The sequence below is a fragment of the Schistocerca gregaria genome, chromosome 4, assembly GCF_023897955.1.
Source record: "Schistocerca gregaria isolate iqSchGreg1 chromosome 4, iqSchGreg1.2, whole genome shotgun sequence".
Lineage (NCBI taxonomy): Eukaryota > Metazoa > Arthropoda > Insecta > Orthoptera > Acrididae > Schistocerca > Schistocerca gregaria.
This window is the reverse complement of record NC_064923.1, coordinates 478,241,462-478,313,550: the sequence shown is the minus strand read 5'-3', so window position 1 is coordinate 478,313,550 and position 72,089 is coordinate 478,241,462.

Here is a 72,089-nt window from a genome sequence, read left to right as displayed (position 1 = left end):
CTGTTCTGTAACTATTGTATAACATTACATAATACAGGAAACACTTGTTAAGATTTGATCCCAACGTTTTCACAAAAAACCTATGGCACTGACCCGAACTGCACACACAGAAATTTTTTCCCTTTGATGATGAATGGCTGCAATAGGGTAAGAGTTGTATTACGCACCTCAGTGTTTTGGACATAGACAATTTTTTTGACAAGTTTATTATTACATGTTAAACGTCGTTATACTTAATCTTTGTTGACGTATTCTACATTTATCATTTGAGGTGTGACAGGAAGATTAAAATATTCTTTTATTGTAAATATACATATTATGTAACCTTGTTTTTGTAACATGTTCTTCATCGTTGAGGATCTCATTACAGAGGATGTATGGAACAAAAGTACGCCTAATCTACAAGAATCTCCATCAAACTCACACATGAATATAGACAAGGCAGACCAAAAAACGAGATTATTATTTCATATACGATGCAAAGTGACTTCACGACTGATCAGTTTGCGTCTTGGAACTGGAAAAAGCGTTAGTCATGTTTATCATGTGGTTGAAATGAATACTGGACGTCTTTTGTGGCTGAATTTTTACGAGTGATGTTTCACATATTCGTATTAAACATCTTCAGTCCCCTATAAAAAAATAAAATAGATCATTTTTAAAAATAAATGCTTTATTGTGAGACGTATGGTGTTTTCTGGTAGCAAATTTAAGTTATCGTTGTATTAATGGTATTTACAAATACAGGAGTACCCACATTTAGATTTCCTAAGCTTTTTGAAGTCCATTAGCTCTCGTGTAAGCACTAGGTGAACACAGTGGAAGTTTAGATAAACTACATGTCAGAATTTTGCGTTTCATTTTACGTAAACTTTGTTTAAAGTTCATATTTATCCTTATTTATATCATAAACGTAACTCAAGTAGCACCTGACGAAGAACAGCAGCTGAACCATGAATAGCCTCACGTAATACCATGCACTGCCTCACATCATGCGAAACGTCTAAGTTATTTGCATTCTCCACAAAGCACTAAAAATCTCTCTGTCGGAGGAACACAGAACTCAGCAACTATAGTTTATGAGCAGATGGCCCACATGAACTGCGTATAAACTGCCTCTTCGAACCCATATCAGAAGACTGGAATGGCAGACTTAATTATGAATATAATGTTGTTCCTCCGATAGTGCCTATAACCCTGTTTGTCAGTTGTTAATTATGGAGAATAAAGTCTATTCTGATACTTTTCTGACTCGACTCATGGTACTTGATTTCGATTTATATCCTATCGATTTTTAAGTAAACTCTATTTCATCTACAGCCACTATAGCGATATACCACCCCAAGTATATCTGGACACAGGAAAGAAGCTGGATTATATTGTCTGGGTATATTTGTTGCAGTATATCACATCGATCACAGAGCTATAATGGCTGAATGTGAAGCCGTAGCTGCTTCGACATCGATGGCAAGTAACCAGAAATCAAATGGGATATTTGAACGGAGTCAAAATACAGTGCCTGACAAAAAAAAGTGAAGCGCCCAGAAATAAACGAAATGAACCTTCACGGGTCAACGAGTAATGTGTTTTTATTTCAGTGAGAACAAAGTCGAGTAAAATATGCGAAGAACTTGCAACGCTGTTGTCGCTATGGTCTTAAATCCGGAGACTGGTTTGATGCAGCTCTCCGCACTACTCTGTCCTGTTGTAGCTTCTTCATATGTGAATAACTACTGCAACCTACATCTTCCTGAATCTGCTTACTGTTTTCGTCTCTTGGTTTCTCTAAGATCTTACTCCACGCCCCCTTCCCCCTCCCGCCGCCCACCACCCGCCACTCACACACACTTTCATCTAATAATGGATTGGTGAACTTTCGATGTCTCAGAATGTTTGGAATAAACCGATGCCTTCTTTTGGTCAAGTTGTGCCACAAATTTCTTGTCTCTCCAATTCTAGCCAGCAGCTCCTCGTGGTTATTAGGTTGATGCAGCCAACCTTCAGCATTCTTCTGTAGTACCACATTTTGAAACCTTCTGTCTCATTTTATTTAAACTTTTTTTCGTTCCCGTTTAACTTCCATTGATGGCTTCACTCCAGACAAATTCCTTCAGAACAGACTTCCGAACACCTAAATATATATGCAGTGTTAACAAATTTCTCTTCTTCAGGAATGCTTTTCTTGGCATTACCAGTCTACATTTTATATCCTCTCTACTTCGTCCTTTATCAGTTATTTTGCTGCCTAACTAGCAAAACTTCTGTACTACTTTAAGTGTCTCGCTTCCTAATCCGAATCTCTTAGCATCACTTGATTTAAATCGACTACAATCTATTATCCTTCTTTTGCTTTTGTTAATGTTTATCTTTGTTCCGGAGTATTGAAAAGCTCCGGCACGAAGGTGAAGAACACAAATGCAGACAACGCTGTGAGACAGCGTCAGCCAATAGCCCGCTGACTAGGACTGTACAATGACAGGAGCGGCCTCTGCACGAAGAGAATACAATCGCCGCTCCTGCCAGCCTTAGCGGACAGTAGTGGACAGTAGTGGACAGTAGAAGACGGACACTAGCAGAGAGGCCTATAGATGAGCAGCGATACTAACGACAGCAGTGACGTATCAGCGAGTGTGAATGCGTACATGGTCATTGTACATAGTGAAGGGCACTGTGTTTGCATGTCGCCCATCGCTTGCGACAACTCATTATAAATCCAAAGTTAAGTATTGTCAATCTTCTTTACTGTAATAAAAATTATCAATGTGATTTGCTTGAATTGTTGTGTAGCCATCTGAGAAAGCAGCATCCTTTAGGCACCCTATACGGGACGAGAGGGCAGGACCCCGCTCTCTTATATCTTCCTTTCAAAACATTGTCCATTCTGTTCAGCTTTTCCTCTACGTCTTTTGCTGTCTCTGAAGGAATTACAATGTCATCGGCAAACCTCAAAGTTTTAATTTCTCCTCCTACTCCAAAGTTTTCTTTAGCTCTCTTTACTGCTTCTTCAGCATACAGATTGAATAACATCGGGTATAGGCTACAAGCCTGTCTCACTCATTTCTCAACCACAGCTTCCGTTCCGTTCCCCTCGACTCTTGTAACTGCTCTTTGGTTTTTGTACAAGTTGTAAATACATTTCGCTCCGTGTTTTTACCCATGCTACCTTCAGAATTTGAAAGAAAGTAATCCCGTCGACATTGTCAAAAGCTTTCTCTAAGTCTACAAAGGCTATAAATGTTGGTTTGTCTTACCTTAACCTATCTTCTAAGACAACTCCGCCGGCCATTGTGGCCGAGCGGTTCTAGGCGCTTCAGGCCGGAACCACGCGGTTGCTGCGGTCGCAGGTTCGAATCCTGCCTCCGGCATGGATGTGTGTGATGTTCGTAGGTTGGTTAGGTTTAAGTAGCTCTAAGTCTAGGGGAATCATGACCTCAGATGTTAAATCCCATAGTGCTCAGAGCCATTTGAACCATTTCAAGATACGTCGTAGGGTCAGTAGGACCTCACGTGTTGGCAATTAGAATCAAGTACACTTTCTTTGGTCTGGACGCATGGACGCGTTCGGATGGGAAGGGTGTCATGAAGGCTTTATACCCTTTCCTGAGGCAGACTGACCCACGACTGATGCGACTGGTCCTTAATATCCTGGATACTCACACTAGGACGGTGTTGACATCGCAGGTCGTCCCACACGTGTTCTGTGGGGAACACATCTGGCGACTGAAGTAGCTCAGTGTCATGCTGACTGGTCCTTAATATCCTGGATACTCACACTAGGACCATGTTGACATCGAAGGTCGTCCCACACGTGTTCTGTGGGGAACAGATCTGGCGACTGAAGTAGCTCAGTGTCATGCTGACTGTTTATGGAGACACACGTAACACGCGGACCAGCTTTGTCCTGTTGAAAATTGACACCGCAATATTGTGTCATGGGAGGTAAACCATGACGCCACAGAACGTCTGTTACTTACGGTTATGCCATTAGAGCTCTTTCCATGACTACCAGGCGTTACCTGAGATCAAGCTGGACGACTCTCAGGTGTAACACCACTCTCCCTCTCCAAAACAACAGACAAATGGGATCTTTCCCCGGGTCGCCTCATATTCGCTGGCGACAGTCATTCGGAGTAGTTTAGTAGCTGAACACAGTGCGATATCATTCATCAGCAGTCCGTGTCCCCCAGTGAGGGCACCAACCACATCAAACGCAACCGTTTGTGTTAGGATGTTAACGGCGGCCTAAGCATGGGACGGTAATTCCCCAGTACAGCTGCTGCTGGTCTCCATCTAATGGCAAGCGGAGACACAGAATGTCGGATGACCGTCGCACATGTGCAAGGTGTACACAGTACAGTAGTAATCCCTCGAGGTAGTCACACGTGATCGACCGGATCCTTGACGGCATGTTTGTCTGGCCTCATGTTCCCAAGTAGTTCAACACTGGGACATTCTCACATTCCAATGACCCACAAATGTGGATACTTTGCGACTCGACGAACTAGCCAAACAGAGACCCACAATGAAATCAATTTCAAGATTTGTGACGTGCTGATAACGCTGTCTGATGCGAGTACACAACATCTCCGTGTCATTCACAATGAACACTCAAGATATGGCGCTGTTCAGGTCCCTTGAATACTACACTAGGCTTGATAGCAACATCCAAAATGAAATAGCACTATATAGAAGCCGTTTTATCTGTCACAAAGACATCTCTAATCATTTCCATTCCCATAGATAGTGTATAGTACGCCAAGTTAAACTCGCGTTCGACCATGACATCTGATTAGGAAGTGTAGCGTGGAAAGAACCTTTGTTCTCCATATCAGAAAATAACATGAAACTACACTAAGGTGACAAAAGTCATGGGATACCGACATGCACATTTAGAGATGGCGGTAGCATGGCATACGCAAGGTATAAAAGGGCATTGTATTGGTGGAGCTACCATTTGGAGTCAGATGATTCATGTGAATAGGTTTCCGGTGTGCTTATGCCCACACGATGGGAATTGACAGACTTTGAACGCGGAGTGGTACTTGGGCCTAGATGCATGTGACATTCCATGTTGGGAATCGTTAGGGAATTCAATAGTCCGAGATCCACAGTGTCAAGTATGTGCCGACAATGTCCTGATTTGAGTTGGTACGAGTTGAAGGTAGGTCCCTGTGTGTCCCAGACCTCACGAGCCATCGACCCAAGCTGACAACAAGACACTGTGAAAGTTCCATAATGGTATGGCCTGTGTTTACTTGGAATGGACAACGCCTTCAGGATATTCCGCTACCTGGAGACCATTTGTACTCACTCGTGGATATAATGTTCCCAAGCAACGATGGAACTTTTACGGATGCCAGTGACCTATGTCAATGGGTCAAAATCGTTTCTTATTAGTTTGAAAAACAATTCGAGCGACTTATTTGGCCACTCATATCGGCCGACATTAATAAATAGTTCAAATGGCTCTGAGCACTATGGGACTTAACTGCTGAGGTCATCAGTTCCCTAGAACTTAGAACTACTTAAACCTAACTAACCTAAGGATACCACACACATCCATGCCCGAGGCAGGATCGAACCTGCGACCGTAGCAGTCCTGTGGTTCCAGACTCTAGCGCCTAGAACCGCACGGCCATCCCGGCCGGCCGACATTAATACCATCGAACATTTATGGTACGCAATGGTTGAGTTCGTGCACGAAATCTTGCAGTGGCAATAATCCCACGATTATAGAGTATTGCAGAGGCAGCAGGGCACAATATTTCTGCATGTGATTTTTAACGACTTGTTGAGTCCATGCCACGTTGAGATGCTGCACTACGGCGGGAAAATGGAGTCCGATGCGAATTAGGAGGTATTCCATGACTTTCGTGGCCTCAAGTGCATGATGATGATGGATGGAACAGGCAGCTATGTAGAGGGCAGTTAATTGGCGAAAGAAGCTGTTTGCTGAATTTCAGGAGACGTAATGGAACAGTTAGATGACGTGCAGGATCAACAAGTAGGTGTATAGCTGAACACCCCAGTGCATGGCGAAGTCACGACGGGGCTTTATCCCAAAGTTGCTACCAGAGACTGACGAAGATGATAATAATACGCTCTTTCACAAAAGCCTTAACCACTTGTTGCCGGTACATTATTATATATTCTCGTCGATACAGTCACTCAGATATTCCTTTCTGTGCGTCTCAATTCATCTAAACGTTCTCCCATTTTATTTGTTCCGTCTGTAATGAGCGGGTCTGTATACAGAGCAGATTAGTATAACTTAGGCAGTACAGCTGTTCTACCACCTGCAACCTAGTTTCAGCCGAGCCCCGCTGCGCGGAGCCGCTAATTCGCCGTTTCGCGGCTGAATGAGGAAGGCGGCGACCGCCCGCTCGCTGCCCTGTGCCCGGGTGCCGCCTGTTTTCCGCCTCCTGCCAGCAGCTCGCACATCTGAGGTGGCGCGTCGCCGCGTGGGAGGCTGCTGACAGCCGGTCTATGCGGGGGCGGCGGCGTCTGACAGGCGAGGCGTGCCCTGACAGGCGCCAGCCGCCGCCGCCGGGACACTGTGCCCTGCCCTGACAGCCGCAGCGCCGCCTTCTTAAAGGGGAGCACTCCAGCACCCGCCGCTAATCACCGCGGAGGAAACCGAGCCACCAGCTGTAGGCCTCCATAATGAATCCATGACCAGTCATTAGATGCCGCATGCGTATGATGTAAACGTTTTTCACTACAGTTGGTGTTGCAAATCTAAGTGTATAATTGGTCTGAAATACACATACGTCTCCACTCTAGAAGCTATCGTACAGGGTGCCAACGTGGAGAACACAGCAACTTCAATAACTCAGTTCCCCAGAAAGTTCGCTCAGTGGAAGAGAGGTCAAAATAAGTGAGCACATGTGTCGTCTTATCTTTAGATACTCGACCGTTTCCGAAAAACACGTCGCTCAAAGTTTTCGACGTATTTACCGGGTACTTTACGTGCCATTCGACGTGCGATATTCTCAGATGAAATGGGAGAACGGTTGGTAACGTCGCGCCTTATGAATTTTGCTCAGTGGTTCGAAACCCCATCATTAATTTTATTTTTGTTTTTCATTCTTATACCAGCATATGTAGGAGATTACCACAGGAATATTTTCCAGTGTACATTGACATGACATTATCTTATTCTAGTTGTATGTCAGATGAATGAATAAAAAAAATTAAAACAGTTTGGCTAAAGCTCCTACAGGTCATGATCAATCGCAAGCGCCAGTTTTGGTAAAAGTGATCAGCTGTGCTTGTTTTGTCGCGAAGTTATCACCAGTGTTAACGGCATTTGTTTCCCGAGTGAGATTCACACGAAGCAATATCGCTGTGGCAAACATGCGCTCGCGCGATGCTCGTGGTGTTCGGAATATCTATGTTTCGAATGTTTTTACCACAGGTATCATCCAAGCGAATGCACCAAATCTTCATGAAGGTTAAACATATGAATAAAATATAAGAACTGTTATAAGAATTTAATGAGAAAGAGTAATTGTAAGATGAGCATTTAAAAAGATTGTAATGCATCGACATGCCGTACATACATATATTATACACTGAAGATCCAAAGAAACAGGTACACATGTCTAATATCGTGTAGGGCCCCTGCTAGCCCGCAGAAGTGTCGAAAAACGACGTGGCATGGACTCCACTAATGTCTGAAGTAGTGCTGGAGGGAAATGACACAATTAATCCTGCAGGGTTGTTCATAAATTCGTAAGACTACGAGGGGGGGGGGGGGAGGGGGGGGGGAGGTCTCTTCTGAACAGCACGTTGCAAGGCATCCCAGGTACGCTCAATAATGTTCGTGTCTGGGGATTTTGGCGGCCAGCGGAAATGTTTAAACTCATAAGAATGTTCCTGGAGCCACTCTGTAGCAATTCTGGACGTGTGGGGTGTCACATTGTTCTGCTGGAATTTCCCGAGTCCGTCGCAATGTACAATGGACATGACTGCTACGGTCGCAGGTTCTAATCCTGCCTCGGGCATGGATGTGTGTGATGTCTTTAGGTTAGTTAGGTTTAAGTAGTTCTAGTTCTAGGGGACTGATGACCACAGCAGTTGAGTCCCATAGTGCTCAGAGCCATTTCAACCATTTGAACCAAGAGTCGTATCTAGACGTATCAGGGGTCCCATATCACTCCAGCTGCACACGCCCCATACTAGTGCAGAACCTCCACCAACCTGTGGTTTCATGAGGTTGTCTCCATACCCGTACACGTCCATCCACTCTAAACCATGTGAAACGAGACTCGTCCGACCAGGCAACATGTTTCCAGTTTTCAACAGTCCATTGTCGGTGTTGACGGACCCAGGCGAGGCGTAAAGCTTTATGTAGTGGAGTCATCAAGGGTATACGAGCGCCTATTCTGCTCTGAAAGCCCATATCGATCATGTTTCGTTGAAACCACTGGTATAGTACCTTCTACGGACATGGACTGATAAATGAAAACAATAAAAGAAAATCGAATAAAATACTCGTAAATACAAACAATAAACGGATTTCGAACACGATTCGCAAAATTAAAAATAAAAAAAAATGCCGCAACGCTTAGCATTAAGCCAGCACTTCGTCTGAGGCTATCGCGCGGTTAAAGGCACATAAAATGCCTCGAAAATAACTCGAGAATAGACCATTATTCATTCAGAAGCTGTCAATTATCTGCGGATAAACCGAGACAAGTTTCACTTATTTTGACTCCTCTTCCACTGAGCAAAGTACCTGAGAAACTGGGTTATGGTACTTTTGCCGTGTTCTCCTCGTAAGTGTAGCAGCACAGTCATAACACATGAAGTCGCGGTATCCCTCTAATTTTTACCACGTTTTCATTGGGCCATCTTTTTGTCTGTCTGTCTGGTAACAATTTTGCAACTGGTTTTAAACTAACTTTCCGATGAGCTAGACACTTGAGATTTCGAATATAGCTTAGAGCTCGATGGCACTACAATATCAACTCGCTTTCTTGTTTGGTGTATGACAGAGAGAGTACTTTTCTTACCACTGTTGTTTCCTGATGAGATACAGACTTGAAATTTTAAACATGGCTGGTAAGTGGATGACACTGCAATATTAACTCGCATTCTTGTCTTGTGCTTTTGTGTACCACTTCCATTTTCCTCTTTTCCAGTTCCAGTCGCAAATGGTTCGTGTGAGGAACAATTGCTGTTAGGCCTTAGTTTTAGTTCATGCCTCTCTAACTTCTGCCTTCACCGTCTCTTTACGAGATATACGTTGGAAGGAAACTATATGTGGCCTAACTCAGGTGAAGAGAAACTGAAATAAACCTGAATTTTACCACGTGTCTCTGTTGTAATCTCATCGAAATGTTTCAGAAAGATTGAAGAATTTCACACATACCAGACTGAAAACATAAAATAATTATTTCAATAAAAATGAATGACTGTAAATCGGACTAAATAGTGTGAAATGATTTCTTCCTGCCCCATACAGATATCTAGAGCCCTACAGATGATCCTGAAAATTTGTGATTGTGAATGTTAAATAGCTATGAAAACACCGTATCAGTAAGATTTAAAACGCGAAAGGTGGGGCGTCTGCAATACATAGGTGAACTATTCATGAATATATTGGTGAGTAGTGTAATAGTAAGAAAATGAACTCCTCACACATCAACTGTGTACTGCATGTGCCTCAAATTTCTCGTTTTAAATTTTGCAAGTATTTTAACAGCTATTACAAATTCAAAATCACAAAGTTTCAGGGCGGGAGGGGGGGATTAGATCTATAATCTATATGCGGCTAGGATACATTGTTTTATACATTTTATTCCGATTTGAAAACTTGGTACATTAAAAATTTATTTTATTTGAATAATTTTTGTTATGCGTTGTGACAGTTGCCCGCCAAGCGGTCGATAACCCGTAATGTTGAAAACGATATCTGATGACTGTGAAGAGCGTCCTTGGTATTGATTTATAGAATGGTTTTTACAAAAGGGGTGCGTATGTGGCGTAATAAATTACAATAGTAACAAAAAAGACACACCACATTTCTGATTTCTTAGGTTTTCTAGGGACCCTGAGAGCTACGAAATATCGAGTCACGGGATTGTCGCTGAAGAGAAAATTGCCACACAGCCACGATAATAAAACGTAAAACGTGATAAAGGTGTTGCCTGACACACAAGAAACCACGTCCACAATTGCTGTTGCATAAGAGGCAGCAAGAGTGTCTCAAATGTGCATCACAGACGTGTTTTAAGTATGAAGTGATATGAAGCAACTAGATTAAATATGATTATTCACGATTTTAAGAACCGAGAATGTGTAAGAATATGTAGATCAGACTTCGCCTAAAATTAGTACGTTGCAACTGAAGTACCTATCGTAATAAAAACAGAAAGCCACACAAATGCCATGAATACCAGCTAAGAGAAGCAAGCTTATTTAAAAAAAATCCATTCACGTACTTAAAAGCATGAATCTAATTCATTTGGATAGTTAATATGTTACCTTGTAAGGTGGTCATGTCATTTTGATTTTTATATGTTAGCGATGTGCGCTACTTTGCAGATAAACAATCTTTGGTATTGTCGTGGCACTATCTTTCACACCGCGCAACTTGATACTTTCTTAGTTAAAGTGTGGTAGGTGATGGATTTACACTCCTGGAAATTGAAATAAGAACACCGTGAATTCATTGTCACAGGAAGGGGAAACTTTATTGACACAATCCTGGGGTCAGATACATCACATGATCACACTGACAGAACCACAGGCACATAGACACAGGCAAAAGAGCATGCACAATGTCGGCACTAGTACAGTGTATATCCACCTTTCGCAGCAATGTAGGCTACTATTCTCCCATGGAGACGATTGTAGAGATGCTGGAGTAAGTCCTGTGGAACGGCTTGCCATGCCATTTCCACCTGGCGCCTCAGTTGGACCAGCGTTCGTGCTGGACGTGCAGACCGCGTCAGACGACGCTTCATCCAGTCCCAAACATGCTCAATGGGGAACAGATCCGGAGATCTTGCTAGCCAGGGTAGTTGACTTACACCTTCTAGAGCACGATGGGTGGCACGGGATACATGCGGACGTGCATTGTCCTGTTACATCAGCAAGTTCCCTTGCCGATCTAGGAATGGTAGAACGATGGGTTCGATGACGGTTTGGATGTACCGTGCACTATTCAGTGTCCCCTCGACGATCACCACAGGTGTACGGCCAGTGTAGGAGATCGCTCCCCACACCATGATGCCGGGTGTTGGCCCTGTGTGCCTCGGTCGTATGCAGTCCTGATTGTGGCGCTCACCTGCACGGCGCCAAACACGCATACGACCTTCATTGGCACCAAGGCAGAAGCGACTCTCATCGCTGAAGACGACACGTCTCCATTCGTCCCTCCATTCAGGCCTGTTGCGACACCACTGGAGGCGGGCTGCACGATGTTGGGGCGTGAGCGGAAGACGGCCTAACGGTGTGCGGGACCGTAGCCCAGCTTCATGCAGACGGTTGCGAATGGTCCTCGCCGATACCCCAGGAGCAACAGTGTCCCTAATTTGCTGGGAAGTGGCGGTGCGGTCCCCTACGGAACTGCGTAGGATCCTACGGTCTTGGCGTGCATCCGTGCGTCGCTGCGGTCCGGTCCCAGGTCGACGGGCACGTGCACCTTCCGCCGACCACTGGCGACAACATCGATGTACTGTGGAGACCTCACGCCCCACGTATTGAGCAATTCGGCGGTACGTCCACCCGGCCTCCAGCATGCCCACTATACGCCCTCGCTCGAAGTCCGTCAACTGCACATACGGTTCACGTCCACGCTGTCGCGGCATGCTACCAGTGTTAAAGACTGCGATGGAGCTCCGTATGCCACGGCAAACTGGCTGACACTGACGGCGGCGGTGCACAAATGTTGCGCAGCTAGCGCCATTCGACGGCCAACACCGCGGTTCCTGGTGTGTCCGCTGTGCCGTGCGCGTGATCATTGCTTGTACAGCCCTCTCGCAGTGTCCGGAACAAGTATGGTGGGTCTGACACACCGGTGTCAATGTGTTCTTTTTTCCATTTCCAGGAGTGTATTTACTAATCCTGTATTGACTTGTGATTGTATCTGTTAGATGAAGAAAGATTGATTGGAAAGGACAGCAAGGATGAATAAGATGTATATATTAGAAAGCGAAGAGAATATAAATTTTTTATAATGTTATTATTTTTTGAAGAGAAGTCTCAAGTAAGACTGCAGCACTGTGCACCTGTGCGTCGTATAGTAAGGGCAGCAGAGTCAAAACGTACATGTACCACAGCACAGATAAGAGGTCCTGTGAGCCCAGACGTGTCAAAACGAACTGTTGCGAACCGGTTTCAACAATGCAACTGCGGGCCCGCAGAGCTCTAGCCTGCTTTCCACTCACACCACAGCATCGACGTGCGTGGGTCGACTGTTACCGTCAGAGCATCACTTGGAAGATGGAATGGCGCGACGTGGTCTTCAGCGGTGAAAGCAGACTCTGCCTACGCAAGCGATGATCTTCTGTACGTACGTCGTAGACCTGGTGAGCGCTGTCTCGCAGAGTGCAATCGTTCAAACCACAATGGCCTCAACACAGGCCTTACCATCTGGGGTGTGATAAGCTACAACTCACATTCTCCTACGGTGTTTCTCGAGAGGAAGATAACCAGCGCTCGGGACGTGCGGAACGTAGTTAGACCCGTGCTTTTCTCGTTCTTGCTACAGGGACTTGATGTTTTGTTCCAGCAAGATAACGCTCGCCCACACACTGGCTGTGAAACTCCAAGCGCTCTGCAAGACGCGTAGCAACTTCACTGGCCAGCACGATCTCCTGTCTTGTCACCAGCCGAACACTTGGGGGATATTATGGGACGAAAGTGAGTCGTGCGATTCCTTAACAGAATTACGTGAACCGATCGAGCAGACGTGGCATAAATTATCCCAGAATAGTATTCGCCATCTGTAGGAACGACTAGATGCCACAGTCAGGGCCTGCATCGCTGCCGATGGAGTCTACGCCATGCACTAATTTGGGTGTTATAGCACGTGCTGATAAGTACCGCTTGTGTTATTGATCTGTAAATGTATCCATTTCATGTACTCCATACGCACTGTTGCAACAATAAATTTTGAGTCAATCGTAAACCCCTTAAATAATGAACAATTTTTTTTCCGGCAGTGTAGTATCAGTATTCACAGCAATGAATGTCGCGGCTGTATATACTGGATTGTGGTATGAGTATCATTCCTTCCCTCCTCCCCCTCTTCCCCTTACGTTCCTGCCCAATCCCACCCACACCCTCATTCGCTAATGGCACTCGGCAAGAGTCCCAACTTCTCCAGCTTTGGCGTCGTGGTCATTAACCAGAAGTATGCTCAAAGAATTAATATGCATCTATTCTGATATACGGCCTCTTGGAATACCGAGTGTAAGGCTCTGAGCGATACACGCCACTATGAAATACTCAACAGAGATGTCGAGGAAGCTGAAACTGTTGTTGTTGTTGTTTTTGGGTAGAAGACCAGATAGCGAGGTCACCGGTCTCGTCGGATTATGGAAGGACGGGGAAGGAAGTCGGCCGTGCCCTTTCGAAGGAACCATCCCGGCAGTTGCCTGGAGCGATTTAGGGAAATTACGGAAAATCTAAATCAGGGTGGCCGGACGCGGGATTGAGCCGTCGTCCTCCCGAATGCGAGCTGAGACTGTACTCGCAAACATACAGTATGACGTTGTTTACGAAATAATCAACTGAGATGGTGGAACAGCTGAATACTTCATAAACAGTGACACAGCATGTGGTTGCCAGTACAGCTTCACAGAACGATGACAATCGGCAAATCACATAAGTCTCACTGAACCGAAAATCAGCTGTCCTGCAGACGACAAACAGCTAGATGATCGTAAGTGTGTGCTGTTAAGAAAATAAAATAGATCAGCTGATGATGGTGCCAATTCATTCAAAGATATAGGGGTAAAAAAGAAGATAACTGTGTTTGCTCAAGGGAGACTTATGTTTCAAAATATACTTATTGTGAGCAACTGGCATGTCACGAATGAGATGACAAACTGTCATAAAAGGAGCACAGGAGAAGTTATCCAGATAATCTCTGTACTTCTAGCTCCATCTGAATATCGTCGACATTTAAATCCGCTTACAAAATTTCGGAATGGCCTTCAGGTTTAGCAAGACAGATTTAACTGTCATGTTGTTATCTGTCGTCCCTCAGACACCGCTGTTAATGGGTTACGTGTTTCGACTGCTACTGCATCTGACCATCTGTTACGGTAAAAACTACTCCGCGTGACACACAAATGGAATTTAGTGTCCAGGAAGTGTGTGGACGCCAAGAGGTAAGCGCGAGCAAATGAGACAACTTACCGTATATGTAGAACTACCTCCACTGGTTTTTACACCAGAATCCGTTTAGAATTTCTCCTTGTGAATTTTCATCGACCTTATTACAGGCTTACAGAACATTCACTTTAAATCGATATATTTTATTCTACATACTAATTATTGTAGTTCATGTATATACTGACACACTAAATTTTAGTCCTGATTGAGAAACTCTTTTTGAACAGGAGTCATACTTACACTAAAGGGAGCACAGTACATTAGAAAAGTTCGGTGAAATAAGGACAGAGTCGGTACATTTTGTTTACAACATTACCTAGCGCTCGACAAGAATTCGCTCCCTAGATTAGGGAAAAGTCTCAGCTGTTAGCTACTCTTGGAAAAGTATCTCAGATGCAACGTGACAGTCATGAATTACTTCTTTATTTGGCAATTGTACATAATATTCTAAAATAAAACCTAAAACTTTGAAGTGTTCTGCAGCGAACCTGATGAAAGAAAGAGTGGAAAGAAATCAGTGTCTAGAAACCCTACACAACGACGCTGAACAGTGTAAAATAATACGAATCAAAGTACAATAATAACCATTATTTGCTTCCACAGCCCACCAGTATTTCAGAAATGATCACTTCTTTACCTGTTACTTTAGAAAGGGACAACAGGCGAAATCGTTATCATAAATAAATAAATACATTTAATAACAGTCGAGGATGCAAATTTTGTCATTTCTAAAATCTATCATCATATACAGCAAGGCATTAGTGATTAGTTGTGAGTACATTCTTCACTAACAATGCTTTTTTTCAACAATTCCCGGATGTTATTTACTGTAGAGAAACGGAAACATAATTACATACATTACTGAAACATGCCAAGTGTGTGGCCACCAGGTCACCGTATTTTCCATGCTGTAGAAGCTGTAGTCAGCGAATGAGGTGTTTGGACATGATCCTATCATCCACATAATCTCTGGCTTAAAAGGTGGTTGTGATTAAACTTTCGCTTCTTGAGCCAGTATACACGCAAGACCATTTACCGTAAGGATACGCGACTTCGTACGAATGATGTTCAGACTGATCACTGCAAAAATTGCGTTCTTATTAGTGTAAGCGTCTTAATTTGACGTTAGGTGCCAGTACTGGTAAGGTGACGTAATGTTGAAACACAAACATCACCGTGCATAACAGTTGCAGAAAATCAACGTCTAGGTGAGCAGGGCTTTATTCTTAAAGCATTTTTTAACGAAACAACGGCAACAGCGGCTGCTCTTCGCGAGTATCGACGCATTACAAGAATACCGAGAAGTCCTCTTTTCGTGCCGAGATTGAAGAACATGGGCCCGCATCTCGTGGTCGTGCGGTAGCGTCCTCGCTTTCCACGCCCGGGTTCCTGGGTTCGATTCCCGGCGGGGTCAGGTGTTTTCTCTGCCTCGTGATGGCTGGGTGTTGTGTGCTGTCCTTAGGTTAGTTAGGTTTAAGTAGTTCTAAGTTCTAGGGGACTGATGACCATAGATGTTAAGTCCCATAGTGCTCAGAGCCATAGGAACCATTTTGAAGAACATGATCCGTAGGTTCGAATTAACTGGTGCTTTGGGAATTGCTCCTGGGAGAAGCCGACGGCCAATTACGCCCCTCCCCCCCCCCCCCCCCCCTCCCGTGTGATTTATGACTATGGGGTAACCAGAAGGACACGTTTTATCAACGGCTCACAAACATACGTTGGAGGCTGATGATGAGCAGTGGGAGGGATGTAGCCAACATCCCGCCTGAGATGTTTTGAGCAGCAGTAGAGGAATCTCTTGCCCGGTTCCAGGTTGTTGTGAATGCAAATGGTCGCCACATTGACCAACACTTGTAACCTGGAACGTAAACATAGTATGCAATTAACAAGCGTTAGACTCTCACGTGGAAACAGAAATGTATTTCTTTTAAGAGTTTTTTGTTATTTCTCTCTCGCATATTCTTATAAATGTTTCCACAAAGTTTCATTGTCCTAAGATCACTCGTGTCACACAGGACCTCTCTGAAATAGCGAAAGTTTTATTATAACCGACGCGTATATTCGAAGCACCACGCGCCGTGCATCCGATGACGTGGTGTGAAAAACCCCTCGATGCTACCTAATTACTATTTAAGAGGACTGAAAGTACAGTAGACTTTAGCACGGTCAGCTTTATTTCACGATATTCATCAGTGTTACCTTACGTGAGCGCACCCACCCACCCACACAGTGTTTCCAGAGGGCAGCACAGTCTACTCTTTACTAGAACATGATAACAGATGGCCCAAGGCTCTTCTCCATCCCCAACACCCATGATTATCACAGCTGAGCGCATCTCTGGCCTCGTCTGAGAGTTGTGAGACAGAGTCTATGTGGCCCTTGTGCCCTTCGCGAATCACACTTTTCATTCAAACTATGCACAATTATATGTTAGTACAGCATATATTGAAATCTGTGACTGTGCTGATGCCTGCGATTTTGTCTTCATGTTTTTCTGTTCCGTCATTTGTCTGTCTTATCTGTTCGTCAAACGTAACTCGATTGGCATCAATGCGCTTCAGTACCTGGTTTTGCCTTTCCTGTCAGTAATTCCATTGTGTGATTTAATAATCGGGTTTGTATGCTGTTTACCACGCAGTAATAAGGTAGGAGCACCGCCTGTGCATCCTGCATAGAATTCCATTGTATTTTGTTTATAGTTCTCTTCTTGAGCTGGCTGACACCATAACCAACAGATCATAAGCGTGTCGGACAATTCCGTTCATGTGTGTATCCCCCATCCATTTCTCTTCGTAGGGCCTCGATGGAAAGATCCCAGTTTTTGATTCTGTTAATCGCTTCCTGGGTTTCCGTCGGTCATTCAGTTACGCTGTTATTATTACAGAATTGCAGACTATCGTGGACTGCTGTTGGTGCCAGCTGTTCGCGGAATCTCGCGAACATCACGGTCTATCACAGGCCGCTCCAAGTTCTTGCGATCTGAGCGCGCTTGGCTGCGGAAGGATCATCGTGGTAGACGCATCAGGCTTTCGTTTCCAAGTATGGGCACGATCCTTTTCTGTGGCCGTTGCACATGGGCTGTACAGTGAGTATCTTGATCCGAATAAAACTGCCTTCGTTGGAGTGAACTGCTGTAATAAACGACGTCTCGTATGCCTTTGGATGGATCACGTTATAACAGTAGATATTTGGTCTTCAGTGCCGCAGAAAACTTATGACGACAGAAGCAGTTGTATAATCCAGAATGGCATCTCAGAAGGGTACTGAAGCTTTCGTTCTGCAATGAGTGTCTTTACTGGCCGCCGCACAACGCGGATTACATACCTGTACTCTCTGATGGCAACATGCGGGTGACTCAGGAATGACATGTGGAGTCGCAGTTTAACTCAACCCTCGATTTTTACCTTATACTGCACGTGTTGACGCCATACAAAAGAAGTCTTGAAACAGCTCCAGATTAAAAGAGAATTATACGAAGCTCTGTTAACAGATAATGTCCATTAACTAGCTTCATAAAAACGTCTTTGTGGGGACATATATATTCAGACCGTTTTACATCTATTGCATTGTCATAATTGGGTCGTGAACATTCAACGAACGTGGAACGGAAGAATCGAATACCTAAATCATTGTGCGTGAGCACAGATTTGTCTCATTTTAACACGATTGTTATTTTCTCTAAGTCGCTGGGAAGCAACTAAATATTATTATCTTCAAAGGAGACAGCTGATGACTCTAATTTACTGAAAAGATATCATCGCAACGAAAAACGCCTTCGTTTTATTGCCTGTTGTACCCACCTCCCCCCTACCACCACTCGATTTTCAAATATGTGTGAAATCTTACGGGACTTGACTGCTAAGGTCATCAGCTCTAAGCTTACACACTACTTAACCTAAATTATCCTAAGGACAAACACACACACCCTTGCCCGAGGGAAGACTCTAACCTCCGTCGGGATCAGCCGCACAGTTCACGACTGCAGCGCCTGAGACCGCTCGGCTAATCCCGCGCGGCTCTCGATTATCACATCAGTGGCAAACTCTTTCCTATTTTGTGACAATGTTAAACGAGCTGCCCTTCTTTGAGTGTTTTCTGTGTCGTCCATCGATATTCTGCCTAGTATGATTGCACAATGGGTCGCAGTACTCAAACAGGCGACAGACAATCATTGTGGAGGCAGTGTCTTTAATAGAATGAAAGTGCTCTACTCCATGCTGGCATCGATCTTCTGATGAAAGCGTTCCGTTACTTACGTTCGTTCATATCTGAGTGATCGTAGTGTTCAACGTTTTGCTTTCAGCTATATGACAATTTGTTTAATATTAGGTCGGTGCATACGCGTGAATAAGACTTTAGTCAGCAGTAATATAGTTTCCTTCTCTATTTACAATAGTGTGTCTGCACCGGGGGAACTTTTCGATTTCACAACAGTAGAAATCACGTGGTTCTGAGGCGAAGAACTCGTCGAACCATCTTCAGAGCGAATTTTCATCCGAAGTTCTCTGAAGATTGTTCGATAGAGAGAGGAAAAGGTGGAAACCTGAGGGCGCAGGTTCGGGTGAATACAACCGGTGCGGAGTGACTTCTCAACCCATCTCTTTTATATTTTTTTTTCTTTTTGTCAGTCTAGTAGAATGCGGGCGGGGATTATGGTGGAGTAGGATCACTGCACGCAGTCTTCTGGACGTTGTTCTTGGATCGCATCTGCAAGACGACTCAGCTGTTGACAGTAAATGTCAGCAGTAATAGTTACATTTCGGAGAGGCAATTTGTAGCACACATCACCGCCGTTGTAGGACACATTACATTAAGTGGATGCGCGCAGGTCTTTGTACGGGAAATTGCTGCTTTGCTTCACCACCATTCCTTTCTTCTCACTATATTAACATAAAGACACCATTTCTCGTTACCAGTAGCGATACAGGATAGAAATGGTCGGTGTTGTTCACAAGCCAACTGATGTCTTGGTGCATGCGGTACTGATACAGCTGATTTCTGGACCTTCCCCATTGCACGCAAATGTCGCACGATGGTGGAATGATAACGGTTTATCGTGTTTGCCAGCTCTATATTACAATGACATGGATCATTTTGGATTAATGCATCCAAACGAACTTCATCAGAGCCCGAAGCTCTTGCTAAACGTGGAGAGTCACTAATGCATACATATCCGATGCACCACTATGGCACCACAAGTCTCCGTACACATGACAGAAGAATATCTTCTGTGGGAATGTCAGCACAGGCGTTTCTGATGCTGTATTCACGGCTTGTTGGCATTTGCTGGTACATCTTATCTTTTAAATAAGCCCACAGAATGAAATCCGGCGACCTATCGGGGCAGTTCATTGAGTCACCTCTGCTTAGCCACCGACCAGTGTAAACACGGTCTAACACCCCCGTTCATCAATGCGTAAAGCGCTGGCAGCCGTCATGCTGAAACCACAAACGTTGTTGAATGGTCAGATAGAACATTTTCCAAAACTCGACGAGCTGTCGATAAAACACGGACCAATTGAGTTTGTTCCCCATGCTGCCACACCGTACATCAGCCGACCGAGAACGTTGGCCGTCAACTAACCATAACCAGTAGGGTTTTTCTACACTCCAGTAATGCATGGTATGCCAGTTAGCGCTACCATGGTTTGTGAATGTAGAGTCATCGGAAAATAGGAAATCGGCAAAGAACGTGGGTGCCTTTTGGATCATTTGACGTGCCCGGTTATGGATATCGGGGCCATGAAGTTCTTGATACAGTGACATGTGGTATGGATGATATTTATGACGATGCAATATGGCAGTCTTGTATGGACATATTCTAATCGCGCTGAAATTGCCGCTTATACGTGAATTGTGGAGCACTGTCGCTAGTGCGGTTATTTCATTAGCTTCTGCTGTAACACGTGTGCTTCGTTTCCTTCTGCGGCCTGTACTCTGTCATGAGACTCAAAGGCGTTCATAACCTTGTGATAGAACGAGAGCGAGCTTTGTCTGGAAAACGGTCGGCGTACAAGGCAACAGTAACCTCAACATTTTCCCTACATTCACCGTAAATCAGGATCATTTCAATTTTTTTTCTTCTGTGGTTGCAACATTCATCGTCCATTTGCACGCCTGCCCTCTCAATGATAGAAAGTTGTGCAGGCGATAAACACTGCACAAGTACTGTAATGTTTAAAGGCGCTACCTGCTCTACGGTACTTAAGCTCCAGTCGCGGTGTACTGCCTGTTATGATACGTCGTAGTTCTCTACACGGCCGCGGTGGCGCGTCGAGTAGTCCTCTGTTCGATACGTCGGAAGAATACAACGTTGCGAATGGGACCTCAATCAAAAGTTATGAAATACTGATCTGTTCCACACTCGCAGCATGGATGTGGGGTCCTATGTACCATTGGTTATTCAAGGGTCATTGGGCAGCATGTCGTAAATTATGATTGTGTATTCATTTCTATTCTTCCGATTACAGAGCCATCTGTGGCGAAACAAAGAAATTGCTTGAGACAAAAAATAAAAAAAATAAATAAAAAAATTAAATTGCAAATTTGTGGTAAGGACTATGGGACCAAAGCGCTGAGGTCATCGGTCCCTAGGCTTACGCACTACTTAAACTAACTTAAACTAACTTACGCTAAGGACAATACGCACGCACACACCCATGACCGAGGGAGGATTCGAGGCTTAGACGGGGCAGCAGCGCGAACCGTGACAATGCGCCTCAGACCGCACGGCCACCCCAAGCAGTTTCGGACAAAACGTATGTAGATTTTACAATAGAATCGTAATCTGGAACAAAAAACGGGGGTTCCTATTGAAGATTTCAAAGTTGTCCTCTGCCACCCACGCATGGGGTGAGGTGGCGTATCGAGTGTGGTATCATTGGATGTCCCCCTCTGATACAAACAAACTGGAATTACAGCTTCTGTTGATTCGATGTGTAGGTTTCAAGATTGTATGTCTTCAGTTAAAATGAACGCTATAGATTAAGAACAGCGGAGGGCCCGCAACATTTCTTTGGGGAACGGAAAGTATAACCTTCGTAATTCTGGCAAATGACCTTTATGCCATGAAATCACAAATCCAGTTCCTCATGTGAGTAGATACCCGTGGTCTTGGGGTAGCGTCTTTGATTCACGATGAAAACATCTTCGGTCCCCGGTTCGAATCGCGCCGCTGCAACACTAATCAGTGTTGGCGGCCGAAGACTTCTGGCATAAGAAGTCACCCTCACCCTGCCAACAGCTTTGTCAATGAGGGCGGAGGAGCGGACAGAGGTTCAGGGCACTCTCTTGTCCTAGGAGCGGGAAACTGCCCCTGAAGGCGGAAGAATCAGCAAAGATCAACGGCATGAGGTCGCAGAAGGCAATGGAAAGCACTGCATGAAAGAGACGTAAGTGTATCCAAAGGACATTCATTCTTTCGTTCTTTAGCTGATGACTTGTCCCGCGGTTGCGCAAGGTCGGTATGATTTGGAACGGATTTGACAAAGTTAGGTTTAAGGGGTGGCCGGATACCCTGCCTGCCGCCGCCCCATACTCCCCGGGATGGAGTTAGTGTACCCCAGCTGTCTGCACCTAGTGTAATCCATGGAATAAAGCGAAAATCCGACGACACCCGTTTAGATTTTTCGTTGATCTATTTACTCAGTTTTTTTGTTACAGAGGGGAGCTAACCCTCTGACCAACACGCTGAGCCGGCGCGCTCTCCGCTACCCTGGCGAGTATATCTACAGCACATGTGGCATGTAACTGAAGAAGTGTCATGGTGATCTCTCCTTTAACAAAAGATTCCGGAACAGTCCCTCATTCGGATCGCCTGGAGGGGACTGCCAAGGGGGAGGTTACCATGAGAGAAAGATTGAATAATCAACGAAATATTAACATTCTACGAGCTGGGGGTGAAATGTCAGAAGCTTGAACGTGGTAGGGAAACTAGAAAATCTGAAAAGGGAAATGCAAAGGCTCAATCTACATATAGTAGGGGTCAGTGAAGTGAAATGGAAAGAAGACAAAGATTTCTGATCAGATGAGTACAGGGTAATATCAACAGCAGCAGAAAATGGTATAACGGAAGTAGGATTTGTTATGAATAAGGAGGTAGGTAAGAGAGAGTGTTGTTACTGTGAACAGTTCAGTGATAGGGTCATTCTTATCAGAATCGACAGCAAACCAACACCGACAACGGTAGTTCAGGTATACATGCCGACATCGCAAGCTGAAGATGAAGAGATAGAGAAAGTGTATGAGGATATAGAAAGGGTAATACGGTATGTAAAGGGAGATGAAAATCTAACAGCCACTGCGGACAGGAATGCAGTTGTAAGGGAAGGAGTAGAAGAAAAAGTCACAGGAGAATATGGGCTTGGGACAAGGAATGAGAAAGGAGAAAGACTAATTGAGTTCTATACTCTGTTCAAGAACAATAAAAGGAAGATTTCAGTTAGATTACATGATGGTCAAACGGAGACTGATGACCTTAGCAGTTAAGTCCCATAAGATTTCACACACATTTGAACATTTTTGAACTATTCACGTTGGAGAGTAGAATGTGTGACTCTGGCGATATACCATCTGACTTTCGTAAAAGCATTATCCACACAACTCCGAAGACGGCAAGGGCCGACAAGTGCGAAAATCACCACACAGTCAGCTTAACAGCTCATGATTCCAAGTTGCTGACAAGAATAATATACAGAAGAATGGAAAAGAAAATCGAGGATGCGCTGGATGACGATCAGTTTGGCTTTATAAAAGGTAAAGGTGCGAGAGAGGCAATTCTGACGTTGCGGTTAGTAATGGAAACAAGACTAAAGAAAAATCAAGACACTTTCATAGGACTTGTCGAACTGGGAAAAGCATTCGACAATGAAAATTTTGAGAAAAATAGGAGTGAGCTATAGGGAGGGCTAGTATACAATATATACAACAGGCAAGAGGGAATATTAACAGTGGACGACCAAGAACCAAGTGCCCGCATTAAAAAGGGTGTACATCGAGGAAGCAACGATGGAAATAAAAGAAAGATTCAGGAGTGGAATTCAAGGTGAAAGGATATCAATGATACGATTCGCTGATGGCCTGCCATGGTGGCCGAGCGGTTCTAGGTGCTTCAGTCCGGGAGCGCGCGACTGCTACGGTCGCAGGTTCGAATCCTGCCTCGGGCATGGATGTATGTGATGTCCTTAGGTTAGTTAGGTTTAAGTAGTTCTAAGTTCTAGGGTACTTATGACCTCAGCTGTTGAGTCCCATAGAGCTCAGAGCCATTTGAACCATTTGATTCGCTGATGAAATTGCTATCCTGAGTGAAAGTGAAGAAGAATTACATGATCTACTAAATGGAATGAAGATGTTAATGAGTACAGGGTATGGATTGAGAGTAAATCAAGAAAAGACGAAGATAATGAGAAATGGTAGAAATGAGTACAGCGTGAAACTTAATATCAGGTTCGATGGTCACGAAGTAGATGAAGTTAAGGAATTCTGTTACATAGGCAGCAAAATAACCATTGACGGACGGAGCAAGAAGGACATCAAAAACAGACTAGAAATGGCAAAAAGGGCATTCCTGGCCAATAAAAGTCTACGGCCTTAATTGGAGGAAGAAATTTCTGAGAATGTACGTCTGGAGTACAGCATTGTATTGTACTGAAACACGAACTGTGGGAAAACCGAAACAGAAGAGATTCGAAGCATTTGAGATGTGGTGATACAGACGAATGTTGAAAAAAAATAAAAAGGTTCAAATGGCTCTGACCACAATGGGACTTAACATCTGAGGTCATCAGTCCCCTAGAACTTAGAACTACTTAAACCTAACTAACCTAAGGACATCACACACATCCATGCCCGAGGCAGGATTCGAACCTGCGACCGTAGCAGTCGCGCGGTTCCGTACTGAAGCGCCTAGAACCGCTTGGTCACCGCGGCCGGCACGAATGTTGAAAACTAGGTGGAGTGATAAGGTAAGGAACGAGGAAGTTCTGCGCAGAGTCCAAGAGGAAAGGAATATGTGAAAAAACGCTGATAAGGAGAAGGGACAGGATGATAGGACATTTGTTAAGACATGAGGGAATGACCATGGTACTAGAGGGAGGCCGGCCGCGGTGGTCTCGCGGTTCTAGGCGTGCAGTCCGGAACCGTGCGACTGCTACGGTCGCAGGTTCGAATCCTGCCTCGGGCATGGATGTGTGTGATGTCCTTAGGTTAGTTAGGTTTAAGTAGTTCTAAGTTCTAGGGGACTGATAACCACAGCAGTTGAGTCCCATAGTGCTCAGAGCCATTTGAACCATTTTTGAACTAGAGGGAGCTGTAGAGGACAATAACGGTACAGGAAGACAGAAATTGAAATACGTCCGGCAAATAATAGAGGACGTAGGTTGCAATTGATACTCTGAGATGAAGAGGATAGAAAAGGAGAGGAATTCTTGGCGGGCCGCATCAAACCAGTCAGAAGACTGAAGTCCCAAAAAAAGAAAAAGAACACAGTGTAATCAGAAGCCATTGCTGAGGAACACTGTGAAAAGTGTTGTAGAACACTACAAATATGGAATCAAATTGTGATCCCCTGTCGATAGCACATTTTACTTCGTGTAAATGATGAATCAGTATGTTTCGCAAGACGGATATTTTCTGAATCCGTGCTGATTATGTGTCAATAGACAAGGATAAAACACAGAAGTGCGAAAAAGATAATCGAGGATCTGTTACTAGATGATGGTCACTTTGGCCTTAGGAAACGTAAAGGCGTTAGAGAGACAATTCAGATGTTGCGTTTGATAATGAAAGCAAAACTAAAAAAAAAAAGCAAGACATATTGATATGGTTATTTATGCTAGGAAAACCGTTCGACAATGTAAAATTCTGACACACGTTCAAAATTCCCAGAAAAGCGCTGTAAGCTGTAGCGAAAGGATATTGATACACAATATTTACAGGAACTAAGAGGTGTTGTGTGGCAGTTTATGTCCAAACTGTCACATAATCTATTTTTGTACAAGAGTTAGTATAGTCAATTATTTAACCCTGCGTGAAAACTGCAGGCAGTGTTCACCGTTGCCAAATACTTTTTCTTCTTCTTCTTCTCTCTGAATACGATGAGGGAAACCTGTTATATCTGCAGCGTTGAGAGCTTTTTTTATAATGGCTCAACAAGAGTTCCGTGAAGTTGTCTGGTGCTGAAACCCGTCTCGAAGGTGGTATAGGGCAAGGGAACGGCAGCCTCTCATGTCTGGACTGCAGGAGCGTGTGAGAGGCCATAGTGTCTTCCATAAAAGCTGTGTTGTGCGAGATGCTAAAAGGAATCCCTTTTCGCTAGAAAAGATCTGAAGGCCAGGTGAAAACACAGAGCTTCAGCCGTGGGACCAGCCACTGGGCACTGCCGTAATCTATAGGAATGTTTGTTCCAATCCTAGTAACGGGTTGTTTGACTGACTAGCAGATATTAATTCGGTACAAGGGGCCATATTTTGTGCATGCCTCAACGTGCAAGGCTCCTGGTCGGCCGTGATTGGAAATGCGTCACGTAGGGGGGAGAGGTTTCCGGCCTTCTTTCCGATGCCATACAATTATTTGCTAACGATGAAAACATCCGTGAGAGTATGAAATTATTAAATTTATTTATAAAATTATAATTAGTTGGAATCTGCAAAGTTTGCTATGCTTGGCAGAAGGGATTCCGATGCTGCCAGAAGCTACCAACTTTCGTAAAGTCAGAAGGCTTGCTTCAGGGACACTATTGACAACGCACTTCACCTTAGGCAGCCTTTGAACATATTCGAAAAGACTTAACATTCACAGCAAGCTAGATGCATCCATCGTGCAGTTCGGAGAAAGTATTCGTGTTAGTTCTTGTTTTTCCGCGTTTCTTTTTTAAAATCAGTAACCATTTTGGGATTTATTTGCTATATTCGCGATACAGTTTCACTTTATGCATTCATGTGATCACCCACCTGCGCCAAGGCTATAGCTCGTATTTGAAATCTTTTCCCCAGTTATTACATTTTTATAATATTGTTTCAATAGGTAAATAATTTGTTTGATGTTTTACGGCAATAAAACAAATTGTTATAGTGAGCGCTAATTTCCTTTGGTAGTTAGATGAATCCCTCCATTAATGCATTCTTATGAGGTGTGGTGAACATACTTTCATGCTTAATGTAGCCATCCAATTAATTTGCCGTTAATAATGTGATATCCATTGCATGATGTTTCTCATAAATCTTCTTGATCTGATATGGAACTTCCCTTCTCTGTATGTCACCGGGTATCAGATCTGTAGCATCTTAGGGGTATGCTAAACAGCTCAACCGACAATTCACAGAGGGAACGATCGAATACTAAGAACTAAGTAAGACGAGGATGTAGTCTATCGCCCCTACTGCTCAATCACTATATTTAAGAAAAAAAGACGAAATAAAAGTACAGGTGCATGATTGAAAGTCGGAATGAAACGGCATCAACTATGACATTGGTACCCTTAGTGAATTACAGAGGCTGTTGATTGGAATGAGCAGTCAGTCAGCACGCACTGTGGATCGAGTGCAGAACGAAAAAGGCGAAAGTAATGAGAAGTAGCAGAAATGAGATTAGTGATAAACTTGACATCAAAATTGTCGACCACTAAGTAGACGAAATTAAGGAATTCTTCTACCTCGGAAGAGAATACGAAAAGCAGATGAGTACAGACAGAGAGTGCATTCCTAGTATCAAACAGGGCTTTAATATGACAAAGAACTTTCTGAGAATATACGGCGTCAAACCCATCATAAAACCGCCGTTGTTTTCATCAAAGTATTTTATAATATTGCAAGACAGCATATCTTCGATAGATATAAATATGCTATGCACTTATTGCATGTCGCACGATGAAGTATGAATATTCTTCGTCCAACCAGTGTACGCCAACTGTGGATAGGTATTTACTGTTCATGAAGCGCACTGCTCTCTTTCACTTCGCCTGTCTTGCGAATTCAAATTGCCTTCTGCAATACACACTAGAGGTATTAGACGTGACTGCTGAGTCGCTGGTAACAGGATTGCTGATTTGTATAAAAAGTTTAAGAAGGAAGATTATAGTTTCACGACCCAAGTATGTACCGATTGTTACGAATGAAGCATAATTTCGGGCGGGACGGTGACGAGGATTCAAAGGCCGTTGCTGTAGCCGCGGTAACTCTCACACGATACGAGGAAACTACTAAAAAACTGAATCAGGCAGTGCGAGGAATTGACACGCACAGCCTCTGAACACAAGACCTGTGTCTTAACCATACCCTGCCCCGCTCGGTAGAAATAAAGATTTTCGCAACTTACTCTCTTTCCGACAAAAAGTCCAGACAGTACTGAAAAAATGTTCAAATGTGTGTGAAATCTTACAGGACTTGACTGCTGAGGTCATCAGTCCCTAAGCTTACACACTAATTTACCTAAATTATCCTAAACACAAACACACACTCCCATGCCCGAGGGAGGACTCGAACCTCCGCCGGGATCAGCCGCATAACCCATGACTGAAGCGCCTAGACCGCTCGGCTAATCCCGCGGGGCAGTACTGAAAATCAAGTCCAGCTATTTGTCACATTTCCAGTAACACCAATATCCGTTAGGTGTTTATTGTGGAAGCATTGGCTCACGGAATATTGTAAATGGCATCTTCGTCAGACGTTTATACCCCCGCCGGCGAAACATTGCACTTGACAGTTCGCTTTTTGTCTAGTTAGGTTGGCTATACTGTAATAGCGATGTTGCAACAGCAGCCCCTATACACACAGCAGACGATACAGTTTTCCGTCCCGTCTCGTAAATGCAAGCGATTGAGCAATTACAATGTATATAAAAACTCGTTTTTAGTTGTACTACAATGACAGGAAGTAAACAACCGTATAATAATGCATGTAAAAGCATAACAATGCGCACCCTTTCGTTAACGGAGCAAAGAAATACAAAAAACAAGCATCTGACGACTGGTACTTTAAAACCAATAATGTACGTAGTTTACAAAATAAATAATAATCGAGATTGCAATAAATAACCAATATTAGAATTTTTTCACTCACCAATTTACAGTGATAATGGCGCAATTCCATCCAGCTCGCCATCGTCACTGTTGTCCGATTCATCCCTAAAACCGTCTTCATCGTCGTCATCGGCAAGACAAATCATTAATTGTTCATGGCCACTGATAATGCCTTTTATTGTCTGTGCTGCTCGTATAAGCTTCTCGACGTGCTCTACTTTTTTTCTCCATGAGGCTGCATCCACAGTCACAAGAGCTTCACGCAACAGCTTTTCCACCTCTGTTATTGTAAAGGACTTGTTGATGTTCCTTACATACATTTTTACGTCACTCCATACTAACTCAATAGGGTTGAAATGGCAGTGATATGGTGGCAGCCTTATTACAGTATGACCCTGCTCCTTGGCAATTTCGTCTACTACGTATGTAGGTGTCGTAGGCTTATTTTCTTTAACAAGAGAATATAACAGAACCTTTGTCATACCCATATCCGCTGCAATATTTCGAGCCTGTAACCACTGCACCATAATTTCTTTCCGATCATTTGTAGTTGGGGCTTTGTTCTGTATCACCGAATGATATGGAGCATTGTCTATTACAATTGTTGTAGGGACAGGAAATTGTTTTAAAAGGTTCCTGAACCACTCAACAAATCGTGCGTGATCCATATCTTCATGGTAATCATCAGTCTTTTTTGATCTAAAAACTGAAAGTGCGTCAGGGACAAAACCACTGCAGGAGCCTGCATGGACCACAGTTAATCTAGCTCCTCTTCCCGTCGGCTGATGGCCGCTACTGCTGGGTGTGCTATCCGTCCAACATTTACTGACAGCTTCCCCGGCATTAACCCACGTTTCGTCTAGCCAAATTATGGAATGAATGTCTCTGCCCACAATTTTGTGCAAGAAAATGCTACGACCGGTAACAATATGTGCCCTCTCTAACAGAACTTTGCGTCCGTCTAGCGTTTTGTAACGGAAACCCATATTTTTTAGCACAATTTTTAGTGATGTTTTACCACCCCTGAAGAGTTCACTTTCTTTTAAAGAGATTAATAACTTAGCAACAGTCCGATACTCTTTTCTGCTGTAGTAAGCATAAACATGCCTACGAACTGCATCAGTCTGGAAAGAATCTAAATCTGTGATAGGACTACGCCGCTTTTTCTTCTTTCCCGGGGTTGATAAAAATGTATTATTTGATCCAGACAGCTCGGAATCATTACGGCTCACTTCAGTATCTTCCAAGTTTTGTAGTAATACTCCCTTACTTACTACCGTTCTTGCACTAATACCAAGAGTTTTCGACGTACGTTCCACCACTTTGTCGGCAGGAATTGATGGCTGTCCATGAATGCTTACGTAGTTTTTCTCCTGCTCGTAAAACTCACGAGTTCTGTGTAGCAATTCCAGTGCCTGGCTGTTTAGCGGCACCCCTCGACGCAAAGGATTGTCACTAGGTGAACGAAGTCTTTTCGGTGGCATTTTCCAAGTACGTAAACTCACAACGTAACAAAAGTCACAACGATATAGCACACAGTACAACGAAAACACGCGGTAAACAACACACAACTCACGTTGTATACACATTCACTAAACAAAGCCGGCAACGCGGGAACTTTGACGTCACAGCACGTGAGTAACAGCAGTGCTCACTGCGCTGTGATTGGCTGGCGCCCCACGCTGAACACCTAGCGCGTATCGTTCTTCACTTGTTACTCTGTTACGCTGCCAACTTCATACGCAAACGTCAAGTGCAATGTTTCAGCGGCCCGGGTATAGTAAACTTTTTTCATATCGGGTGCCACAGCTACGAATTTACTAAAAAACAATTCCATTTTCCATCTAGGCTGTATTACGAGAAAAACATTGTAAATAAACACAAAAAGCCATGATATATATGGCATAGTAGAGAACAATGTTCTAAGAGATATATCATGAATTTTTATACAGGGTGAATCATCTAACATTACCGCTGGATATATTTCGTAAACCACAGGAAATACTGACGAATCGATTCCACAGACCGAACGTGAGGAGAGGGGCTAGTGTAACTGGTTAATATAAACCATAAAAAAATGCACGGAAGTATGTTTTTTAACACAAACATACGTTTTTTTTTAAATGGAATCCCGTTAGTTTTGTTAGCACATCTGAACATATAAACAAATACGTAATCAGTGTCGTTTGTTGCATTGTAAAATGTTAATTACATCCGGAGATATTGTAACCTAAAGTTGACGCTGGAGTACCACTCCTCCGCTGTTTGATCGTGTGTATCGGAGATCACCGAATTACGTAGGGATCCAAAGGGAACGGTGATGGACCTTACGTACAGAAGAGACTTGAACAGCTCATTACGTCCACATGCTAACACCTTTTTATTGGTCTTTTTCACTGATGCACATGTACATTATCATGAGGGGTGAGGTACACGTACATTCGTCGTTTCCGTTTTCAATTACGGAGTGAAATAGAGTGTGTCCCGACATGTCAGGCCAATAGATGTTCAATGTGGTGGCCATCATTTGCTGCACACAATTGCAATCTCTGGCGTAACGAATGTCGTACACGCCGCAGTACATGTGGTGTAATGTCGCCGCAGGCTGCCACAATACGTTGTTTCATATCCTCTGGGGTTGTAGGCACATCACGGTACACAGTCTCCTTTAACGTACCCCACAGAAAGAAACATGTGCCTGCAGATGCTGCTCGCCGAGCGTGGCCCGTGTTCGTTACAACACGCAACTGAACGTCGAGGGTTTCAAGCGTCAACTTTAGGTTACAATATCTCCGGATGTAATTAACATTTTACAATGCAACAAACGGCACTGATTACGTATTTGTTTATATGTTCAGATGTGCTAACAAAACTAACGGGATTACATTTAAAAAACGTATGTTTGTGTTAAAAAACATACTTCCGTGCATTGTTTTATGGTTTGTATTAACCAATTACACTAGCCCCTCTCCTCACGTTCGGTCTGTGGAATCGGTTAGTCAGTATTTGATGTAGTTTACGAAATATATCCAGCGGTAACGTTAGGTGACTCACCCTGTATATTCCATTGCAGCAGTAGTGTTATTTAAATTGCAGGGTGATTCCGTGATGACGTTACAAACTTTCGGGGCTGATGGAGAAGGGCAAGTGTATCAATTTTACACAAGGGAACATAGGCCGGTAAAGACTGCGTCCAAAGATATGCGTTGCACAGAAGTGGTTCTCGGTGGCTCGTGTGGAGGCGGCCTAAGGGAAAATCTACTCATGTTCAGCCTTAGTGTCACGCAACGCTCAGATTAGGGCCCCAACTTCCGATCCCCGATCATGAGGTACATAATTCCCACTGAATACTTCCCAACACCCACACATAATTCCCTCTGTCGATGGACTATTAACGGCTCCCGTAACCTGAGGCACGACGTCCTCCAACAAAATTCTGTCGTACCTGTTCTAATACTCTCTGTGCCGTTTGGACGGGGCCGCAGAGATTTCTTGCCAGGAGATCCTCTTCAGTCCCGACAGGTGTCTGGTACACAGTACTTTTCCCATGGTCCCACGAGAAGAGATCAAGTGGGGTAAGATCAGGTGAATGTGCTGGCCACGAAACAGGACCTCTTGTGCCTATCAACTTTTCAGGCAACGTTTGGTCTGGGTGTTCAGCCCAAAATCAGGAGGGGCTCCGTCATTTTAGAACCACATCTGTTGACGAATAACAAGAGGAAAATGTTGCACAAACCTGGATGGTATGTCTCTGGTAAACACTGCTTATACTGGAGCACACAAGCGGGGCGGTAGAATTAAACGGCCACGTACTTCATTGTCGGTCATGACTGCCCAGGCGCTCATTGACAATTTATGTTGACGACTTTTCAGAACAGTAGCATGGGGATTCTCACTGGCCCGAACATGACTATTGCGACTGTTTATCATCCCGTCTCTGGTGAAACAGGCCTCTTCCGTGAAAAGTACATACGCAGTAAACTGAGGATCGGCTGTAAGGCTCTACAAGAACGATTGGCTGAACACGGCGGGAGGCCTCAAGTCAGCGTGAGTTCACAGGATGTGACTTCTAAGGATGGCAGAGGTGTAGCTGCATTTCCCTTAACGCTCGCCAAGCAGTACTCCGCAAAACAATCACTTCGCGAGCAACTGATCGAGTGCTGATTGCACATCCCTCATCCACTCGATCAAGCGATGCATCTTCTAAGTCGTGATTCCGAGTGCCTGGTCGATCTCCTAGGTCGTTATACTGTGGTACCCACTGCCTGTTTCACTTAATCAGCAGAACAGTCTAGCTGTGGGTTGGATTTCTTTTACGCGGATTTTTGTTCCCGTACAACCTTTTCGCTCTTCTGATTCTTCCATTTGCTTGCCCATACAAGAAAATCGTGTCTGCAAGTTCCATCACTGACAACTCCATATGGTTAGGCTGATCAACGTTGTTAATTCAACTTCTAAACACAGACTGTAGTCTACTGCACTACAGACATTGTACGCCAGGATTTCTTATTTCACTACGTACTACGTGTAATAGGATTAGATGAGTTATTGCCCAACCTCTTCGACCAACGGTAAGTGCTCGTCAGGATTCCGTACCCTATAAACTTGGTAACCAACGTACCGGTACATATATTCCGTTCTCAGAGGTATCAGAACAATTTTCACTTGTTAGCTTCAACTCGGTCTTCCCCAGACCAGTGTCCCTTACGTCACATTCACATGTTTACCATTCTCCATTATCCCTCGCAGTCTGTAATATCATAACGGTATCATCCCGTTTACTTAAAAGTCAGACGTACATTGTATACACCCATACAGAGAGAGTCTGTGCGGAACTACGAGGATATGAGTAAGCACTGGAAAGGACTGTATGTTCTGCCTTTGTAATTCTAGTTCAAAATTAGTTCAAATGGCTGTGAGCACTATGGGACTTAACATCTATGTTCATCAGTCCCCTAGAACTTAGAACTACGTAAACCTAACTAACCTAAGAACATCACACAACACCCAGTCATCACGAGGCAGAGAAAATCGCTGACTCCGCCGGGAATCGAACCCGGGAACCCGGGCGAGGGCAACGGGAACGCTACCGCACGACCACGAGCTCGGGCAATTCTAGCTATATTACTGTGTTTGGTATCTGACGATAACTTAGTAACAGCTCACGCCCCTCAGAAAACAAACCGTGTATTTAACTGTTCTTGAAGTATTTCCAACTAATGACCTAATGGCTATCGACTTGGTAATTAGCCATGATCAAGATCTGTTAAGAAAGATAACACGATGTACGTAAATTTAATTGGTCGTTTCCCAGCGAAGATAGTACCTAATAGTGCAATCCACTTCCACACTATTGCGATCCATTCTGACAGATTGTCGCCCCGCAGAAGTCGCTGTTTAAGTGGTCTTAATTCTTTCATCGACACCTGTTTCTACATTTACTATCGTCCATTTTTCAACACAAGTGACTTGTCATTTTGCGCCCTCATTTCCCCCGCTGTTCCATCGTTCACTTTCACTCGTGTCGTTTTTCGCTCCTAATTGTAATATGCAATATACATAATTCTTACATCTGGGAACCCCTCTCATCTTGGCTCTCAATACCTCCTGTGCAAAAGTCTTAATGTTTACGGCGCCTCTAACGGCCCCTCTGCTTGACGAACCATGCGGCGCCTCTTGTCGCTTTCCCCTTAAACAGGCCCTACTTTTACTCACAGTAGATAGTCTAGCGCTCGCTTCTTCAGATTAATTTCGTTGTGTGTAATTACGAGGTTAATGAACAGCCACTCCCCTTCTTAATACAAGTCTTCCTCTCATCGTCGTCTTTACGATTTACTTCGACAGATTCCCATCCTCACCATCTCACCAACACTTACAGCTCCAAGCACCGATCGACTCGGGTGTAGCGTGCCGAAGGCTCCAGAGTGTCAGCCTCGCTGGCCAGCACATGCTAGCCAAAGAGTACGAGTGCACACGGCACAGAACTCGCAGAATCACACGAAATAAGTGGCTGTGATCGTAATACAGCCGAGACTAAACTGAGGGTCCAGCTACCACCCGAAGCATCTTCCGCTGTTTTCTTTTCCCTCTCCTTACAAATTCCATACATGCAGTGGCTAGCTGTTTGATTCCTCTTTATTCTGCCATGTTGTTGCGCTCTTCAGTCAGATGGCTTGTTTTTTTGCAGCTCACCCTGCTATAGCGTGCTTCGTAACTATGGAGTTGTCTTGTTATAATTTATTTTTCACTACTGTTTTTGCTGTATCAGCGTACTGTTGACCTTCTACATTGTATTTCCCTATCGATGCTAAGATTCTGTGTAAAGATGTATTTGTCCATACAGTCAATACGATTAGCTTTCATTTTTAGCGTTCCGTACCTCAATCGGTAAAAACGGAATCCTTATACCATCACTTTTTGTCTGTCTGGCTGCCTGTTTGTCCAATTGCTAAGACCCTTTATTGTCAGGAAATGGTAAAAGTAACAAGCTGCGATACACTGAAGAGATAAAAGAACTGGTAGACCAGTCTAATATCACGTAGGGCCACCGCGAGCACGCGGAAGTGCCGCAACATGACGTGGCATGCACTCAACTAATATCTGAAGTAGTGCTGGAGGAAACCGAAACTATGAATTCTACAGGGCTATCCATAAATCCGTAAGAGTAGGAGAGGGTGGAGATCTCTTCTGAACAGCACGTTGCAAGGCACCCCAAATACGCTCAATAACGTCTGGGGAGTTTGATGGCCAATGGAACTGTTTAAACTCAGAACAGTCTTCCCGGAGCCACTCTACAGAACTTCTGGACGTGTGGGGTGTTGTTGCAGTATCTTGCTGGATTTGCCCAAGTACGTCGGAATGCACAGTGGACATGAATGGACGCAGCTGATCAGACAGGAAGCTTAAGCACGTGTCACCTGTCACAGTCGTATCTAGACGCGTCACGGGTCCCATACCACTCCAAGTGAACACGCCCCACACCATTACAGATTTTCTACCTCCTTGAACAGCCCCTGCTGACATGCAGGATCAGTGGATTCATGAGATTGTCTACATACCCGCACATGACCATCCGCTCGATACAATTTGAAATGAGGCTCGTCCGACCAGGCAACATATTTCCAGTCATCAACAGTCCAATGCCGGTGATGAGAGTCATCAATAGTCCAATGTCGGTGATGAGTGGCCCACGAGGGGCGTAGAGCTTTGTGTCGTGCAGTCATCAAGGATAAACCAATGGGCCTTCAGTTCCGAAAACCCTTATCGATGATGTTTCGTTGAATGGTTCGCTCATTGACTCCTGTTGATGGCCCAGCACTGAAAGCTGCATCATTTTTCAGAAGGGATGCACTTGCGTCACGTTGAACGATTCTCTTCGGTCGTCGTTGGTCTCGTTCTTGCAGCATCTTTTTCCATCCGCAGAGACATCGGACATTTGATGTTTTACCGGATTCCTGATATTCACGATACACTCATGAAATGGTCGTACGAGGGAATCCCCACGTCACCGCTACCTCAGAGATGCTGTGTCCCATGGCTCGTACGCCAACACCACTTTCAAACTTGATAACTTTCCATTGTAGCAGCAGTAACCTCTCTAGCAACTGCGCCAGAAACGTTTTTGTATATCCGTTGCCGACCGCACCGTTGTGTTCTGCATGTTTACGTATCTCTGTATTTAAACACACATGCCTGTACTAGTTTCTTTGGCGCTTCTGTGTACATGTGTCTTACAAAGGTCTACGGTCTCTTGGGGGTTTATAAAATTTAAGCTGCAACGTCAGTGCCAGTATCGATAAAGATAACAGCCCAAAATCGTCGAGATACTTGATTCTGGGGATGGATGAACTATGTATACCCATAATTACGATTGTACGAAACCCTCAAAGCGCGAGTCCTTCTCGCATCGGCAAGTTTTTTTACATTTGATGAGTACCTGTCGGGGAAAACCCGCCCGGTTAGCCGTGCGGTCTAACGCACGACGTTCTGGGCAGGAAGGAGCGCCTGGTCCCCGGCACGAATCCGTCCGGTGGACTTATGTCGAGGTCCGGTGAGCCGGCCAGTCGGTGGATGGTTTTTTGACGGTTTTCGATCTGCCACGGCGAATGCGGGCTCATTCCTCTTGTTCTGCCTCAGCTACACTATGTCGGCGATTGTTGCGCAAACAAGTTCTCCACATATGTGTACACCACCATTATTCTATCACGCAAACATAAGTGTTACACTCGTCTGGTGTGAGACGTTCGCTGGCGGAGTCTACCGGGGATGAACCGCACAGTAACCCAGAAAGAGTGGTTCGGTGTGGGGCGGCGGAGTGGTGAAGTGGACTGCGGTAGTCGTCGTGGGGCTGTGGACCGCTGCGGCTGCGGCGGGGACGGAGCCTCTCCGTCGTTTCTAGGACCCCGGTTAACTTGCATATATACATACATACATACCTGTCAGGGAGATTATAGTATAGTGAGTGGTTTGTCATAACAACAACCGTAGACAAAAATCTTGAGTGGTTGGTGCTCCATAGAGTCTAAATATTTGTTAAACGACAAATATGAAACACCATGAGCTGCATTTAAAATTTTCGGAAGAAGTTACCCAAGACAGGACTTCCATTTAGTTTAAAAAAATATAAAATAGTAAAATGTTATTTAGCTCATAATGTTATGCACCATTTATATTTTGCTATGGAACACTGCCATTAAAATTTATGACGAAAAAAAATTGTTTTTGCAAACGTTACACCTAGCAAGCTTGAAAAATGGTGGCCAAATAATAAGTGACGTAACACGAAAAAGATTGGTAAATGGTATTAAACTAGAGAAAGTGTGATCTAATTTCAAAGTAGTACTAAGATAACATTTTCCAGAAAGTTATAGAACTTCCCTGTGGTTACTTTCCGGTAACTAAGCGTCCTGATACAAGATACTCCTGCAGGCTTTCTTTCTGACAGTTTACTTTCGTGACGTTTAACGCAGAAACTTAGCCACTTTTCACCAGAAATTGCGTCGTTGAAAGAGTGTTCAATGTTATTTCCCTTTGCCAACCGTTCTTTGCCAACTGTACGATCATTTTTCAAAAATTATTACAAGTAAGCCGAAAATTGTACGTCTGCCCATTTTGTTGCTGCTGCTCCCTCTGGTGTAACGTACTTCAGGTTGGACAGCCTCGTAAGTGTTAGTTTTGGACGATTAAACTGTTTACTGGCATTCTTCAAACGCATCTTCTTTTTCTGAACTGCATTATTAGCTTTTGTTATTCCACACGAACTTTTTTTTCGTCAGCCTTACCCATTATCCTTGTGGCATTTACAGTAGAATTCTATGAGGATAATGGTGTGCAGTAATACAGGTAGGCTTTCATCGTGAAAAAGTAAAGGATCCGGTTTAAGCAACTGAAGGGGGTCCAGTTTACGCTATTACACCCTACATTTCATTAACCTAATAAAGAAATTAAGTCGGGTGATGCTGAGGGAATTAGATTAGGAAATGAGACACTTAAAGTAGTAAAGGAGTTTTGCTATTTGGGGACAAAATAACTGATGACGGTCGAAGTAGACAGGATATAAAATGTAGACTGGCAATGGCAAGGAAAGCGTTTCTGAAGAAGAGAAATTTGTTAACATCGAGTATAGATTTAAGAGTCAGGAAGTCATTTCTGAAAGTATTTGTATGGAGTGTAGCCATGTATGGAAGTGAAACATGGATGATAAATAGTTTGGACAAGAAGAGAATAGAAGCTTTCGAAATGTGGTGCTACAGAAGAATGCTGAAGATTAGATGCGTAGATCACATAACTAATGAGGAAGTATTAAGTAGCATTGGGGAGAAGAGAAGTTTGTGGCACAACTTGACCAGAAGAAGGGATCGGTTGGTAGGACATGTTCTGAGGCATCAAGATTCAGAAGGTACTGGGAGATGAAGAAGCTTGCACAGAATAGAGTAGCATGGAGAGCTGCAACCAGTCTCAGGACTGAAGACCACAACAACAACAATAAAGTTTTTATCAAACATGGAAGTGAAACCATTTAACCATAAACGTTAACCTTAAAGGTGCCATTCCCAACAGGACCGCACACTGCACCAACCGCCTGCAGGCGCCACCACTGGCTGCCATTGTTTGCAATGTGAGCCGTGCTCAAGGCGGCGGCAGTGTCGTCTGCCGCCGTATACCTGCTTCGGCGGCAGACCGCACATCCGGTCAGGAACCAGTAGTGCCGCTGCCGCCGAACCGCATAGCGACCGGAGACTGCTTTTACTGGCCCAATATACCCACATTTGTGCCTGGCAAACATTTTGGTGGAGGTATATTAAACTCCTTTGCGGATTTTTTCTTGCCCATAGTCGATTACTGAAATATACCGTTATCAGACTCTTTTCCGTAAGCGCCGACATCAACGCTAATGAATTTACAATTTGCGTCCACAATAGTCAGCAGAAAAACTGAAAAAATATCTTTGTAATTGAAAAACAGAGATCCACTTTCCTCTGGTGCCCTTATGCGAACATGTTTTCCATCTATAGCGCCTACGCAATTAGTTATATTGCATTTAAGCCAAAATTCTTCTTCAATACGTCTGAAATCTGATTCAGTAGAAGGTGGCATCAACATGGGTAGCAGCTTTATTCTTAATATCTTCAAAACATTTTTAACAACTCTTGATATGTAAGATGGTGGTATACGATAGGCAAATGATAAAGACCGGTAAATTTCGCCTGTGGCCAAGAATCTGAAACAAACGAAAACATACAGCTAATATAATTTCCATTTACGGGTGATGACTGTAATAAGAAGTGGAAATTTTTAAGGGATGGTTACCAGAGGTTCAAGAAGAAAAGCAAATTAGGAACGGGCTCTGCTGCCTCAAAATATTCAAAAACAAAAAGACACGAACAGCTATCGTTCCTTGACAGTGTTGCACAACACAGATCTGGAGAAACAAATATTACATTGACATCAGCACAGACAACAATACAAGAAAGCCAAGAAGGCAATGGAGATCGAACTAGTCAACTGGACCTTTAGGCTTCACAGGAAAAAGATACGGCAGAAACATATGCAATAGGAAATAGTGCTGAAACATCTGTGGTAACAAACGATGAACGTCATGTGCCAGCACGGAAAAGAAAACGCAGCAGAGTTCGTAGTAATGATAATACAATATTACAAATGTGGAAAGAAACGGACGAAATTAGGCAAAATTTACCAAAAACGTTTATGGAACACAGAGATGATGATATTGACTTATCTTTCCGTCACATCAGCACAGTTGTAAGGAGTTTACCTCCAGTCCATAAGGCAGAAGTCAAAAGAAAAATTAGTATGATCGTTTCTGATTATGAAATAATGGCTGCACTGTGCAACACACATCAGCCAAGTGATAACAGCAGCCCTGCAACCTCCACAACTCTCTCCCAAAGTCTTGGAACTGCAGCACAATATAATAATGTAGAACATTTTGTGGACTTACCTCAGCGTCACTTACTGCGTTTCTTCGGCACTGTGGCATTATGTCATCTTTAATAAAACTGAGCATGAAATTAAACTGTCTTTTATTTTAACGACAGTACCTCCTGTGCTGTGTAACTACCTTCTGCAGTTCTACTTTTATATAAAGGCATACCAGCTTTCATCTTTTCCTGGAATGCAACAATAAAGTGTTATCGTCTTCCTCTTCCAACAACAACGCAGTAACAGCGGTGGTGTTAACAGACATGTCGCCTCGCGCAGTTGTTCCCGGCAACTGCACAGCTTGTCTGTCGCTGCGTTCCGCAACGCACCGACTGCAGGCGGCAGCGTCGCCATCTGTCTTCTGCAGCCGCGGTCGGTCGCTGTCCCCGTGTTCGGAATCGCACCTTAAAGCTTACTATTCAGGAACACATGTATGTTTAAAGGCTTACCTGCCAAAATCTATTAGAAATAACGAACATGTTGTACAGTGAAAAAACTGTTTACTTCGAGGATGCATGTAATGCTCCCTGCCGCCGTTGGATAAGCAGCTGCAGCAGCAAGTCGTATACTCCTAGCTCACTCATTTGTTACATAGTTTAATTCTTAATTTCTTTGCGTGTTTTTGGTACTTGCAATGTTTAATTCATAAATTTCGGGCGTATTATAGTACTTGAGAGTGGTAGCATCGCGTTTTAGTACATGAATAGTGTAAATTCGCGTAGTCGTCTGTCTTCTGTTTTGTTTTGAACGGCCAGTGTCGGTTGGTCAGTCAGTGTGCTCCCTGCCGCCGTTGGATAAGCAGCTGCAGCAGCAAGCCATATACTCCTAGCTCACTCATTTCTTATACAGTTTAATTCTTAATTTCTTTGCGTGTTTTTGGTACTTGCATTGTTTAATTCATAAATTTCGGGCGTATTATAGTACTTGAGAGTTGTAGGATCGCTTTAATAGTACCTGAATAGTGTAAAATCGCGTAGTCTCCTTCCGCCGCCAAGCAGTGTGTCAGCAGTGCGCAAGTAGCAGCATTACTGCATTTACTAGGCACTCTTGTATTTTAATAACCGTTTAAATTTTGTGTCGAATTGCTTGTGCTCTCTGTAGATTAATTCAGACGTTCTTTGCACAACAGTTTTTAGCATGGATAGGGACTGCAACTGTTGTGTTCGGATGCAGGCTGAGTTGGCATCCCTTCGTTCCTAGCTTCAGGCAGAGCTGGCTTCGGTCACACAGCTTGAGGCTGTTGCCAATGGGCATCACTGTGGGGGTCCGGATGGGGGTTTGTCGGGGACGGCCAGCTCGTCCCACGCATCCCCCGATCGGACTAAGACTGTGGTTGCCCGGGATACTGCCCGCACTGAGGCTGATCCCTCATCTGTGGTAGAGTGGGAGGCCGTCTCAAGGTGTGGCAGGGGGCGAAAGACATTCCAGAGGGCTGAACGGGAGGCCTCACCAGTTCGTCTGACGAACCGGTTTCAGGCTCTGTCTGAGGCTGATACTGGTCTTCGGCCTGACATGGCTGCTTGTCCTATTCCAGAGGTTGCCCCTCAGTTTGCAAGATCCGGGCGGTCGCAGAGGGTGGGCTTACTGGTAGTTGGGAGCTCCAACGTCAGGCGCGTAATGGGGCCTCTTAGGGATATGGTAGCAAGAGAGGGGAAGAAAACCAATGTGCACTCCGTGTGCATACCGGGAGGAGTCATTCCAGATGTGGAAAGGTCCTTCCGGTTGCCATGAAGGGTACAGGGTGCACCCATCTGCAGGTGCTCGCTCATGTCGGCACCAATGATGTGTGTCGCTATGGATCGGAGGAAATCCTCCCTGGCTTCCGGCGGCTATCTGATTTGGTGAAGACTGCCAGTCTCGCTAGCGGGATGAAAGCAGAGCTCACCATCTGCAGCATCGTCGACAGGACTGACTGCGGACCTTTGGTACAGAGCCGAGTGGAGGGTCTGAATCAGAGGCTAAGACGGTTCGGCGACCGTGTGGGCTGCAGATTCCTCGACTTGCGCCATAGGGTGGTGGGGTTTCGGTTTCCGCTGGATGGGTCAGGAGTCCACTACACGCACCAAGCGGCTACACGGGTAGCAGGGACTGTGTGGCGTGGACTGGGCGATTTTTTAGGTTAGATGGCCTCGGGCAAGTACAGAAAGGGCAGCAGCCTCAAAGGGTGCGGGGCAAAGTCAGGACATGCGTGGGCCAAGCAACAATCGGTATTGTAATTGTAAACTGTCGAAGCTGCATTGGTAAAGTACCGGAACTTCAAGCGCTGATAGAAAGCACCGAAGCTGAAATCGTTATAGGTACAGAAAGCTGGCTGAAGCCAGAGATAAATTCAGCCGAAATTTTTACAAAGGCACAGGCGGTGTTTAGAAAGGATAGATTGCATGCAACCGGTGGTGGCGTGTTTGTAGCTGTTAGTAGTAGATTATCCTGTAGTGAAGTAGAAGTGGATAGTTCCTGCGAAATATTATGGGTGGAGGTTACACTCAACAACCGAGCTAGGTTAATAATTGGCTCCTTTTACCGACCTCCCGACTCAGAAGCATTAGTGGCAGAACAGCCGAGAGAAAATTTGGAATACATTTCACATAAATTTTCTCAGCATATTATAGTCTTAGGTGGAGATTTCAGTTTACCAGATATAGACTGGGATACTCAAATGTTTAGGACGGGTGGTAGGGACAGAGCATCGAGTGACATTATACTGAGTGTACTATCCGAAAATTACCTCGAGCAATTAAACAGAGAACCGACTCGTGGAGATAACATATTGGACCTACTCATAACAAACAGACCCGAACTTTTCGACTCTGTAAGTGTCAATCAGTGATCATAAGGCCGTTGCAGTATCCCTGAATATGGAAGTTAATAGGAATATAAAAAAGGGAAGAAGGTTTATCTGTTTAGCAAGAGTAACAGGAGGCAGATTTCAGACTACCTAACAGATCAAAACGAAAATTTCTGTTCCGACGCTGACAACGTTGAGTGTTTATGGAAAAAGTTTAAGGCAATTGTAAAATGCCGAGTAAAACTGTGAGGGACGGGAAAAACCCACCGTGGTTCAACAACAAAGTTAGGAAACTACTGCGGAAGCAAAGAGAGCATCACTACAAGTTTAAACGCAGCCAAAACCTCTCAGACAAACAGAACCTAAACGATGTCAAAGTTAGCGTAAGGAGGGCTAAACGTGAAGCGTTCAGTGAATTCGAAAGTAAAATTCTATGTACCAACTTGACAGAAAATCCTAGGAAGTTCTGGTCTTACGTTAAATCAGTAAGTGGCTCGAGACAGCATATCCAGACACTCCAGGATGATGATGGCTTTGAAACAGAGGATGACCCACGTAAAGCTGAAATACTAAATACCTTTTTCCAAATCTGTTTCACAGAGGAAGACCGCACTGCAGTTCCTTCTCTAAATCCTCGCACAACTGAAAAAAATGGCAGACATCGAAATAAGTGTCCAAGGAATAGAAAAGCAACTGAAATAACTCAAAAGTGGAAAGTCCACTGGACCTGACGGAATACCAATTCGATTCTACACAGAGTACGCGAAAGAACTTGCCCCCCTTTTAACAGCCGTGTACCGCAAGTCTCTAGAGGAACGGAAGGTTCCAAATGATTGGAAAAGAGCACAGGTAGTCCCAGTCTTCAAAAAGGGTCGTCGAGCAGATGCGCAAAACTATAGACCTATATCTCTGACGTCGATCTGTTGTAGAATTTTAGAACATGTTTTTTGTGCGAGTATCATGTCGTTTTTGGGAACCCAGAATCTACTCTGTAGGAATCAACATGGATTCCGGAAACAGCTATCGTGAGAGACCCAACTCGCTTTATTTGTTCATGAGACCCAGAAATTATTAGATACAGGCTCCCAAGTAGATACTGTTTTCCTAGAATTCCGGGAGGCTTTCGATACAGTTCCGCACTGTCGCCTGATAAACAAAGTAAGAGCCTACGGAATATCAGACCACCTGTGTGGCTGCATTGAAGAGTTTTTAGCAAACAGAACACAGCATGTTGTTATCAATGGAGAGACGTCTACAGACGTTTAAGTAATCTCTGGCGTGCCACAGGGGAGTGTTATGGGACCATTGCTTTTCATAAATGACCTAGTAGATAGTGTCGGAAGTTCCATGCGGCTTTTCGCGGATGATGCTGTAGTATACAGAGAAGTTGCAGCATTAGAAAATTGTAGCGAAATGCAGGAAGATCTGCAGCGGATAGGCACTTGGTGTAGGGAGTGGCAACTGACCCTTAACATAGACAAATGTAATGTATTGCGAATACATAGAAAGAAGGATCCTTTATTGTATGCTTATATGATAGCGGAACAAACACTGGCAGCAGTTACTTCTGTTAAATATCTGGGAGTATGCGTGCGGAACGATTTGAAATGGAATGATCATATAAAATTAATTGTTGTCAAGGCGGGTGCCAGGTTGATATTCATTGGGAGAGTCCTTAGAAAATGTAGTCCATCAACAAAGGAGGTGGCTTACAAAACACTCGTTCGACCTATGCTTGAGTATTGCTCATCAGTGTGGGATCCGTACCAGATCGGGTAAACGGAGGAGATAGAGGAGATCCAAAGAATAGCGGCGCGTTTCGTCACAAGGTTATTTGGTAACCGTGGTAGCGTTACGGAGATGTTTAGCAAACTCAAGTGGCAGACTCTGCAAGAGAGGCGCTCTGCATCGCGGTGTAGCTTGCTCGCCAGGTTTCGAGAGGGTGCGCTTCTGGATGATGTATCGAATATACTGCTTCCCCCTACTTATACCTCCCGTGGAGATCACGAATGTAAAATTAGAGAGATTCGAGCGCTCACGGAGGCTTTCAAACAGTCGTTCTTCCCGCGAACCATACGCGACTGGAACAGAAAAGGGAGGTAATGACAGTGGCACGTAAAGTGCCCTCCGCCACACACCGTTGGGTGGCTTGCGGAGTATGAATGTAGATGTAATGGAGTACTGATAGATACGCTAGCAAACAGAAGCGGGCGACTTGTGCACCCTGCTAGAGAGTGGTAAGAGCGTAAACTACGTACTATTTACACTTCGTTCGACTAGAGTTCAGCATAAAGCAGTGAAAGGTATGTGGTAAGGTCTGATCGGGGTAGCTCCAGAATATAGTTTGTAGTTGCCAACCGCAAGGTGGAACGAGTACAATATCTTTGAATAGGAGGTTCCTTGATGTTTAAGAGAGCCGGGCGCGTGCAGTAAAGAAACCGAGGAGTCGCAGCTAGGTGCCCGGAGGAAGTAGACGTGTGGTGCTAGCTGTAAGGTAGGTAGCGCTCGGTGCCCCAGACCAAACCTTGGCACGTTGAAATGTCTCTGTTGGATTCCTTTCATGTTAATTTCTTAAATCTGTTGCCATTTACGGCATAAATTCCTTTTCTAAATTTACTGTGGCGTTTCTGACTATCTGGGAGGAGACTGAATAGTGGAACGAGTTACTTTTACACATAAACAAGAGCGATCTGTCACACTACTACACTTTAAAACACGGTTTATATGTAATTCATGTCACACAGTCTCATACGGAACCTACATCCGCTTTCTTTTATACACTGTATATGATAAGATACTGTCATCCCCCTTCCCCTCTGTGTGAGAGGAAGAATGAGCAAATGTATTTCTAGTTGCATGCTGGATGGTAGCAGACAAGCCTGTCTCTTAGAGAACAGTAGGACCAACGTCGGAACAGCTAGCTACGCTTTCTAAAAGCAAAAAGGGTTTCTATCCTTAGTATTGTCCTGTCCGTCCCTTGTCATGTTGGTATAGGAAGCTGCCTCTCTGGTCACTTCTGTTTTGTATACGGAAGCACCCTTGGTAGGAACCCAGGTCAGTCCGTCCGCGGCGAGCGTCTGAAGTGGTAAGATCTCCGGCTAAGCGCGTGTCCGCTAAGTCCGTAAGACAACGGATTTCTTAAGTTCAGCCTAACTGAAAATTTAATCACCTTTATTTCAGGTTTAGCTCTAAAATATCTAATGTTATCTTAAATTGCAAAGCAGTGTATTTCGAGCGTGAAGTTAAGAATATCTTACAGTAGTTGCTTTGTCACTACTTTTTGAGTAAAGTGGAACCACGTGTTGATCAGTAACTCCAACTAAGATCATCAATCTTAAATGCGAATGTGTGTGAGATTATTACGTCTCGTCTTGACAATATTTTTAATATAGCAACGTTTCTTTATGTTCAACCCATGTGGGGTGTACTTTGTGAGACCAGTACCACGTGCTTATACAATTGTTTGACCCATCAGGTTAATAATAAGACGATAGTAACCAGTTCGAGGTTTTTCTTTAGTAAATTACGTTTCGATGTAGGTAACTTCATGACGGACAGGATTGCGTTACGAATATAACCTCTTTGGGTGAAAATTGAATCGGTTGGTTGTGGTTAATTTCCTCTTGCGTATGTTTCAACGTTCTTTGTGTGTTATTTTATGAATGCAGTGTCGTATGTAGTCTCCCAATCTTGGCTCCGATTTATTTCTTTTTATCTAAATTCTCTTATATAACGTATAACGATTAAAAGATTATAATTAATGTTATTCTGGTTGGGAATTTGGTAAGCTAGACTGGATACCTGGTGAAAAAGTTGCTCAGTAATGCAAGGTTAACTTCCCCATACAGCTTACAGCTTTTAACCCGCTTTTATTGTCTATCAGCACCGCTTTCATAATAAATTAATGCAACAACGTTACAACGTAAATGAGAGAAGATATATAATAATTTCAAATTGGTTTTGTTAGATAATATGAGTTAGGATTTGTATGTCTAAGGTTTGACACAGTAGCGTTTGGTAAAATTTTGTGTAAGATTGTTTCGTGCTACAAAAATGTTGGAAATGCAGGTTTTGTGTATGACTTAAAATTTTAACAATCTTGTATCCTTTGCTTAAATTGAACATGAAAATGAGTAGTAAAGTTACCCACCAATGAAAGAACCAAGTAAACATCAGGGCCAAAAGTTAATTTTCCAGTACCATCTTAATGGCATTGCACAAACGGCATTATTCTCTTAAATTTTATTGCTGAGTCAAATACATGTTGCATTTCTGGCAAAATGGAGGAGTGCAAGAAACAAGTTCACAGACGCAGTCAGAAGCAGGTTTGCTGAAAATTTAATTTAGAACAATCTTATCAATGATTCTTTCAGCAGAGCCAAGAAGGAGAAGGCGGAGGCCAGTTTTGAGCACTTTCATCTAATAGTCAAACCGGTTTCGGGTGTAGAAACCATCGTCAGTGGCATATGATACGGAAGACAACAGACAACTGTTGCATATCAATATCTACAACATAACAAATGTGCTGTCATGTACAAAAATATTGCGGAAGCTTTAACGAAGACAAAGACCCCTACGAGATAATACGCTTCGGCCCTCCCTGTAAGTTGGTGAAAAGGACAACGAGACGCGCAGGTCACAGCGGCGCTCTTCTGCAGGGGACGACTCGCGTTGGCCCGCCGCCACAGCGCCAGCGCTGAGACAGGAGGTCGAGAGCGGTCGAGTCGTAAAGCGCGCCGGTGTCGCGACCCCGAGTGCGACTGTCGCCCCACCGGCTCCTGCCATTGGCGGGGCGCGCCGACAGACGGCGGCTGCGCTGCGCGGTATATACCGAGTATTTCCGTCGCTGCGTGCCGCCGGTTTAACGAGGGCGCACTCCGGCGCTATCTCTGCGTGCGTCTTTCAGTAGAGGCGCCGCAGGAATAACCGGCAGCAGCTGCTCAGCCGCACGTTGTGGGCTCTGAGTGCAGCTGCCGCCGCTCCTTCCGCTGTACTAGGAGCACAGGCGGAGCTGCGCGACGGCAGACCTAAAGAAAAGTCGTGGATGTCGCTGTTAAGCCTGTGGTCGACCATTGTCTGTGCTGAGCGTGCGCTGGTCGATGTCAGCTCGACTGCCGGACCAACTACAGTCGGAAAGATATTCCGCGTCTTGTTTTCCGCTGCTTCCGAATTACATACGAGTAGTGGCCATATCACGACAAGAGAAATGTACAATATTCTAAGACTTATAATGGCTTTTAATGGAAGGGGCCTGTAGAGAAATACACTGTCCAATCACCTGTCAAAAACCCAAAAAAATTTGCAAGGTGTACCGTTCTGAAGCGTACTGGGCAGTACTCACAGGACAGGGATATTGAGCCATCCCAGTTCCAAGTTTCTCGGTTGAGGATCCATAGTGCGAACAGCCCGATCGAGGTGGTACCATAGACTGTCGATTGTGTTTAAATCCTGGGAGTTTGGTGGCCAGTGGTGTATGGTAAACTCCACTTGGTGCTCTTCGAACCACGCAGGTACTCTGTGAGCTGTGTGACACGTTGCACTGTCCTGCTGGTAGATGCTATTGCGCTGAGGAAACAACAATCTCCACGGATGGCTTGATATGGACCCCAAGGATACATACACTGTGTGGTCAAAAGTATCCGGACACCTGGCTGAAAATGAATTACATGTTCGTGGCGCCCTCCATCGGTAATGCTGGAATTCAGTATGGTGTTGGGCCACCCTTAGCCTTGATGACAGATTCCACTATCGGACGTATACGTTAAATCAAGTGCTGGAAGGTTTCTTGGGGAATGGCTGCCCATTCTTCACGGAGTGCTGAACGGAGGAGAGGTATGGATGTCGGTCGGTTTGTCCTGGCACGAATTCGGCGTTCCAAAACATCCCAAAGGTATTCTATAGGTCAGCACTCTGTGCAGGCCAGTCCACTTCAGGGATGTTATTGTCGTGTAACCACTCAGTCACAGACCGTACATTATGAACAGGTGCTCAATCGTGTTGAAAGAACCAATCACCATCCCCGAATTGCTCTTCAACAGTGCGATGCAAGAAGGTGCTTAAAACATCAATGTAGGCGTGTGCTGTGATAGGGCCACGCGAAACAACAAGGAGTGCAAGCCACTCCGTAAGAAAAACGACCACACCATAACACCACCGCCTCCGAATTTTACTCTTGCCACTACACACGCTGGCGGATGACTTTCACCGGACATACGCCATACCTACAACCTACCATCGCATCGCCACATTGTGTACCGTGATTCGACACTTTACACAACGTCTTTCCACTGTTCAATCGTCCAATTTTACGCTCCTTACACCACGCGGGGCGTCGTTTGGCATTTACCGGCGTATTGCGTGGCTTATGAGCAGCCGCTCGACCATGAAATCCAAGTTTTCTCACCTACCGCCTAACTGTCATAGTACTTGCAGTGGATCCCGAAGTAGTTCGGAATTCCTGTGTGATGGTCTGGATAGATGTCTGCCTATTACACATTACGACTCTCTTCAACCTCAAATGGTTCAAATGGCTCTAAGCACTATGAGGTCATCAGTCCCCTAGAGTTAGAACACACTTAGGACATCACACACATCCATGCCCGAGGCAGGATTCGAACCTGCGACCGTAGCAGCAGCGCGGTTCCGAACTGAAGCGCCAGAACCACTTCGCCACAGCGGCCAGCCTTCTCCAACTGTCGGCGGTCTCTTGACAGTCAACAGACGAGGTCGGCCTGTACGCTTTTGTGCTGTACGTCTCCCTTCACTATTCCACTTCAGTATCACATCGGAAACCGTAGACCTAGGGATGTTGAGGAGCGTGTAAATCTCGAGTACAGACGTATGACGCAAGTGACATCTAGTCACCTGACCACGTTCGAAGTCCGCGAGTTCCGCGGAGCATCGTATTCTGCTCCCTCACGATGTCTAATGACTACCGAGGTCTCTGATAATGGCTTACCTGGCAGTAGGTGGCAGCACAATGCACCTTATATGCAAAAACGTATGATTTTGGCGGTGTCTTGATAGTTTTGATCACATAGTGAACATCCTATTTTTGACCTAATATGACGTGGTCACTCAGGGAGTGCCACGAGAACATGCCCCGTGCTACAACGCTCCCTCCTCCGGACTAAACCCTTCCGACAATTGTTTGCTTTCATACGTTCCAGATCGTACGCACCTACGGCCTTCTGTCCGATGGAGCAGGGAAGGTGACCCATCTCAAAAGCTACCTGCCGACACGCTGTGGAGGTCAAGTTGCGGTACTCGCGTGTAAATTCCAGCCTTCGTCGCCCATGAACGGCAGTCAGCATCGGTGAAGGAACCAGGTGCCTACTGCACAAGCGAATACGCCCCAACGTTCGCTGAGGAGACACTGTTGACAGCTCCTCGGTTTATTTGCGTGGTGAGTTGCTCAACAGCTGCACGTCTGCCCGCCCGAACACATCTCCTCAACTATCGCTCAGCCCTGTCACCTATGGCCCATGATGCACCACAGTTGCTTCGGTGACGGTTCTGGATAGCGCTGTTTTTTCATGCACCGTATACTTTAATCGCGGCGGCACGCGAAAACCTGAAATTTATTGGAAATTTTTATTCAAATTTCATGTATCGGAACATTTCACTGTGGCAGTCGTGATATTGCTGCACAACACGTAAAGTGAACACGAGAACTTGCTAATTTCAGCGATCAGTAAACTTACTTTGTATCAGCTATAGGAACTTTGCAACTGAACACACACTAAATTTTGATGGTACTGTAGAATCAAAACATAACGCTCTCCTTTCTCGTGTTCAGTCGCGAATACTGAGCAGCCTTTGGTAAGCTTTCACATGAGCTCTAATTCTTTAATTTTGCTTCCATGATTTTTCGCGTGATATCTGTAAGAGTCAGCAGTATGTTTTTCTTCGACGAACGTTCGCTCTCGCTATTTTAAAGGTAAAATACACCGCAAAGCACAACGTATTTTTTCACAGCACCTGCCGCTGACAATCTCCATGTCACTTTCGCGCTTACCAAACGAACCCATGGCGAAACGCACTGTTCTTCTTTGGAGCCTCTCTGTTTACTCCATCAGTCCTGCCTTTTAAAGGCTCCAGACTGAGAGAACAAAGAGATCAGGCAAACGAAAGTAGAACAGAATTATTTCCTACATAGCTGGCGGTAGGTGTTAGCCTTGGATTAGACATGAAATCTTGCACGCCGTTCTAGCTCTCTAAACTGTGCAGCCTCCGTTTCAAACTGCTGATTCAGTAGAGTACCTGAATGTACTAGAGACTACAAAACTCAGCAAATCCACTACTAAACACCGCCTATCGAAGGTATCATTGACAAGAATTAACATCAGTGAAGATAGGAATCTAATTACCTACAAGTCCCGTTAATCATAATTGCGACCTTTCATTATGGTGTGGAGACGATCAGTTTACGATTATAATACACTTTCGTAATAGAAAATATGCCAATATCCTCACTATTTACGTGATTATCTTCTACGTTACTCCTAAGCGGCCTTTAATTTTTTTTTTTTTTTTCATACAGGAATTTATAGTTAACCATGTTCAGTCTCTCCCTGTCTCTCACTTTTGCTCTGTCTGTCTGTTGTACTCTGAACATTTCTTCTGTAGAGTTTAAGAACGTATTATTTCAGATTATTTATCAAGCTAACTTTATATGTGTTATGTTCTTCACAAGACTGGATAAATGGTCAGAGATTTTCGTGGATGATTAACTGATTAGCTTCTGCACTGGACTAAGGCTGTGTGTTATTTGTCCCTCTAACGAAAAAGGAAAGATAGATTGGGGTTTAAAGCATCGGCGACGACAAGGTCATTTGTGACGGGATACAACGCTGGATTAGGCAAGAGTTGGGAAAGAAATGGGCTCTGTCCTTCTCCTTAAACGTTGTAGGGAAATCACGAGAAATCTACGTCTTTATGGCCAAATGGGCATATGAACCGCCCTTTAAGTATTATGTTTATTAACGTTGCTATTGTTTTTGAATTGTTATTAGAGAGCAAACTTCACAAAGACGTCTAGTCAGGCAGTTCTCAATATGCCCAGCTGATGAAAGAACTGTCTCCGAGAGGTCCTGTGTTCTTATTACACGCTTCTTCACAGCAAACAATTCCTTAAAACAATATTCGTTTATACTTCAGTCTCAGTTACACATTCTGAATTACGTGACTTGTTTCGATAACTCTGGATCAGTTTTATATCTAAGCAGTAGCCACGGCAACCCGTCTAGCCTGTTGAGAACCACAAATCAGGGTACTGTATTCTATCAGAGATTCTGAACAGACAAGACGGGGCGCTGACGCTACTACTCAGATCTGAAGAGGTTCCAAAATGATCAAAACATGTCATGTAATTAAAAACGTACGGCTGAGACTGAAGAATAAATGAGAACTGTTTTAACTATCAATACAGTTGCTGATTCTCTCGGGGCGAATAAGTCGGCTGTAATCAAAACACTGCCTTCTTCAATGGCGAGTTGCTTCACAACGTGATTCCATTAGGGAATGGAAACGGAAAAAAGGAACTGGACAGGTTCGAGTAGAACTCGCGCACTGAGGTTTCTGTAGGAACTTAATTATGTATATAGACAGTTCATTTATTCCGGAATTCGGGGATTTCGACGATTTTTGCCTATTATCGACATTGATTTTGGCAAGATATAGGTCCCAGTGATTCAAAGGCTTTGTAAAATGTTTCAGTTTCTAGTTCTAAGTCGAATAAGAAATGCCAAAAAAAATGTTTATTACAATGACAAACGAGTCCAAATCTGCGAATATTACTTTTTTTTATTTTCTCTGTGAGTAGTTTCAGGCCGAGACCCATTTTCGAACCTTTCCGCAGGGCAGAAAACCAAATTTACACTCATGTACAATACAGGTACTACCAATGTTTTTGGCTCCTTCGTCTTCGTGCTCCTCCCTCTCCCCCCCCCCCCCCCCCCCCGCTTCACAGCGCTAGCCCACCAACCTCTCTCTCCTCGTTCCACCCCACCCCCCTCCCCTTCCCCTATTACCACTCTCCAAGCTGACACGCCAATGAGTGTGGTTATGTTATGTCTTCCATCAGGATGGCGAGTACACTTTTGTTTTGGTATTTTGGAAAAGACCACTTTGTGGGTTCATGCCTGTTCTTACCTGGGACATGTTAGATGAAGTTGTGCCGGCCGGATTGGCCGAGCGGTTCTAGGAGCTTCAGTCTGGAACAGCGCGACCGCTGCGGTCGCAGGTCTGAGTCCTCCCTCGGGCATGAATGTGTGTGATGTCCTTAGGTTAGTTAGGTTTAAGTAGTTCTAAGTTATAGGGGACTGATGACCTCAGATGTTATGTCCCATAGTGCTAAGAGCTATTTAGATGAAGTTGTGTTATCTTCACTTAATTTGTAAAATTTATTATGGTGAAGTTTATACGCTTGTAATGAGTTGGAAGTGATGAAAACTTTTAGGCTCCTGTTATTTTGGTTTCTTTTAATAGTAATGCTGTTGTTCACATTTAATGATTTTTACGTGCCAGCATGGCATACAACTTTGTAATACGGTCTGCCGTGTTTTACTGTTCATTGATTTTAAGTATATGACTGCGTCTTGTAAGGATTTTAAAAATATTAATTTCATTGTTGACTTATAAAGTTAAAGTATTAATTGTTGTATTCTTGATAGTTGGAGAACAATTTAATAAACACAAAAGGTATCGTACATCGTGATAGGAAGCCCCCTTCCCACGATTTCCTTCCGGCAGCGGAAGGAGTAGACAGCCAATTATCTGTATGCGCTCTAACTGTTCGATTTCTCAAATCTTCGGAAACATCATTTTCGACTATATCACGTAAGTCTTGGCATATCCTTAAAAAAATTATAGTACCTGTATTGTACATGAGGGTAAATTTGTTTTCTGCCCTGTGGGATGATGAAACTTGTCTCTGAGTGACTAAATTCGCTACTTTTGACTTGATTTTCGCTGTACTGATGAACAGAAGATGCTGACCCACAGCTATTCAAGCTTGCTGGAAGTTGGAAAAAAAATTTCTTGCGATTAACAACGTTCTAGTTCTTTTCCTCTCCTTGTACTTGCGAAATTTCACGATTCTATGTCAAGGGGTAGTACTTTATAGATTTTAACGAGTAAGTTTGCAAGTATCAAAATTTGTGACATAAATTATTGCACTGGCTTAGAAGCTAACTTTTATTATGCCTCCAAGGGACCATAGACTTTAGCATGTGATGTAAATTCCAACTTGATACGTCTACCGTTCCTGCGAAAAGGGGTTGAGCCGTCGAATGGACAGATAGACAACAAAGTGATTCTATAAGGGTTTTGTTTTTCCCGAATGACGAACAGAATCCTAATAAATGAACTTTCCAACGTTTTCATCTCCAAAGTCTGCTACTGCCTCTAATGCTGAAGTTGGTTTTACAAGGGGGTAAAGCATTCTGCATTAATTATAGTTATGTATGGTGGCGGTTCTCTTGGTCATGTCCGAATGGCCAGACACCACACGGTATCCACAGCTGTGATAATATTAAGTAAATTGAACGCGGAGGTCGGAGAAAGAAAAGGAAGGGGGAAGGAACTAATGATGTCAGCTGCTACGTGACTTGATACAGAATCAGCGGAGTGAAAATCTCTGTCGGATCGGAATTCCAACCCGGAATCTCCTGCTTACTAAGGCAGCTCCGGTTACCACTTCGTCAACCGAACACAGTGCTCATCGCATATGCGCGGACTATCTCGGCACACTCCCGAGCTGACCCACACCCCCACCTAGCGCCACCTACCTGCAGTTCCCGTCCATATCCTCTAGGTTTGCTAATTTTAGATTCCCGCTGGAGGTCGAACGTAAATCTACATCCGCACTGCAGGTAGTGGATTCATTGCCCATCAATGAGAATTAGTTATGGGAATGCTGTTGATTATGCCTAAGGATCCGATGCAGCTGACATGATTAGTTCCGTCTCCTTTCTTCCCTTCCACCCGCTTCCATTTTCAGTTTACATAATACAGGGGGACAATAATTGAACTATATGAAAAAGAAACCTAAATTAGTTACAAACTGCGCCGTGCACACACTTTATTGAAGATGTCTGTATAAATTTGAAAACTGAGTAAATCACGGAATAATGTAGATAGAGAGGTACAAATTGACACACATGCTTGGAATGACATGGGGGTTTTACTAGAACCAAAAATATACAAAAGTTCAAAAATGTCCGACAGATGGCGCTTCATCTGATCAGAATAGCAATAATTAGCATAACAAAGTAAGACAAAGCAAAGATGATGTTCTTTACAGGAAATGCTCAATATGTACACCATCATTCTTCAACAATAGCTGTAGTCGAGGAATATTATGGTGAACAGCACTGTAAAGCATGTCCGTAGTTATGGTGAGGCAACGGCGTCGGATGTTGTCTTTCTGCATCCCTAGACATGTCGGACGATCACGATACACTTGCGACTTCAGGTAACCCCAAAACCAATAATCGCACGAAATGACGTCTGGGGACCTGGGAGGCCAAGCGTGATGAAAGTGGTGACTGAGCACACGATCATCACCAAACGGCGCATGCAAGAGATCTTTCACGCGTCTAGCAATTTTTTATTTATTTATTTATTTTTGCTCTGTTAAAACCCCCACGTCATTCCAAGCATGTGTGTCAATTTGTACCTCTCTATCTACATTATTCCGTGGTTTATTAAGTTTTCAAATTTATACTGACTTTTTGAGCACCCGGTATATGTCACTACAGATATTCGGATTTAGGTTATGACACGTTCGATTCTTCTACCATAAAAAAGTGTGAATTCCTAAGGGACCAAACTTCTGAAGTCATTGGTCCCTGGGCCTAGACACTACTTAAACTAACTTATGCTAAGAACAGCACACACGTCCATGCCCAAGGGAGGACTCGAATCTCCGGCAGAAGGGGCAGCGCAGTCCGTGACACACACTGTCCGGCCGGTGCAGTGGTTAACCCAACTGCCTATAAAAGCAGGAGATACCGGATTCGAATCTCGGTCTGCCGCACATTTTCGTTCGCCGCCGTTGATTTCACATCAAGTACCGATGCAGCCGATATCATTAACTCCTTCCCTTTGCTATCCTTTCTCCACCTCCACATTGAATTTACACAATACTTCATAGTTGTTGGGTGTAGAAAAATATCCGCTACCAGTCACAATAAAAGGTTGTTTATTTGTCACACGACCGGTTTCGGGCTTGCGCTCATCTTCAGGTATTTATACATTCATGTACTTGTTTGTACTGTTGGAGATCACTGTATAAATACAAAAAAAAAAAATTGTTTGCTGGTGACTACACAGGCAGAAGTGGGACAACTGTAAGTGGTAAGGCAGCATTTGACGAAAATATATCTGAACTTACATAAAGATGAAGCACCATTATTACAGTTATGCTGTGGTGATAGTCTTGCCACTTAGTTACACACATATGGTTATTTTCACTAAGTGGCAAAACTATCACCACACCATAACTGTAATAATGGTGCTCTCTGGCAGATTAAAACTGTGTGCTGGACCGAGACTCGAACTCGGGACCTTTGCCTTCCGCGGGCAAGTGAACTACCATATGAGCTACCCAAGCACGACTCACGCCCCGTCCTCACAGCTTTACTTCTGCCAGTTCCTCCACTCCTACCTTCCAGCACACAGTTTTAATCTGCCAGAAAGTTTCATTTCAGCGCACACTCCGCTGCAGAGTGAAAATCTCATTCTGTAATAATGGTGCTTCATATTTATGTAAGTACAGATATTTTTTCGTCAAATGCTGCCTTACCACTTACAGTTGTCCCACCTGTATCTGTGTAATCACCAGCAAATAAATTTTTTGTAATCTCCAATAGTACAAACATTAACATGAATGTATAAACACCGGAAGATGGGCGCAAGCCCGAAACCGGTCGTGTGACAAATAAATAACCTTTTATTGTAACTGGTAGCGGATATTTTTCTACATCCAATAAAGGAACAGTCACGGAGTTCCACGGCATCCACTATGGATAAAATTCACTTCATAGTTGTTATTCCTGAAAAATCGTAGCTGTGCGAGCGTCAGCCGTCTTTCACTTGCAGGAAACTGATGTTGCAGGGTGCCGCCTGGCGTCACATTACGAGTTGCCGGGTGCGCCGCAGCGGTCTGCGGACGGCAGCTGGCGGCCGCGCCGCCTCACCCCTGCCCGGCGCCTGGCGTCGCGGCGCCGTCAAGGAGATATTAACGTCGCGGACACGCCGGCCGCAGCCGCAGCCGCAGATGCGCCCAATGGCCGCCGCCGCCCTGGACGTGACGTTGCCTCTCGCGCGCCGTCCCTCACCGTCCCTCCCCTCGTATTACCGGGAGGCACCTGGCAGCTGTCGTGGGCAAGCAGCACGGTCCCTACTGCACAAACAGACCTTCATTTTTCTAGGGTGGTAGTAATTGGTAGCAAGTTGCTTCCACCCAGTACAAAAACGGAGCCCCTAGTCTAACGTGATGAAAACTGCAAACTTTGGTGGCCGAACGGTTCATATTCTGTAGCTCTATTTACAGCATCTTAGGCCTCCTGCAGAGGTCAGTTGCAGATACACTGCCCGAAAAAAGTACACCCTTTTAGAGGTTTCCAATTCACTTAAAATATATTGTTGGAAAAGTGCATATGGAGTGCAGAAAACAATAATATACCTGGTCCTGATCTTTATGATGTAAATGGGAAAATGGTACTTGCGTTAAGAAACTTTCAGTTCCCATGAGTTTCGCTCTGAAATTATAGTTACTGTGCTCTTGACTGACTAGGGATCCGCCATGGATTTTCGACTGAAGAAGGGGTCCACCAGCTGAAGAGGTTGGGAAGCCCTGCTCTAGACCATAAGACCTGGGGTGGGGCCACTGTGTCTTGGCCGAATGGACTCTGCGAGACAGCAGTCATCTACGTCATATGAACAAACGACTATGACTTGTGTGCAGGCAGAATCTGGTTTCACTGCTGAAGACCACAATGCGCTATTCCTTCTTCTCGAGGCGATCCTCGGACGACGCCAGTCAAGCCATACACGTCGATGCTGTGCGGTGAGTGGAATACTGGCTAGAGGTGTGCATGCTCACACGCCCACTGTTAATAATCGGATTGAAACAGTTCGTGTTGATATATATGGGCTCTCAAGCCGTCTTATCAGTGCTATGGTAGCTGTACGATGTGACTCTGCTGCCCTCTATAATACGACGGCTCTTGGCGGGCGTGTGTGGTGCGTGGACTTCCTGAACCTCGTGTACAGATGTGAGAACGTTCACGTGAGCACTGATACTAGCATTGTTGCACAACTGACGCAGCGTGTCCAACTTGTGTGACGGTTCTCTAAAACGACCTCCCCGCCAATCGAAGGCCACAATGGACACTATTCAGACTCGCTTGATTGGCTGTAGGAAGCACGAGTGCATCTCATTCGTATTATTGTCCGCTTGCCTCACACTTTTGCACTACACTGAGGCTTCTGGCTGTGAGCTTTCCCTATTCATGTGTAGAGACAGAGGCCGCTCTGGTAACTATGCCACTACGATGTTTGTTGACGGACGACGTTCAAACGATTATCAGTGCAGGTACAATCCCCCAAGTGGTACATGCCATCATCAGATCGAAATAGACGTCGTCTTTCCAGATTTACTATTTTCTTCTGGCAGTGTATAGGAGTCGAAGGACATGAAAGAGAACCAGTGGTCGAGAAGGGATTGAACAGGGTCGTAACCAATCTCCGAAGGAATTGTGTCTCAGTTAGCAACGATGAGCATCAACAAGAACAAAACAAGGATAATGGAAAGTAGTTAATATTCGTCTTGACTGAAGCGCTCTCGTATGTCCACGTTTGCTTAAAAATAAATTTGTTTCTGCTTAGGATCCACCTTCAGTAAACGCAGTTTCTTTCTTCTTTTCACCCAGACATGTTTCGCTGAAGTTGCAACATCGTCAGTGATTTTTTTGTTATAATTTTTGTTTCTGCCAGCAACAGAAAGATTGACCTTCGTTGCCTGTACTTACATAAATGCCAGTTTTTAAGGAAAGTATTATCAGATTTGAAATAAGCCAAAATTTTTATATATACTTCACTACAACATGCTGTGATTTTTGTGGTTTTCTAATTTTGCATTATCACTATTTTTCTTTCACATTTTCACAGTCGCAGCCATAGAGAACGTAATGTAGATGTAATTTTCATCGAAAATATGCCACTGGGAATGCTATGGTTAACATTATTTTATTATATACGAAATATTGTGGTTGTGTGTGTGTGTGTGTGTGTGTGTGTGTGTGTGTGCAATACGTTTCCACCGTGCTTTTAAAGTTTTGCGCCATCACTGTTTACAACATAAAAAAAAGGATGACGACACATTGAGCTGCCTGCTCCTACAATATTTTCCTCTATTTTCTGTTCGAATTAAATACGCGTGTATTGTTTGCACTTCCTATATGTTTGTATGTTTGTTTTTAACGCTCTCAATATTTTCTAAGAGCTTTCGATCTTGAACATCCTACGAATGAGTTAGTTACAATGTAATAGTTATCTTTTTGTTTCTTCACTTGTTTCTTGATCTCATGTTAAACGTATTTCTGTCCTCAGTATCCTTTGACGAAGGCAATTTGAAGTAATTTTTTCTGTTTTGTACAAAGTATTCTGAGTCGTTTGTATGTCAGCGGTCAGCTAACTTTCTTTTTTTAATAATTTCGTTCGCTGCTTCATGTCTTTTTAAGTAAATTTATGATTTTTGTTTAAGTGTCGTAAGAGCGCTGTAAGTTTTATGGCTCTAATTAAAGTGAATTTTACGTGCTCAAGTAGGTCGGTAGAATTTCAGTGTGCTACAACGTTGCGGTTTATGAAACAGAAAAAATCTCTTACGCTTATTTCAGAAATACCTCTCCCCATATCTCGTAAGTAGCACAAGGTTCAACTCTCGAGTTGTTTTTACCCTTTATCAAACACCGAATGAAACTTATGATGTGAATATTTTGCAGTAGGCATAATATTCCTTCATATTTATGTAAATAGAGCATGTTTGAAAACACAGCATTCTAAATTTCGACTGGCGTCAACACCCAACGCGCGGACAACGTCATAGCTATACAGTGCTATAGTGATGGACAAAACGCTACGAACTTTCGCATACGCCTATCATGAGGTTTTAACATTAGTCGTATATAAAATTACCAGAGGTTTAGTATTTACTTAATTGCATAATATACCAAACAACTAGCGGCGGTCGTCTGAAATGGTTTGAAGAAACCATAGAAGAGCTAAATCTGATGTGTAGATGATTACATTCCTGTGTGCGTTCATTACTGTCAGCACCGCACCACATAGCTTGTAACATTTCCGATTTTGTTGCAACAGACGTTGTAGCTGTAGATCATCCGACTGAGTTTTAAATACAGGAAGTGGTTTTATGTTCGGTAAGAGCACCAAGTGAGGATGCCTCAAGTCGTCTCACAAAACTGTTGATAGTGGAACTCCTACCTCTTTCGTTTAGCAGTTAGCTATGAATTAGCAATTACGCTATGAATTTGAAATGATTTGTATTTTAGTATACTACAAATTCAATAATTATAATTAGTACTATCATAAGAATTAATTGTTCTTCTTCGATTTCCCGTCGATCGATAGAGTGTCACGACCGATTTAAATTTCATAGCTGCTGGTCATAAACTGGCCGCTATTGCGCCTTACAAGTCCACCAAAGGGTCTAAAGGCGTGTGACCATTAGCAAATAGCTTCCGCATGTAAATTCAGCAAATATTTGCTGAAATAGTTGCATTAGAATACAAACTTGCGTGTTTTCTTCTGCTTGGGCCAGATTATTTCAGGAACTTGATGCAAGGAGTCGAAAAGTGTTTCTACTAGCGTCGCGTTTAACGTAGGATTGGACGTTTACAGTGTTCTGCATAAAAACCAGAGCAGCTGGCGCCGTCGCTGCACTATTACTAATGAAGAAAAATTGCGCCGAAAAAGAAAAGTTAAGAAGAAATATTTTAGTGAAGTAATGCGGAGGTATACATATTTAAGTTACCAAGAAAAGCTATTGAATGAACTAAACTGTGAGAACTTCGCTGAGATTAAAAACTTTCTAACAATGTCGCAAGCAAGTTTAAAACTTCTCTTGTCTGCTTCTGCACTCAGATATTCGAAAACGGTATATAAAAATGCGGCAAGCTGTATGACCAAGAGGTCGCCTGTGAACTACTCTTCCATTTGTACGAATGATGTTTGTTAATTACATTAAATATCAGCTAAAAGTTGAAAACGTCTGTACTGCTCTGGTGAAATAAATTAAGCGATAAATTTATTTGATACTTCTTTGGTGATGGTTGCCAGATACATGGGTTCGAAGGTTGCAAGAACTTCTATTTCAGTTCATTGCAAGCTTCCGACTCTTTCAATTGCAGCCAAGACTTCAATAAAATCTCAAAGGTAATGTTAATCAGAACACTGGGAGGACTTGTGGTCTAAATAACAATTGATTTATTGATTCTTAACGTCACATGACAACAGATGGATAATTAAACGCGACACAAACATTTCTGTCTGTCAGACGCTTTCATTAATGTGCGGTCTATGGTGAACAAATTGATCAGCTGGGGATCAACACACCACACTAACCAGAACTAACCGCTTTATATGACTTCATAAATGTGAATCCGTGGTATGGCCCAAAAACTTCACTACTATCAAGCATCTATACTCTACTATTCCATGAAGAAAAATATGATTCCAAAGAACAAGGTAGTGAGAAGTACGTACTGGAGCCCTACGTCATAGCAGCGAATGCTTGACCCTTCCGCAGGTGAGGGCGGCACAGTGCGAAGCGGTCGCCGACTGGAGTTACGTACAGCAACAACCTGTCATTAATCGCGCTCCCGTGGAAATATGCAAATACGAGGTCTCGCATTTGGCTGATTTGGAATGCAGGTACTTCCCTGTGAGCCTCTAAAATCCCGTTGAATTTCAGTGTGCAGATGGAGCCGTTTGCTGGTCTGCCAAACCAATTTGACTCCGTGACAAGACTGTGCATGGTGCAATATGTCAAACGCTTAGACAGCCGACTCAAAACAAATAAGTACACCTATGCATCACTCGTTGTGTGCGTGACGCACGATGCCATACCTCTGACAGTTCAGAAGGTGACTGGCACATGCTCTTAAGTGGCACACTAGCAAAGGATACAAGTCTCACCGTTTAGGTACAGACCTGCTGTTCTTCACTAGCAAAGCACCAGTACAGGAGTGAGTTGTCTATATCTACAGCTTTCCTCCCCAGCTCGGTAGCACAGCACTTTTTCATGCTTAGAGTACACCCACTTTAGCACAAGCCCATCACGAGCTGGAGCTCGCGCATTGGAAACTGGGAGACCGCTCCCTCCCCATCCCCCCCCCCCCTCTCCCCCAGCTCTGCATACACAGATCAGCCAACGACATTAAAAACTGATTAGGAGAAAAGAAAAAAAAGATTAAGCTACACAGCCTCTTTCCCACGGGTTTACGCCATGACTTTGCTAAAAGCATGGCATGGATGGAACCGCAAACCTCCATAAAATGGTCGTTATCTCTTCTGTTGCGTCCATTTCGAAAATTCCAAAGAACGGCCATAAACTCTCTGAAAGCCTCGTGTATTCACAAATATATTTTGTAGCAGAGTCTAGACTTCAGGGCGCCAGTGACGTGTCCCACAGAAACTCACAGCCATCTCATTGGTTTCCTACCTAACAAGGGCCCATTCTCTTCTTTATTGCCGGTCATCAGCTAGTACAAAGATCTGCTCATAGCTGCTGCGACTCCTCAGCGCTAATCAGCCTACCTGGACGTGACCGCCGACCGACCAGCGCCACCCAATGTGTCTGCACAACGAGACCGAGGGACTTGGCTGTCTGCAAACGTTTTTACCCAGGTTCCACAGAAAACACTCTTCCCTCGACCCTCAGCCGCCATACGCTTTTACTGTAGTTAATTAACTCGGCACACTCTTTGTTTGAACGCAGGTAAAGCTTACCGCTATGCCTTCACTGGAGCACACAAGCAAGAGCGTTAACTACTGACAACTATTTCATCATATGAATGAAGTAAGGTTGTACCAAATATAGCAACCACATGATAAAGATCATCTTCCCTAAGAACATTAAGCAGCTTGACACCATATCAAGAGTGAGAGTGCCCTGCAATCTCCCACCATCTGTCTCTGTGCCTCTCTACTTTTCGTCGGAGACTTCTTTTTTCGGTTTACCATCAATGCATACTGTGTACCCGTTATTTGTTAATTCCATTCAACAGGTCCTGTAATTCTTTCTTACTTTCACTCATGATACCAATATAATCATTGAATCTTATCACTGATGTCCTTTCAACCTAAATTTTAATCACAGTTTTGAACCTTCACTTCATTTTCCTCACTGCTTGTTCGATATAGGGTGAACAATAGTATCAGAAGTTTGAATCTGTGTCCCAGATCTTTTTAATCCGATAACATCGTTCTTTGCTGACCATTCTTATTGTCCACTACTGGTTTCTGTACTCACCACTTACTCGTCTTTATAAAACGTTTAAATGGATACCATCCCAGAAATACCGCTTCAAGAAGGAAAGTGATGGAGTGGTACGCAAGAATCAAGAGAACTATAGAGAATTCTGCAAATATATATATATAAAGTCTTGTAAAATACTAATGTACACAAAAAGATTATTGCCAGAAATTCCCCTAAAACCAACCCAGCTACACAGGCACCAAAGAAAGGGGACATTGCTAGACAAATTTAAAAGTTAAGAAACACCACTAAACTGGTGAAGACTGAATTGCTCCAGAACTCCTGAAATCAGCTGGTCCAGAAACTATAAAAGAAATTTCATTGATTTGGAAAATAGAGAACATTCTGGTCGCCTCGACACCTTTCTTACAACTGCTACACAAGGGAAAGGGAACGGATGTTAATAATTACCGAGGAATATCTCTTTATAATGTCCCAAACAACATTCAGTCTCAACGTCTTATGCACCGAACACAGCAACAACTTAAGTGCAAAATTGGCGATTATAAATCAGGTTTCAGGCCAAATAGACCTTGCCCAGTACAAATTTTATTTCTGAAACTAATTGCTTGACATATAAGAATTTCTATTAAATAAATAATTGGTATCTTTGAAGATTTAAAAAGGTGTGATTCAGTGTCCCTTAAGTCTCTCTTCAAAGTTCTGAAACAACAAGGTCTGAAAATAAAAAGCACTGCGAAATCAATTAAATATTAAATGACACAAAATTTAAGGTACATTTAAGACGGAAAATTTTGGAGTATTTTGAGATTGAAGCAGGAGTGGACATGGTGATGTACTCTTTCCATTTCTTTTCAACTCTGTCTTAGAAAAAGTAATGAAAGGGCGGCGGAAATTGAGTTTAAAATTTAGAGAACCAAGTAAACCGGAAAGATCCAATATTCGGACAGACTGTTTAGCTTTGTTAGACAAACAGGTTATTAAAACAGCGCAAAAACAAACAGAAATTTCTTAGAGAAACAGCCGAAGGAGGTCTGGAAACATAATTTGCAAAAAAGCAATGCGCGACTACATGTACAGCATCAAGATGCCACTCAAAATTCTAAAATCAAATGGGGAAAATCTAGAGAGTTTCTCAATTCATATGTTCAGACAGAATCATTAAGGATATTGCAGCTTGAACCCACACATCTGCAGCTATCTCGCAAACGAATTGTCTGTGGTACCTTGTTTTGTTCATTTTCCGCTGTTACTCTTTATATGCAATGCTTGTAGCTTTAAACGTGTCTAACATGGCAGAGCAGAACGATTGTGTTTAATTTTACTGCGGCATTACTATAAGACACCGAGCTTTTGTCCTCACAGGAGGTTTCCAGAGAGGTTCCGACTTATAGCAGAAATTGGCGAAGGACAGGGGAAACCATAGAAGCAATCCCGCCGAGAGGAGATGGAATGCTTTTGCAGCTTGGACAACGACAGGCGCCATTTTTTTAACGACTTTGCAACAAGAAGAGGACAAGGAACGTTGCAAGTCGTAGGTAATCACAAAAGTTGGTAGAAGCATTTTTCTATACAGAAACAGTTAGTGGATAGCAACACGACCGTATGTCAGTGCAGTGTAGACTCTCAGAGACTTTATGTTTCAGGAGGGCGGCAGAAACGACGGCAAGAAGAGAAAGCGCTGGAAACCAGTCGGCGGAGGGCCGTAATCTGACCAAGAGCTGCGGCGTGTGCGTAACGAGGAGTAATTGCAGGCGGTACGGCGGCCCGCCTAAGTGGACTCCTTACAGCAAAGTGCCTGTAATGACGCACGGCGCGCGCTGATCCACATCCAGCCGCTCTCGCTTGCCTCCCGTGCCGTGCAGACAGCCCCACTGACGGCAAGTGGCTAAAAAATATGCAACTGCTGAGCTATGACCTATGTATCACGCTGGCGGCCAACGGCCTTTGCCTCGCCAGATCACCCAAGTTAAGCAACGACGGCGTGACCAGTACTTGGATGTGTAACCGCCTGGGTAGGCCACGTGCTGTTGGCTGCTATCCATTTGCCTTTACGGAAGAGGAAAGGAGGGTCGATGGCGTCAAGTTGCTGATCACCAGACTTCGCACTCGTATCCTACATTGAATTCCAAACATCTCCTCAGTGTCTCGTGAAGTGAGAGCATGTGATACCGTTGACGGTGATCCGTCACTCGATGGAGACATTGAGCTCGGCGACACATTTGGCGCTATTAGAAAGATGAATGCTATCTGCCAGCACCAGATTTCACCCTATACCCTCCCACATCGTCACTCAACACTAAAATGACGCCATACTTCACATGTCAGTTGCAGTCACCAGCACTTCTCAGACCACTTAAACCCACAGCTTCACGAAGGAAAGACGACATTAAGAGCGAAGGAGAGAAAAAGGTTTTCAATTAGGCGACTGAACCTGCCCTCCGGGCTCTCAAAGCCACACGACTTTACTTTATCCATCACGTACGCCGTGCCAGGAATATATGGATTTTGAAAAGTTACGTCTTCATTTAAAGCACTACTTGGTCCAGCACTTTACGTACCGCCTTGCAGTGCCCACATACAATGCCTGACAAAAGAGCTGAAAGACATATAAGAATTTGTCGGATGTCAATGTAACTTCACACACAAACACACACACACTATCGGCAGGTATGTAAATGATTGGAGTACAAATTCTCTGACAGGTTGAACTACCGCCAGAGTTTATTAGTGTTGTTACCAGGCCTGAATCGCTGTACAGTCCACCCAGTGGTCAGCGCTACAGAATGACAATCCTAAGGGCCCGGGTTCCATTCCCGACTAGGTCGGAATTTTCTCCAGACAGGGAGTGGATGATGTGTTGTCCTAATTATCACCATTTCATCCCCATCGACGCGCAAGTCGCCGGAAGTGGCGTCAAATCGAAAGACTTGCATCCGACGAACGGTCTACACGACGGTAGGCCCTGGTCACAAGACATTTATTTATGTATAGGGGGTGTAAAGAGCCTTAGAAGTCGAGTAAAAATCGTGAAGGATACGTTGATGGTGCGTACTCTTATGAGGCAGCGGTATCCGCTCATGAAATGAAATGAAGTGAAATGATCGTATGGCACTGATGGCTGCCAATCCACACCTAGGGAAGTTCGCCAGCCAAGTTCAAGTTTTTTTTGAGTTGATGACACATTGAGAGATTTAGGTATCGATGATGATGAAATGATGATGAGGACAACACAACAACCAGTCCCCGAGCGGAGAACATCGGCCGGCAATCGAAGACAGCCCCGCTGGACGGCAGTCAGACGCACTGGCCACTCAGCTAAGGAGGCGGACTGTCAGCTTCTGACAGTGTTCAACGTCCCATCGACAGTGAGGTCATTCGAGATGGAGCACAAGTTCGGATTATGAAAGGTTGGGACTGGAAAGTGGCAGTCCCTTTGCAAAGGAACAATCCTGGCATTTGCCTCAAGTGATTTAGGGAGGTCATGGAAAACCTCAGACAGTCTGGCTACACGTTTCTTTGGACCGTCTTCCTGCCAAATGCGAGTCCCCCGTGCTACCCACCTGTGACCATCACAAGGGGGTCGCAGTATTTCGCACAAAGCTCATCGTAAGCCCTTCACATATGTTCCAAGAACAAGCAAAGGACTCTCTGCAGTATTGAATGTCGTCCCGTGCCATTTTCAGATCTAGTCGTACTAGGAAACTGGCGTCTCCTGCGTAGGCTGTCGTCAGCACCTTGCAGAAACAGCTGGGCTTGGAAGAATGCCATGCCTGGCAAGCAAAGACAGTTGATGAATGACATCACATTGTTTTCAGTGATGAATCACGGTTCTACATTATCTAGGATGACCACTGTCGACGAGTGTGGTGGCAACCTGGAGACAGCCGGCCGCGGTGGTCTCGCGGTTCTAGGCGCTCAGTCCGGAACCGTGCGACTGCTACGGTCGCAGGTTCGAATCCTGCCTCGGGCATGGATGTGTGTGATGTCCTTAGGTTAGTTAGGTTTAAGTAGTTCTAAGTTCTAGGGGACTGATGACCACAGCAGTTGAGTCCCATAGTGCTCAGAGCCATTTGAACCATTTTGAGCAACCTGGAGACAGATCACATTCTTCCAATCTTAGGAAAATGAATGCATTATTTCTTGTGTTGATGCGAGGTATTATCTAGTCTGATCTCAGCTCACCAGCTGGTTTTGATTGAGGGAACCGTGACGGCACAACAATACGTGATGGACATTGTACGTCCTCACCTGTTACTTCTCATGTGAAAATATCGTAGTGTCAGTTTTCAACAAGACAGTTATCGTCTACACATGGAACGTGTCCCATGTGCATCCAGGCCACAGAGGACACAACGTAGCACTGATAATTGGGCACATACTGCCAAGACCCAATTTTGTAATCACTGGGTCGGCCGCGGTGGCCGTGTTGTTGTAGGCGCTGCTGTGCTGTGTCCAAGACATTGCGTTGACAGTCAACAGCCACATTCAGTTAAGAATGAAAACTCAAATTCCTGTTATGGTTCCACAACAGATGTAGAATATTGGAGAACACGTGAAATGTTGTTCCAGAACCATAATCGCAATTTGCGAGTTCATTTTTACAGCACAATAAATAATAGAAACGTCGACCGATCATCAGTGAGTCCAGCATGTAGGAGGGGCGTTCAGTAAATAACGCAACAATTTTTTTTATCGGCCATGTCAGGCTGAAACAATGCCAAGTTTGAGTTTGTTATGCGACACAGTACCCGCCTCAGGTAGCAGAGTCTTCAGCGCGACAGAAAGTCAATCCTAAGGGCCCGGGTTCGATTCCCGACTGGGTCTGAGATTTTCTGCGCCCAGAGACTGCGTGTTGTGCTGACCCAATCCTCATTATTTCATCCCCATCGACGCGTAAGTCGCCGAAGTGGCGACAGATCTAAAGACCTGCACCCGGCGAACGGTGTACCCGACGAGAGGCCCTAGGCACACGACATTTATTTATTTTATGGGACATAGTGGAATATTCCCGCTTCAGCCACTAGTTTCATAAATTTGCGATGGCGGTGGCGCTGTACGTATCCTTCAAAATAGCTTCTCTAACAGAGGTGTGTTTCAAGCAGAGAGCTGTCATTGAGGCTCTTTTGGCGGAAAATCATAGCTGCGCAGATATTCATAGGCGCTTGCAGAATGTCTACGGAGGCCTGGTGAGTCACTGGGTTAGGTGTCTGTCATCATCGCAGAAAGATATCGAAAACCTATCCGATCTCTCGTGTGCCGGGCGGCCGCACACAGGCACTGACCGCTGCAGTGTCGTAACGTACGGACACGCTCATTCGAGGTGATCGACGTTTCACAATCGAACACCTCCCTGCACAACTGGACGTCTCTGTTAGTAATGCTGACAGACTCGTTCACCAGTTGGGATACTCAGAGGTGTCTCCCCGCCAAACGGAAGATCTTAAAAGAGCGACGACGGACCGTCTTTGTGGAGCTGCTTGTGCATAACGAGGCTGATCGTGATAGGCGATGAAATATGTGTTCATCACTTCGAACTGGAAACAATCGGCAATCCGTGGACTAACGCCACACTACCTCTCCATCGAAGAAACAGCGCAAAGCCACACCTTCAGCCATTAAAGTCGTACCGACGGTCTTCTGGGACTCTGAAGAGGTTATTCTGTTCGATGTCCTTCAAGGTGCAACGATCAACTCTGGTATGTACTGTGCTAGACTCAAGAAATTAAAGAAACCGGTGTGTTTGTTGCCACAAAAATCCGACCTACAGCCTGGCTCACACACTTTCGGACTTCCATCTGTGTGGCCCAACGAAGGATGAACTCCGTGGGAAGCTGTACGCGGATGATCGGAAGGTTGTTAATGGAGCAAGACATTGGCTCCGACGTCGACCAGTAGAGTGGTACCATGCTATTAAACAGGCTCTCCCAGTAACGGGGCGTAAGGCCATCGCATTGAAAGGAGATTATGTTGAAAAACAGGGTTTTGTAGCCAAAAGAGTGGGTAATAGTATTAGTATGGTGCACTGGAATCCTGAATAAAACGACCTACTTTCAGAAAAGTGTTGCTGAACCCCCCCCCCCCCCCCCTGTAATATTTAGGCAGAAGTAGAGGAAATTAATCGGTTGCCTCCTACAGGGTGAGAAGTGTTTAAGCCGACAAACTCTGGGAGGTTGTAGGAGACATCAAAACAAATATTTTTCCCTAATGTCATTTTTTCCGATGAGGATTATTTAAACCTGGAGGAGGCTTTATTACGCTCTTCAGTTGTTAGAGGGCGTATTACGCTCTTCAGCTGTAGGCAACTGCTGTCCACCAGTGTAGTGGTGCATTGTCCTGTTTACTAATGGAGCGATACACCTGGAGTGAGTACACTGATATGGTTGGTGCGTACTACGTAGCGCACCACAACGGACGAGTTGCACAGCCGGTTTATCAACAACAATATCCTAATCGCCGTATCCCGCATCATACGACTTTTGCTGCTGTGTAGCAACATCTGCGTGATACCGGGTCATTTTGCTGGTTACCTGGACAGGGACACCGTCGCACAGTAAGAACGCTGCAATTTGAGGAAGCTGTATAGCAGCATGTGGAGCGGGATCCTTCAATCAGCACTCGTGCAATTGCACGTCACATGGGGACGAATCAGACGACTGTAAGGACAGTCCTTCGAGAGCAATTGTTACGTCCATTTCACTTACAGCGTGTCCACAATCTGGAACCAGTTGATTATCCACCCAGAGCACAGTTTTCGCAGTGGTACCTGGAACAGTGTGAAATGCATCCTAGATTTCCATCCTCTGTGTTGTTTACCGATGAAGCAACGTTCGGGCGTGATGGAGTCTTCATCATGCACAATTCGCATGTTTAGAGTGAGGATAACCCACATGCCACAGTTACTAGCGCTCATCAAGTGCGGTTCTTCGTTAATGTGTGGGTCGGTGTTGTTGGGGGCTGTTTAACTGGACCGTATCTGCTACCTAGGCCATTAAATGGCAGGCACTATTACAATTTTCTCGCCAGAGCATTGCCATAATTGCTGGAAGACGTCCCGCTCCCTACAAGACAACGCATGTGGTTCCAACATGACGGGGCGCCGGCACATTTCAGTCGATTTGTGCGTCTATTCCTCGATCGGCAGTTCCCAGAAACGTGGATTGGCAGAGGTGGTCCAGTACCATGGCCTGCTCGATCCCCAGACATGTGCCCTCTGGACTTTTTTGTGTGGGGAGAGATGCGCAACCTTGTTTACGCAACTCCTGTTGCATCAGAAGAGGATCTGGTTGCCCGGATAGTAGCAGCAGCAGCAGGAGCAATTCAGGATACTCCTGGGGTTTTTGCTCGTGTCAGACGGAACTTGATCCGAAGGTGCAATCTTTGTTTACGTGTCAATGGAGGCATTTTTGAAAATCTACTGTGATTGAAATTAGGTTGTGTTAATGTGTTGGTCATAAAAAAAAAGTGTTTGTTGGTTTAATATATTTGCGGCCAGATAAATCTTCCTCTACCGACTTAAATACTCCTCATAGGAAAAAATGGCATTAGGGAAAAATATGTGATGTCCCCTACAACCTCCCCAAAATACTTTTCAACCTATAGATCATCCTACACTATTGGCCATTAAAATTGCTACACCACGGAGATGTGCTAGTGACGCGAAATTTAACCGACATGAAGAAGATGCTGTGATATGCAAATGATTAGCTTTTCAGAGCATTCACAGAAGCTTGGCGCTGGTGGAGACACCTACAACGTGCTGAAACGAGGAAAGTTTCCAATCGATTTCTCTTACACAAACAGCAGTTGGCCGGCGTTGCCTGGTGAAACGTTGTTGTGATGTCTCGTACCAGGAGGAGAAATGCTTTCCATCACGTTTCCGACTTTGATAAACGTCGGATTGTAGCCTATCGCATGGCGGTTTATCGTACCGCGACATTGCTGCTCGCGTTGGTCGAGATCCAAACACTGTTAGCAGGATATGGAATCGGTGGGTTCAGGAGGGTAATACGGAACGCCGTGCTGGATCCCAACGGCCTCGTATCACTAGCAGTCGAGGTGACAGGCATCTTATCCGCATGGCTGTACCGGATTGTGCAGCCACGTGTGGATCCGTGAGTCAACAGATGGGGACGTTTGCAAGACAACAACCATCTGCACGAACTGTTCGACGACGTTTGCAGCTCGGAGACCATGACTACGGTTACCCTTGACGCTGCATCACAGACAGTAGCGCCTGCGATGGTGTACTCAACGACGAATGGCAAAACGTCATTTTTTCCGATGAATTCAGGTTCTGTTTACAGCATCATGATGGCCGCAACCGTGTTTGGCGACATCGCGGTGACCGCATTTTGGAAGCGTGTATTCGTCGTCGCCATAATGGCGTATCACCCGGCGTGATGGTATGGTTTGCCGTTGGTTACACGTCTCGTTCACCTCTTGTTAGCACTGACGGCACTTTGAACAGTGGACGTTACATTTCAGATGTCTTACGACCCGTGGCTCTACCCTTCATTCTCGATCCCTGCGAAACCCAACATTTCAGCAGGGTAATGCAAGACGGCATGTTGCATGTCCTGTACGGGCCTTTCTGGATACAAAAAATGTTCGACTTCTGCCCTGGCCAGCACATTCTCCAGATCTCTCACCAATTGAAAACGTCTGGTCAATGGTGGCAGAGCAACTGGCTCGTCACAATACGCCAGTCACTACTGTTGAAGGTGCATGGGCAGCTGTACCAATACACTCCATCCGAGCTCTGTTTAACTCAATTCCCAGGCGTATTAGAGCCGTTATTACGGCCAGACGTGGTTGATCTGGGTACTGATTTCTCAGGATCTATGCACCCAAATTGTATGAAAATGTAATCACATGTCAGTTCTAGTTAAATATATTTGTCCAATAAATACCCGTTTATCATCCTCATTTCTTCTTAGTGTAGCAGTTGTAATGGCCAGTTGTGCGTGAAA